At 44.5% G+C, this 72089-nt stretch overlaps 4 long non-coding RNA genes across 4 annotated transcripts; 1 reads left to right on the forward strand and 3 right to left on the reverse strand.

Annotated features, from left to right (window-relative positions):
- Positions 1 to 5078: 5078 nt before the first annotated feature.
- LOC310751965 lies at positions 5079 to 53199 on the reverse strand. The gene is made up of 4 exons (XR_014542732.1): positions 52984 to 53199; positions 50258 to 50278; positions 6158 to 7554; positions 5079 to 5623 (listed from the first exon to the last, which is right to left on the reverse strand). It is a non-coding gene; the product is annotated as an uncharacterized lncRNA (long non-coding RNA).
- On the reverse strand, positions 24407 to 27301 carry LOC310751927. The gene is made up of 2 exons (XR_014542683.1): positions 27152 to 27301; positions 24407 to 24858 (listed from the first exon to the last, which is right to left on the reverse strand). It is a non-coding gene; the product is annotated as an uncharacterized lncRNA (long non-coding RNA).
- On the forward strand, positions 47626 to 49354 carry LOC310752003. The gene is made up of 2 exons (XR_014542779.1): positions 47626 to 48229; positions 48823 to 49354. It is a non-coding gene; the product is annotated as an uncharacterized lncRNA (long non-coding RNA).
- Positions 53200 to 61190: 7991 nt separating the features above from the next.
- On the reverse strand, positions 61191 to 63220 carry LOC310750943. The gene is made up of 2 exons (XR_014542353.1): positions 62397 to 63220; positions 61191 to 61747 (listed from the first exon to the last, which is right to left on the reverse strand). It is a non-coding gene; the product is annotated as an uncharacterized lncRNA (long non-coding RNA).
- Between the last annotated feature and the right edge of the window lie 8869 nt (positions 63221 to 72089).

Below are 72089 nucleotides of genomic sequence, written 5' to 3' on the forward strand. Positions count from 1 at the left end.
TGATAAGTTATAAACTCATTCACAGCTAGGGGCTTAGATACTTGGGCTCCCAACTTTCATCATCCAAAGCCAGCCTGACCAAAGGTAAAAGGTGATGGGAACTGTATTCCATCCTGATGGAATGGCTGCTGTACATAATAGTGGTGGGATGAGCCTGATGGAACCGGTCCTTTAGCAAAGAAGGAAAAGAGGCCCTGCAGACCCATCTCTCCCCCACTGCACTATGGGCCCTTGCCCCTCTTAGTCAAACTGTTGGTCAACCTCACCTAGCTTTTCCTCCTTTGACCAGTTGTGGCTGTCTAGGAGTCTTTGGCTGAGGCAAATCTATGCTGGAGATGCTAATTATTCAACTGAGTGGGGCTTTACTACTGAGTATTGCAATTTCCCCATAGAGTTAGCATTTTTGTGGGTGCTTGATTGCTGTCTTTACATGACTGTAAAATCAGGATTTACTGTAGGGTTTTATAGCATTTCTTAATGTGTGTGCATGGTTATACTGGCTGGACAAGGAACCCGTGGCCCTCCAGAACTTGTTGGACTCCAACTCCCCTCAACCATTGGCCAGCATGACCAATGGTCAGGGTGATGGGAGTTGTAGTTTGACAATATTTTTGGACTCCAACTCCCAGCAGCCGCAGTCAGGATGGTCAATGGTTGTGAGTAATTGGAGTTATGGTTCAGCCATGACCAACCATCAGAGAAGATCAGAGGTTCCTGAGCCCTGGTCTAAGTGTTTTTGTGGAATGCTTAAGGGAGGGGCTGTTATTGTATAAGGAAAGGAATTTGTACAAGGGTGGGGGGGGGGGAGTTGCATGAAAAAAATACCCAGGTTTGTTTCTCCAAGCTAATTCAGGTTGTCTTACAGACCACTTTTGAGTTAAATTCCTCAGACTAAATGTTTCCACATACTGAAAGTAATCTCACAACAGAGTGTTTCTTCTTAGACAGGAAGGAATTGTCCTCTTTCAAGTATAATGAATGGCTATCCTGGGGAAGACTTGTTGCACTGTGTTTAAGAGGGGGCCCAATCTTGATTTTTGAAAACAAAAATTGAAAACTTGAGTTCCTGACTGGGCAACCCTACTGGTCTAGACAAATATTCATATCAGAGATGGGGAGCCTCTGGACCTCCAGATGTTGTCGGACTCTTACCTCTCGCATCTCTAGCTAGCATGGCCAATGGAAGAAGGAAAATGAGAGTTCTAGACCAACAAGATCTAGAGGATCACATACCTGCTTTACAGAATACCCCAAATGCTGCTCCCTTGGAGAAACTGGATCAAAAAATGACATTGGTCTTTCTCTCTCTCTCTCTCCAGAAGTTCTCAAAGCCATAGCAAAGATGAGTCAACAACGACAACAACAAGGAGGCTGTTGTGGTGGTGGTGGTGGTGGTGGTGGTGGTGGCCATGGAGGTGGTGGCTGTTGCGGCGGCGGTGGTGGTGGTGGATCATCTCAACAAAGCCAGAGGAGTGGAGGATGTTGCCGTGGTGGTGGTGGAGGAGGAGGTGGAGGAGGATGCTGTGGTGGCCGTGGAGGTGGATCTTCTCAACAAAGCCAAAGCAGCGGTGGATGTTGCGGTGGCAGAAGCAGCGGTCAAAGTAGCGGTGGAAGCAGCGGCGGGTGTTGCGGTGGCAGAAGCAGTGGCGGAAGCAGTGGCGGATGTGGTGGTGGTGGAAGTTCTCAGCAGATGAAGATGAAGTAGATGCCTCCAAGAAGTGCTGAAATCCCACTCCACAATGACCACCACCCTCTTGAAGATCTCCTGGTTATTGTCTCCTCCCGATGATGAACCAGACCTTCCTCCAGAGGGGGAAGCATAGTATTTCATTTTCCTGCTATGACTACCTCTGTGGAGGCATTAATAAATTTCTTTCCTGCAAGCCTTTCAGTGTCATGGTGTTTTCTCCCCCATCTTCACTTCCTGCACACTTCAGAACCTGCATCGTAATGTCCTACTCTTTCCCCACTTATCCCAATATTGTCCACTGATGGGAAGCAGCTGTCGAGTGGGCAGATAGTCCTTATGCAGTGCTTCTTGGAGATAATGGGGATTGACCCTGAGATCTTCTACACTAAAATAAATAATAATGTTTCCTGCCACTGGTCCTCAAAAAAGAGAATCTTGCCTGGCATGGCCTACGCTGACTGGCTGCATCTCTCCAGGGCCTCAAAAAGAGAAAGATATTTCCCATTGTTTCCCACTTGATCTCTTTTCAGTTAGAGGTACTGTGAGCTGAAATTTGGATCCATGGCATGCAAAATAAAATGCTTGGCCAAATACAAACACATCCACTGGAAGTTTGTCCATTAAAGTGAATAGGCATTGCCCCACCAGCATCAACCAACATCAACCAACATCAACCTGCCTGCCTTCTTTCCTACAGCCCTTCAGGAGGGTGGCCCCGGCTGCCAACTTCCTCTTCCTCCTTAGTTTCAGTGCTGCCCATTGTAGGGAGGAGGAGGAGGAGGAGGATGGGGAGAAAATCAGAATTAGTAGGCCCCATCAGCCCTTGTCTCCCTCTCCATCTAATGTTGTTCTCCCTGCCTTCTGTCCTATTAATCTTCAATGCTCAGTTCAATGGACCAAACTCTGACTTGTGAGAAGGCAAGCTCTGCAGTAGAGCAACTGCTTTGTGCGCTGAAGGTCCCAGCTACAATTCCCAGCATATCCAGTCAGGTCTGGAGGCAACATCAGTGTAGACAACATGGAACTAAATGGGGATGAAATTAGAATTAGCTGGCTTTGCTTGCCATGGGCTGCTGAGCTCCATAGCTTCTTCCCCGCCCATCTCAGTCGGAACTATGCACCACTGCAGTCCGCACACACTTATCCAGGAGTAGTGAATGTGATGCCTTCCATATGTTGCTGAACTACAACTCCCAGCATCCCTGACCATTGGCCATGCTTGGGGCTGATAGGAGATGGAGTCCAGTAAGGTTGGAGAGCATCAGAGTCTCCCTGAGGCTGCATCTATAGCACACATCTAAAGTGCTCTGATACCACTTTGAACAATCATGCCCCACCCACCCAAAAATTTTCAGGGACAACCTAATGGTTGTTAGGTATACTTTTCAGGGTGATTTAACAATTCCTCTTCACAGGGAATTCTAGGAATTTTCCCAGGTTCAGTTCCCAAGTCTAACGGTTGGCATCCCCAGATTGGACGGAGAGAGATCCCTGCCTTAAACTCTAGAGAGATACTGTCCTTCAGTGCTAACAGACCTGTGCTAGAGGGGCCAATATTCTGATAGATGCAGAAAAGGGCCTTCTTGGTGGCTGCTCCCAGACTCTGGAATTCCTTCCCTGGAGGAGCTAGACTGTCTCTCTCCTTCATGTCCTTCTGCTGGCAGTTGAAGACCTTCTTTCTCCTACAGGTTTTGGGAAGTTGACTCCTTTTAATGAAAGGACTGGTGCCGTAATTTTTTTTAGTGTAATTATTTTCATGTTTTAAACAGATTTTAGATATGTAGATAGTTCTATTGGTGTTTAATTGCTTTTTAATTATTGTTTTTCCTTTAAAAAAAAGCAAATCTTGTTTTTATCTGTAATCCACCTTGAGTCCCATTAGGGAAAATGGTGGGTTAGAACAACAACAACAACAACAACAACAACAACAACAACAACAACAGCTGAGTGGCAGCTGAGTGGCAGAGCACATGCTATGTATGTGGAGGGTCCCAGGTCCAGGTTCAAGATCTGTCGCTCCAGGTTGGGCAGGGAAAGTTTCCTGTCTCAAATCCCCAGAGAGCCACAGAATGCCCATCATTCTTACAACATTGAGCTAGAATGATGGACCTACAGTCTCAGTACGAAGGAGTTTCCTGTATCCTTCTTCTATGGTGGAATACAGTGGTACCTCGGGTTAAGAACTTAATTCATTCTGGAGGTCCATTCTTAACCTGAAACTGTTCTTAACTTGAGGTACCACTTTAGCTAATGGGGCCCTCCCGAGCTGCCATGCCGCCGGCACGCGATTTCTGTTCTCATCCTGAAGCAAAGTTCTTAACCCGGAGGTACTATTTCTGGGTTAGCAGAGTCTGTAACCTGAAGTGTCTGTAACCTGAAGCGTCTGTAACCCGAGGTACTACTGTATACTGGTGGCTTTTAAGAAAGCTTGATCTAAACTTGGCCTCTTGAGTGTGCCTATTATTTGACACCTGCTCTTATTTCAGGCAAAGATAGAGGCGTTCTTTCCATTCTCCTCCCAGCTCCCACTTTCCCAAAAACACCCAAATGAGTCAACTTGTCTAATTCCTTGCCAAACAGACACAACCTGATTACCACCTGGTAAGAGAAATTAGTCAGGAAGGCTAATTAGGAAAAGATATAGATGAATGACTAATGCTCTCCTTAGGGTTGTAGAAACTTCCTTACACAATGTCAGATGATTGGTCCATCCAGTTTAAGATTGGATACACTGATTGGCAGCAGCTCTCCAGAGTTTGGACCTAACCCTTTCCATGTGCAAGACAGCAGATTTACCATGGAGCTACAGACCATCCTTTGGGTTGGAGCTATGTTATATGGGCAGCCTCAACGGGTCCCAGGTCATCAGATGGGCATCTGGTGTCATTGTATAAGAGTAAGGTTTTCGATGTGTGTGTGTGTGTTCATTAAATGTATTTAGAAGCGAGCTTTTAGGGTAAGTTCTCCCAAATGGGCTTCCAACAATATAACAGACAAGGCTTCCATGTTCAATCTCTGGCATCTCCATAAGAACATAAGAAGGGCCCGAATGGATCAGGCCATTGACCCATCTCATTAGGTATCCTATTTTCACAGTGTAAAAGTACAAAACCAGCAGAGCACTCTTCTTCCTGGGATTCCCAGCAACTGCCATTCAGAAGCATCACTGCCTCCCTTACCTGAAACCCTGGAGAGCCACTGTACACAATAATCAGAGTACACAATACTGAGCTAGATGACCAAGGCTCTGTTTCAGTAGAATGCAATTTCCTACGAACCTACATCAAAGTGACGTTGACGTTGGTCATTTGCTGGATAGAAATGGAAGCTTATTTGGATGAACTGCAGAGATGCTTAGAATAAAAAATAAAAATGAACAAATAAAGAGTTCATTATTAATGAATATTTATTATTTATTCTCTCATGTGTGCAAATGAACAGCAAATAGAAATAGCTGGATGACTCTCCTTGCTCTTCTCATGCTCCAAATGTCACAGGAGATGTTCCCCTTAGAAGAGGAGAAGAGGTAGCTGAGAATTTGGAGCATTTCTGGTGGTGGAATTTGGCACAGAGATAAAGCTGAGAGTGCCTCAAATGCTCAGGAACTGTAGTTGAAATGACTCCACCTAATTCCTGCAGAATTAGGCCCTTCTAGGAATTCTCCTTGGTGTCACTTCAGCTTCTGGGATGGCACTTGGAAGACCTGCTGCTGCTGCTGTTGCTGCTGCTGCTCTTGTTGCTTCCCGTGACAGCCGGATGAACCCCGATTGCCATGACACCCTCCGCTGTTTCTCCGTCCCAGACAGCAGGAACCTTGGTCCTCACTGGTGGAAGACCTCCGGCCACCACAGCAGGACCCTTCCTCTTTCTCCTGCTTGTAGCATTGGTCTTTGTCCTGACGGGAACACATCTTTCTTGGCTGTCAAAGCGAACCTGTAGGAAACAGAAGGCAGATCTGGGCTTACTCTTGTATAATTGGGTAATTTCTGACTGCATTTGCATCCCAACTTTCCTCCTGGGAGCCCCACAAGTCATTTATAAATGATTCTCCCCTGCTTTATTTCACTCTCACAACAACCCTGATGTTGGGCTCCTTGCCACTAGCAGCCAATGTGGTGTCTTCTAGATGTTGTTGGATGGCAACACCCAGCAACCCTGAACATTGGCCATGCTTGGGGCTGATGGGAACATTGGCGAGCAACAGATTGCTCCCAAGGTCACATTCAGACCATACATTTCAGGCCCCAAGTAACAACTTTAAACAGTCCTGGCTTCCCCCAAATAATTATTGGAGCTGCAGTTTGTTAAGAGTGCTGAGACTTGTTAGGAGAATGATGGGAGCTGGAGTCCAGCAGCATTGGAGGGAACCAGATTGCTTCTAAGGCTTTTCCACCATGCCAGTCCCAATGGGCACCAGTCACCACTGCCTGAAAGGAGGATGAGGGGGGGGGGGGGAGAGAGACTTACCTGGTTCACCAAAGAGATCTCTGGAAGTGCAGCTGTTGTGAATGTCAGCCTCTCATCCAGGACACCTTTTTATACTATTCCTTAGCCAACCCCTCCTGTCAAGTGAGCCATGGCCCAGCCATGCCTATTTGTTTTCTTTTCCTTTGCATTTTGTACCAATCTCTTTCTTAATTAGTTGGAGCTGTGCAACCTTGGCTTTGACTCATGGCATTGCACACAGAATTTCCAAGCAAGGGATGATGTCTCCATCCATTTGGGTCTCAGTCATGTTGTCCTTGGGCAATAATTGCTGGACACATCCCATATGAGTTCCAAGGTGGGGAAACCAGGGGTGTTTCTCTCTCTTATGAGATCACTTGGTGTGGGCAGAGCTCATCCATATTCCTTGGAATTTCAGTTATGGCTAAAATGAACCATAAGATGTGTATTTGATTACTCACCACTTTCATAGAATAATAGGGCTGGAAGGCACTAGGAGGGTCATCTAATCCAATCCCCTGTAATACAGGAATAGTTTGCCCAACATGAGGGTTGAACCCATGACCCTGACATTAAGAATCTTATGCTCTGCCGACTGAGCTATCCTGTACTCCATGCACACATTTCCATTGCATCCTGGGCTGACTGGAGTTTGCATGATTTCTGGTAGTGGCAGCTCTCATCTCTACAGTGATGGCCGCCGATTTGGATGACTTTAAAAGGGGATTAGACAAACTCATGGGGATTGGACTATCCGTGGCAATAATAATAATAATAATAATAATAATAATAATAATAATAATATCTATATCCCACCCATCTGGCTGGGTTACCCCAGCCACTCTGAGCTGCTCCCAACAGAATTAAAAAGCGATAAAATATTGAACATTAAAAGCTTTCCTAAATGAGGGCTGCCTTCAGATGTCTTCTAAAAGTCAGGTAGTTGTTTATTTCCTTGACATCTGATGGGAGGACATTCCACTGCCGAGAAGGCCTGGTTGCCTTCAGATGTCTTATAAAGGTTGTATAGTGACTTATCTCTTTGGCTCAGGGGTTGGATAACTCCATACCTTCAAACATTTCTCCAATGAGAAGAGGGATGTTGTATGAAAAGGCCAGGCATTCTGGGATCAAATAAAAAACTGGGACAGCTTCTTTAAATCCAAAACTGTCTCTGGAAAATAGGGGCACCTGGAGGGTCTACTCTTGGGGTTTTGCACTGTGAAAATAGGATATTGAATGAGATGCATCATTGGCCTGATCCATCATGATTCTTCTTTTGTTTTTGGGAATGCCAGGTATTGAACCTAGGAAATTTGTTTGTTGGTTTTTGTTGGAAGCCCATTTGGAAGGACTTATCCCCAAAGCTCGCTTATAAATACATTCAATGAACAAACACACAGAGACATGTAAAATACCTTACTCAAAGGAAAAAAGCACAGATCATGTGCGCAGTGCACCCAGTTGATAAGAACCACGCTCCTGGAGTGTTAACTCCTGACAGTCCAGAACCACAACACACCTGAAGCCCATCTGATGACAACCAGTTGAGTCCACATGGACACCACACATCCAAACCAAAGGAAGGACTGTAACTCACTGGTAAAACTGCTGTTTTGCATGAAGGAGGGGCTAGGTCCAATTGCTAGAAAGCTGCTGGTGCCAATCAGTGTAACTGACCATGAGCTAGATGGACCAATCATCTGCAACAGGGGTCCCAACTTTAATAAAGTATTGTGGGGGCCCAGTTAAGCCACAACCCACATAATCAATCACATGACACGGTGCGCACACACCATTTGAATGGCAATGCCCTTTAACTTCTTCGGGGCCCAGTCCCCTCAAATATTTTAAGGGAGGGAGAAGCCACTATGACCCCTAGGAATTGGCTCCTGTGATCTACAACCGTAAGCAGAGCATTAGGCATTCATCTATATATTCTCCTAATCAGACTTCTCTTGTCAGGTGAGAATTGTGTATAGCAGAATATGTTTATTTGGCAAGGAATTAGACAAGATGACTCATTTGGGTGTTTTTGGAAAAGGTGGGAGCTGGGAGGAGATTCAAAAGAACACCTCTATCTTTGCCTGAAATAAGAAGGGATGTAAAATAATAGGTACACAGAAAGTTTTCTTAAAAGCCACCTGCATATTCCACCAGGGAAGAAGAATATAGGAAGCTCCTTTATACTGAGACCGTAGGTCCATCATTCTAGCTCAGTAATGGAAGAAGGATCCCAAGTTTAGCCCAGAGCATCTCCAACTGAAAAGAGATCACGTGGGAAAGGATGAGAAATATCTTCCTCTTTGGCGGCTCTGGAGAGATGCAGCTAGTGACAGTAGGCCATAGTGGGCAAGATTATCTAGGCAGCTTCCTATTTTGGGAGGACTCCTAAATCAGTGGCAGAGAACCTTCTTTATGAAGAAGGTCTCAGGTTCATTCCCCAGCATCTCAAAGAAGTTCTGTGTAAGGACTACCTGCAGAGCTTGGGAGCAGAGAGGACAATGTGGGTGAAGAGTAGGAACATTATGTGTGTATGGAGAAGTGAAGATAGGAAAAGAACATCATGACACCGAAAGGCTTGCAGGAAATAAGTTTTTAATGCCTTTAAAGAGGTAGCCATAGCAGGAAAATGAAAGACTTATGTTCTCCATGCCAGAGGAAGGTCTGGCTCATCATTTGGAGAAGAAAGCAACCGTTTGTTTTGGAAGAAGATATCTTCAAGAGGTGGTGGTCATTGTGGGTTGGGATTTCAGCTCTTTCTGGGGGCATCGACTTCATCTACCGCAACACCCACCGCTGCTTCCACTGCTGCTTCCGCCTTGAGAAGATCCACCTCCACCACCACTCATCTGGCTTTGTTGAGATAATCCACCACCACTTCTGCTGCCACAGCAACAGCCACCGCCTCCACCTCCACGGCCACCACAACAGCAGCCACCTCGTCCACCTCCGCCTCTGCCTCCGCAACAGCAACCGCCTCCGCGGCCACCACAACAGCAGCCACCTCGTCCTCCTCCACCTCTGCCACCACAACAGCATCCGCCTCCGCGGCCACCACAACAGCAGCCACCTCGTCCTCCTCCACCTCTGCCTCCGCAACAGCCACCACCTCCACGGCCACCACCACAGCAGCCACCTCCTCCCAGTTGTAGTTGTTGTTGTTGGCTCATCTTTGCTATGGCTTTGAAAACTTCTGGAGGGAGAGAAAGAGAAAGACCAACGTCATTTTTTGATCCATTTTATCCAAGGGAGCAGCTTTTGGGGTGTTCTGTAAAATATCCTCCATATGTTGTTCTGCAGTGCAACAAGACTATCCCAGGATACCCATTCTGTATCCCTGAAAGAGGACAACTCCTTCCTGTCTAGGATTAAGCCCCCTATTGTGTGATTACTCTCAGTATGTGAAAACAATTTAGTCTGATTTAAGGCTGGATTTTTTGTGTGCAACCCACCTCTTGTACTGTTTCATTTCTTGTAGAATGACACACACCACTTTAAAAATTCCATGAGAGTTGAGGAACCTATGAACTTCCAGATTCCTACTCTCACCACACATGACTTTTGATAATTCTGGCAGGGACCGATAGGAGCTGGAGTCCAAGAAAATGGCTGAACTACAACTCCCACCATTCCTGACCATTGGCCATACTGACTGTGGTTGGTGGGAGTTAGAATCATAGAATCAACAATTTGAGTCCAACAATTTCTAGAGGGCTTAAGGTTCTTTGTCCCTGCTCCAGTCCAGCCAATCTAACACACAGTTTAAAGAAATGCCATAAAAACCCTCTAAATTTTCAGCTAAATCCCGATTTTACAGCCATTTATAGGCAGTAGTCAAGCTCTCGCAAAATGCTATAGCAATCGAGAAATCCCAATACTCAGCAGTAAAACACATGCTTTCTACATCAAAGCCCTGCTCAGTTCAAAAAATTAGCATCTCCATCATAGATTTGCTGCTGCCTAAGTCTCATGGACAACCACAGCTGGTCAAAGGAGGAAAGCTAGGTGAGATAGACCAACAGTTTGACTAAGAGGGGGAATGGCCCCATAGCTCTGTAGGTAGCACAATTGCTTTGCATGCAGAAGAAGGCCACAGGTTCAATTAGACAGGGCTGGGTCTGCAGAGCCTGTACCAGTTAAGACGGACAACATTGAGCTGCTAGCCAATGGTCTGACTCAATACAAAGCAACTTTGTATGCTCCTTTCTATGGAGGAGGACTGTGGCTCAGAAGTAGAGCATTAGCTTTGCAAGCAGGTCTCAGGTTCAATCCCTGGATCCTCTGGGAAGGGTTGGGAGAAGATCCAGTCTGAAATCCTGGAGAACTGTTGCAAGTTGGAATAGGCAGCACTGAGCTATATGAACCCAACAATCTAATCAAGATAAAGGCCATTCAGAGGTTCAGCACATCACTAGTAATTCCATCAGGCTGTAGCAAGGGGAGAGATGGGTCTGCAGGGTCTCTTCCCCTTCCTTGCTAAAGGACGAGTTTCATCAGGCTCATCCCACAACTATTGTTTACAGCAGCCATTTCATCAGAATGGAATAGAAATCCCATTACCCTTTACCTTTGGTCAGGCTGGCTTTGGACGAAGAAAGTTGGGAACCCAAGTATCTAAAGTTGTTAATGAGTTTCTGGGTTATCACAAGCATCGTGAATTTGGTTCATCGTGAATTTTGACTCATCCTATCATCATGAGAACAAATAAAGAACCTACTGGATCCTGACAAAGACCCAACAAGGCCAACTTCCTGTTCTCATACTGGCCAACCAGATGCCTCAATAAACCATTCCTGAGTTCAGCAGCAGTCTGTGCACTTGTGATTTCCAGTAACTGATGCTCAGAGATGCAATGCTCCAGACATAGCCATGATAGCCATTGATAAGCTCACTGTCAGTGAATTTGCCTGATCCTCTAAGAATGTCAGGATAGCCCTACAACATCATGCCAAAGGTGGCCTACAGCCTTCGCCAGTGGAACTAGAACATAGTCATTGTTACCAGCAGCCCTTTACTTCTCCAGTTGCAAATATGGAAGGCTATTGGTCCTACTCAATTAGATTTGAAGAATGACAGATCCATTGACAGTCCAGAGAAAATACTTACCCTGTCGATCACTGAGAAGACGTTGTTGTCAAGTCAAGTGTTGTCGAACGAATGAGGATCCCATGGAACAAAAGAGCTTTTTATACCATCTCCAGGCATTCCATCTCAGAAACCACTGGCATTCTGATAGAGCTTTTGACGCACCCTTGACCTCACATTTCCTTAACTTCCCACCATCTGGCATCTATGTGTTTTGACTCATCCCTACATGAGATTGCTATCTTCCGTTACACTCGAGTAAGTTATGCACCTGTGTCTGTGGGTTCCTTGTGTCAGGATGCGACACCTGACCTCACCATCTAGCTCCATCCACATGGACTGGCAGCTGCTCTTGAGGGTCTCTGGCAGTGAGTCTCTCCTAGAATTACCTGGAAGCATTGTTTGAACCTAGGACCTTCTGCAGGAAATGAAGATGCTTTGCTACTGGGCCTTGGTCCCAATATAGAACATAAGGAATGGTCTTACATCAAGTGAGTCTGCAGTGTTGAAGACAGGATGTCATTTTAAGCTCTAGTTAAAGAGGCTGCGGATTTTACCTGGAGCCTTGTGCAAGCAGAGTTGATGCTCTGCCAGTGAGCTACCTTTATATTACTGCTCTGCCACAGTGCTGTGGTCCTTAGCCTAAAAATCAAGTGAGATTTCAGTCCTGGTGTTCTTGAATAAAAAGCTGGTTTGCACAGGAGGATGTTTGATACAGAGTCAGACCATGGTACATCTATCTCAGTGTTCAACGTACTGAATGGGCATTGAGTCTTTGGGGCTGTTGCTTGTTTGTAATCATTTACTGTCAGTTGCTCAGATATTTTTATATTACTGTCTAATACAGTGGCATAGGGGCAGATGGGGCTCATCAAGGTAGTTCATCTAGGAGAAGGAAAACTGATCCAAATCTCTCCTGCCTTGTGGTTATAGTCATTCGTGAGAAAGGCTTTGGGAGTAAACCCCGAGGAAAAAGCCATTCCTGCTGCCTTGCGGGTTATCATCAGGAGAAGAAACCCTACGCAAATACAGAATGGAGTCCTTAAGAAGGTTAGATACTCGTGTCTTCCTCGCCTCCTTCCAGCAACTCCTAAACCAAACAGGGGCCACATGAAATGCTCTTTTTTCCCTTTGGATCACATCAGCAAAGCAGAAAGGGGGTTCTTATCATCTGGGCAGCCCAGGACCTCCATATATATGGCCAAGGCTTGCTCCTCAGAGATCACTCTTTGGTGCTGCCACAGCAGCAAAAACCACATGGGAGGCAGCAGTTGTGAATCAGTGGTCTCTGCAGCCACAACAGGTGCTGTGATTTTCCCGTGGTTCGACTTCACCCTCAGAGGTGCACTAAATTGTCTCTCAGGACAGATGGATCCCATCAATAGAGGGGGCATGTAACTGTCCTTAACCATTGTCATTAATACCCCAGGGAGGACTGACTGGGTGGCCTTAAAGATAAATCAATCAATCCAGAAAATGGACCATCCGGCCTATTTTTAAAATGCACAGCTCCAGTCTAGTTGGGGCCCTTTTTAAAGTCTTTCAGTGAATGAGACAAACATACTTTAAAGAAAGAAAAGGCATGTAGACTCAATTTAAAATAGTGGAAGAGATCGCTTTAAAAATCTGGTTCCACATGGCTGCGAATTTAGCCCAGACCATCCCTAGTGGGAGTTTCACAGCATATCCTATAAAACTTAGCCTCCTGATGTTTGAGTTTCATGATTCCAACCCACCACCAGAGGAACAGCACCAGGACCGGAGCTGTGCTTGGTCCAAAGTGAAGTAGCAAGCCTGGTCCATCATTACCATCAGGGATAGTGAAAACAAAATGGAACAAAGCCATTCAAGCACGTTGAATCTTCCTCAGCCTCAAATCCTTTCTATCTCATTATGTCACATTCAACTGCTGGGTGCACTCTTATAAATGGCACAGTTAAATTTCTCATTTCTTTACACACAAAAAAAATACATGTCAGATAATAGCTGAGTTCCATCTGTTATCGATGGCAGCGTACAAATTGGTCAATTTCAATTGCTGTTCAATTTTGCAAATTCAAACGAAGCACAATTTTATCTCATTTAACACATGCCCTGCATTGCAAGGGGTTGAACTAGATGCAATTTCCCGTATCTTTCAATATCTCCCTCGCATTTTGCTTGCCTTCTCTCCCCCACTATTTGTAAGGCCTCATTGGACAGCCACTTTGCTTTCTTGCATTTCCTTTTCATTGGGATGGTTTTCGTTGCTGCCTCCTGTATAATGTTACGAGCCTCCATACGTAGTTCTTCAGGCACTCTGTCCACCAAATCTAAATCCTTAAACCTGTTCCTCACTTCCACTGTGTATTCATGAGGGATTTGATTTAGATTGTATCTTACTGGCCCAGTGGTTTTTCCTACTTTCTTCAGTTTAAGCTTGAATTTTGCAATAAGAAGCTGATGATCTGAGCCACAGTCAGCTCCAGGTCTTGTTTTTCCTGACTGAGATGATCCTTGATATTCCAATTTTACAATTCTATGATTCCATGTCCTGCTTATGATTTTCCCATAGGCAACTGGTTGGCCAAAGTTTCTGACTACACATTGTACATTTAAAGCACATTTAAAATACACGGCTTCCGCCAAATAATCATTGGACGTCTACCTTCCCCTTCACAGAATTTCAACTCCCAGCACCCTGAACAAATGGTTCTCAGGATTCTTTTTTTTGGGGGGTGGGGGGTGGGGGGAGATGCCAGGGTTTAAATCTGTGCTCACTAGAGCTGGGCAAATCTCAGTTTCAATTTCTCTTCCTTTCATATATTTCTGTTATTAAGCTTCCACACCAGTTTGTGATTTATTTATTTTTAATCCTAACGCAATGTCATCAGCAGTTTAATTTTTCCTTAAAATATGCACTTCTTGTAGCTGGCAGATGACTCACCCTTTGAATGACATTTGCTTATCCGTTGTTGAATTGTTTGTATTTATATTTCACCACCCGCCCTGGGGCAGATTATGCGATGGCCATAATAACTGTGTCAAGTAAAATCAGCGAAGAAGATCAGTTGCAGGACCAGAACAAAACAGAAGATTGCCCCAATATCCAACCAGTTGTGATTATTGCTATGAGATAGGCAAAACCACCAGGTCACAGCCAACATATGCACCTTTTAAGCAGATGTAGGGCACAAATGGCCTCCAGGTGTTACTGGACTACAGTACCCATCACACTTGACCATTGAGCATCTGTGCTGGGACTCATTGCAATTGGAGTTTAATAATATCTGGATGGCCATGGGCTCCTAATTCCTTCACACCCATATGGGTGCATTTAATATGTGATCCCCAATTGGTTGGGACATGTTTCTAGGACACAGGCAGAAAACTTGGAACCTTCAAAATATTGATGGACTACAAATCTCATCATTTCTGACTGTTTCCCATACTGGGAGGGGGCTGATGGGAAAGGTAGTTGAAGAACCTCTGGAGGGCCACCATAACATTTTGCACAAAACAGCATGTGATGGACAAATTATTGAATACCAGCAAGACTGAAATAGAAGGGATTTAGCTCCTTAACCAATCCCCACCTGGTGGCCTTGAGGGAATTCTGAAAAGGGGGAATCATCTCTCCTTTGCAGAGGGGGGTCAGAACATGATACTGGACTAGGCAGGGCATTGGTCTTATCCAGCTCGACTCTTCGATTGTTCTGATTCCATATGATGGGGAATTTGAGAATTGGTTAGGGGAATGCAGTGATTTCTCCTAGCCCAGCTTCCTAGATGATTTCCACTACTTTCCTGAAGATTACCATGGAAAATGAGCTGAAACAAATCAAAGCACTGGATGGGTTTGATTCACTAAGCAAGGGAGGAAGACCTACTGAATGCAGCATATGAATGAAGCTATCCCATAGTTGACCTGTATATTCCACCCAGATTATTTTCCTATCTCAAATCCACCACCTCCTGCCGATTACAAGCAGAATAGTCACATCCTAAGCAATTATCATGCCCACACACTCCTCTGCAGGATGCTATCAACTTCAAACATTACTTATAAACGTCCTGTTGGTTTAGGTATCAGTTCATCAGCAGAACCCTTGGTGAGGCACCCAACTTGAGCGATCATTGATTATGCAATGTAAGCTTCAGGTGAGGCTTCCAGCCATAAGACACATCCAGTAGTCACAAGAACATGATATGGTGACAAGCCTGTTGAATGTCAACCAAGGAGAAGGAATGTAGTTCAGTGCTAGAGCACCTGTATTATATGATGAAGGTCGCTGGTTCACTCCCTGGCACCTTCTGGCACCTCCAAGTGGATCAGGGAGATGCTCTCTGAACCACTGGAGATCCACTGCCACAGTATAGACAAAACTGAGGTTGATGGACCAAGGCTTTGACATACTTAGTGTCAGGGACTGGCAGGACTCTGAGAAGTGTGCACCATGGAAGGGGAGATGGAATCTGACCCAGGAGAGGAGTCCTGTGTTTTGTGGGGAACTGTGCTGGTCAGGAGGCCAGAGTCAGAAGCAGGGGGAGCTTCAGAGCTGGAGGGTGGAGTTCAGGATGGGTTGGAACAAGAGGAGGAAGCAGTACTGTAGGTGGTTTTGTCTTGAAGCTGCCACAAGACACAGCTTCTTTGCACATAGCTTGTGGGAGGTGTTTTGATCCAGTGGATTCATCCACTATTGCCAAGTCCACCTTTCACCTAAATTTCATGTAAACTTCATATATATATTGGAGGATGTAATGCAATGGTAGAGAATGTGGTTGCCAGAACTCCCGACGAACACCTTATTCCTGTGACACTTGATCACATCAGTTGATGGGAAGACTTTGTTTAACAGCAAGTGGTCAGGTCACATTGACAAGATGCTAGACACTACTGCAGAACTTCAAACTGATCCTTCATTACCCAACTATCAGTTAGAGAGCATCTTTCTTTCCTTAGTGACAATGTCATAAAGGATGTGTCTATTGATCAAGCGTACAGGTATTGGATCACAAAGGCCACACAGACAAGAAAACCTCTTGGACAGCTTTTCCAGGACTGTCACTGGAAAATAGGGACACTAGGAGGGTCTGGAATTCTGTGCACTAAGTGAAATTATAATCCAGACACTCTTGTCGCTCAGATGACAGTGAGGAAAGGAGAGCTGATGTCTGAAAGATCGTTGACTTAAGGGACAGAGATGATGACATTCTGGGAGATCTTTCTGTATGCCTGAGGAAGAGACTTCTCATCAACCTCAGTGCTTCGTTCCTGGTGTAGTAGATAGATCGGTCTGAAAGAGTATATGGACCTCCTTTAACATGCAAACTTACTACGGCAGAAATACAGCAGTTTACTGACAACCCCATGCAAGTTCCACAATGGCTCTGTCATGCTTAGTCTACAGAGAGGTTTGTGAAACAAGTCACAGAAGCGGGAAGCGGGGCGAACACACATGAGAAACATGAGGACTACATCACGTCAATGTAGAAGAATGAAACAAAGCAAGGCTTGATTAATTTTCTTGTTTAAACTTCTTATTAACTGATGTCATTACTTTCTAATGTTTTATGATTACAATGTAATGTTGTATGCTTAGTAGGATACGTTTTATGCAGAGAAACTAATTTTTTATAGCATTGCCTGACATTTTCAAAAGGTAAAATTAAAATGATTGGGTTTTCCAAAAGCAGTGTATGTGTGCTTTTTAGTCGAATGTAGATTTATGAAGCTAAAGGTTGTCTAATCATGAAAATAATAGGAAATTATTTGTAAATATATCTTAAGGAAGCTCACTGAAGAAATTTGCAAAAATTATGTTTCACCCATTAAAATGACACACTCTAGTGCTGTGGTCACAAACATGGGGTTCACGCCCCACAGGGGGCAAATTGATTTTTGAGCGGGGCAATTCGAGAATGAGTTATTCACAGTTAACGGCCTTTTAGGCTTCCTCCACATGAATAATTCTCTTTTTGAATAATAAAAATTATATGGGGGGTGGGCATCAGGATTTTAGAGATAATAATAATAATAATAATAATAATAATAATAATAATAATAATAATTTATTATTTGTACCCCGCCCATCTGGCTGGGTTTCCCCAGCCACTCTGGGCGGCTTCCATAGAGAACCAAAAATACACTAAAATATCACAGATTAAAAACTTCCCTGAACAGGGCTGCCTTAAGATGTCTTCTGAATGTCAGGTAGTTATTTATCGCTTTGACATCCGATGGGAGGGCGTTCCACAGGGCAGGCGCCACTACCGAGAAGGCCCTCTGCCTGGTTCCCTGTAGCTTTGCTTCTCGCAATGAGGGAACCGCCAGAAGGCCCTCGGCGTTGGACCTCAGCATCCGGGCAGAACGATGGGGGTGGAGACGCTCCTTCAGGTATACTGGGCCGAGGCCGTTTAGGGCTTTAAAGGTCAACACCAGCACTTTGAATTGTGCTCGGAAACGTACTGGGAGCCAATGTAGGTCTTTCAAGACCGGTGTTATATGGTCTCGGCGGCCGCCCCCAGTCACCAGTCTAGCTGCCGCATTCTGGATTAGTTGTAGTTTCCGAGTCACCTTCAAAGGTAGCCCCACGTAGAGCGCATTGCAGTAGTCCAAGCGGGAGATAACCAGAGCATGCACCACTCTGGCGAGACAGTCCGCGGGCAGGTAGGGTCTCAGCCTGCGTACCAGGTGGAGTTGGTAAACAGCTGCCCTGGACACAGAATTGACCTGCGCCTCCATGGACAGCTGTGAGTCCAAAATGACTCCCAGGCTGCGCACCTGGTCCTTCAGGGGCACAGTTACCCCATTCAGGACCAGGGAGTCCTCCACACCAGCCCGCCCCCTGTCCCCCAAAAACAGTACTTCTGTCTTGTCAGGATTCAACCTCAATCCATTAGCCGCCATCCATCCTCCAACTGCCTCCAGGCACTCACACAGGACCTTCACCGCCTTCACTGGTTCTGATTTGAAAGAGAGGTAGAGCTGGATATCATCTGCATATTGATGGACACCCAGTCCAAACCCCCTGATGATCTCTCCCAGTGGCTTCATATAGATGTTAAAAAGCATGGGGGAGAGGACGGAACCCTGAGGCACCCCACAAGTGAGGGCCCAGGGGTCTGAGCACTCATCCCCCACCACCACTTTCTGAACACGGCCCAGGAGGAAGGAGCGAAACCACTGCATAACAGTGCCCCCAGCTCCCAGCCCCTCTAGACGGTCCAGAAGGATGTTATGGTCGATTGTATCAAAGGCCGCTGAGAGATCCAGCAGAACTAGGAAACAACTCTCACCTTTGTCCCTAGCTCGCCGGAGATCATCAACCAGCGCGACCAAGGCAGTTTCAGTCCCATGATGAGGCCTGAATCCTGATTGGAAGGGATCCAAGTGGTCCGCATCCTCCAGAGATGCTTAGGTAGGGCAAGGCCAGAAAAAGGTTGGGAACCACTACTCTTGTGTGTCATGACAGAGATGTATAACATTCAGCACGGTCTGAAAAATGAGTCTAGACATAATTTTCTAGAACATTTGGGCACACCAAGGAGCTGAATGTTGGAGGATTCAGGACAGACAATAATGAGACTAATGAGCATATTCACCCAGTGCTTTTCAAGCTGCACTGGCTCCCGGTGGAGTACAGGGTCAGATTTAAGGTGCTGCTTTTGACCTTTAATGCCCTTCACGACCTAGGACCCTCGTACCTATGGGACCGCCTCTCCCGGTATGCTCCACGGAAAGCCTCAAGGTCCATAAATAGCAACACCCTAGTGGTCCCGGGCCCTAAGGCAGTTAGATTAGCTTCAACCAGAGCCAGGGCCTTTTCAACTCTGGCTCCAGCCTAGTGGAACGCTCTGTCTCATGAGACCAGGGCCCTGCAGGATCTGATTTCTTTCCGCAGGGCCTGTAAGACAGAGTTGTTCCGCCTGGCCTTTGGCTTGGAGCCAATTTGATTCCCTCCCTCTCTTTCTTTTTTCTTTTCCTTCTCCTCCTGCAATGAGGCTACATTTTAATATTTTAATGTAGTATTTTAAGTTTGTTTTTAAGTTGTAATCATTCAGCTTGTTTTTATTATTGCTTGTAAGCCTCTCTGAGCCCGGCCTTGGCTGGGGAGGGTGGGGTATAAATAAAAATTATTATTATTATTATTATTATTATTATTATTATTATTATTATTATATATAAAGTTAGAGAAGTCAATAAGATTTCTGGATAATTGACAAATGTACTTTGTTCTTTTTTTTTAAATGAATATTTATTGAATTTTCCAATTTTATATAAACAAAATATTAAAAACCATTCAGTTTCAATAACAGTTTTTCAGTCACATGTTTCTTTGACTTCCTCATACCTCCCCTTCTTGTTCTCTAGTTCAATTTGTTAATTCAGCAAATCCTAATCTCTTAACATTCCTTTTAGAGTATCACCTTATTTTCCACTCAACTTTTTTAAATTTAATAACAAAAACAATTATAATCCCCATTATCTTTATCATAACAGCTAGAGACCACCAAAGTTCAAATCAACATCTTTTCAAAGTTCATTAATTTTATAATATTTCTGTAGATATTCCTTAAATTTCTTCCAATCTTCTTCTGCTGACTTTTCTCCCTGGTCGTGGATTCTGCCAGTCATTTCTGCCAGTCCCATACAGTCAATCAACTTCATCTGCCATTCTTCCAGAGTGGGTAAATCTTGAGTCTTCCAGTGCTTTGCTATAAGTATTCTCGCTGCCGTTGTAGCATACATAAAAAAAGTTCTATCCTTCTTTGGCACCAAATGGCCGACTATGTACTTTGTTCTGATCAAGAGTTCAAGTGTGTATGTAACAAAGAATGGTGGGTGAGGGTGCTGTTTGCTTGCTTCATATGTTTGGTGGTTAGAGTGCTGGACCAGAACATGAGAGAAGAGGGTTCAAATTCTCACTCAACCATGAATTTCATTGGGTGATCTTGGGCAAGCCACTGCCTCTCAGCCTAGACTGCTGCATCAACTGATTTTAAAAGGGTTAACATATTTACAAAGCCTGTTGAAAGCTTCTTACAATTTGTATAATTTTCTAGTATATTTGAGGACTCATGCACCCAGTGTGTGCTGACTGCTGTATAGATATTTTACACTTTGTGCAATGTCTAGAGCACTCATGACACAGTTGCGTGGGGTGTCTTTCCTGATATGGATCTTAGAAATAAAGGAAGCCACTGACATGTGCTTCAAACAATTATCCCACAGTCTGATTAGCTTAAAAATATAACTGCAATTTAATGAAGTGTATTTAAGACAAAAAGCGTTATTTTATTTGCGAAGGTGTGGCAAGAGTCAACGAGAACAATGGCCAACTCATCCTAGTTTTCTCGCCATCCTCTTCTTGTCTGAGTTCTGTAAGGACAACACTGAGATTGAGGATGCTCGAGGGACTTCCGGGTTGGCGCCTCTGGACAATGGCGGAATTCCTCTGATCGGGAGGAATTCGCTGCGTGGAAATTAGGGTCTGGCCGCCACGGCGAAGGCCGGGACCCATAAAAATCACAGGCGGGAGAAGCCTGTGAACGTGGGATTCGGCTGGCACCTTTTGCGCCTCCCCTACTCGCGGGGAAACCTGGTTTCGGGGATCCGGAGCGACGTGGGGTGAGTGGCGCGGTGCTTTGAATCGACTGCTTTTTTCACGGAGTGAAGCCGCATTGCTGTTGCCGGAGAGCGCTGACTTTTTCCTGTGGACAATTTGATCTTGAAACAACTACCCGTGAGTAGAACGGAAAATTGGATTTTTAAACGTCTTAATTTGGCACCGAAACGGGGAGGTTTTAAACAGGAAGTCCGCCTTCCCCTTTTGTAAATAGACTGAAGCAAAGAGGCTGCAAGCTAAAGTCTTGGAAAGTCTTCTGTAAAGAATTAAACCTCCATCGGTTAAAATCGTTAACCCCCCCTTGGAAGCAGGAGAAGAGGGGGGAAATTTTAGATCGCCTAAGCCTGCAGGAGAGAGAGTGAAGAAAGATAAATTATCACCGTTTTGAACCTGGAAACGGGCTGCCAGTAAGATTGACGTTTTGGGAAAGTTCATTGACTGTGAATAAAACGTATGTTGACAGATAGTTAAACAAGAGAAATATATTGTTTCCATTGTTTCCCTCTGCACTTAAAAAGGAGCAAAAGTAACTGAAAATTGAAACTAATTTTGTTGCTGGATTTGCGTTTAAAAGGACAGATACAAATAGAAATTGTTTCCTCTAGAGGGAGCTTTTGAAACTGTTACAGGAGCGGAGCTGGGGAATTTTCCAGCTGCAGAGATAAAAGACCGTGAGAATCAGGGATTGACCTTGGACTGGTAAGAATGTCGACAGAAGAAGCATTAGTGATTGCATTTTGCAAGATAAGTGCTTCATTGGAACAGCTTCATAAGAAAACGGATGTGATGACTATTAAAATTGATAATCGGGGACAAAAAATGACTGATTTGGGACAAAAAGTGAACATCTATACAGAAACTACTCAGGAATTGATTCAGGAATCTACTTTGACATGGCAAGTTGTGGTGAAGACGAGGGAGAAAGTTCTTGTTGAACCTCAAGTAATACAAGTGGAGAGAGCTCCAGCCTTACAGAGGCAATTTGATGAATATAAGTTGTTGCCTTCTATGACTGAATTTAGAGAAAGTCAGATTTTGAGGATTGGAGCCCCGCTTGGATTGGAGAAGGAAAGTTGGACAGATCCCCTTATGCAGGGATGTTCTGGCTTTTGGGACCTGGATTTGGGTCAGGAGGAGATTGGAGTTGTGGGGGCCTTCAGTTTTGGAGGGATTTTGAAACACTTCCTGAAATATCTTTTGGACTTTAGTTTTGACTACGGAGAATGGGCTGACCTGTCGAGAAGGAATAAAGACATTGTTAGGTTGGAGCTTCCCCGAGATCTACTCCTCAGCGCCAAAGGAAAGAAATTAAGAACAAGATTAGCAGAAGATAAAGTAAAGTGTATGTATAAATATGAAGAAGATCTGCAGAAGGGACATGGAAAAGAGTTAAGAGCCTCGGACAGAAGATCACCAGGTTGATGGACCATATGGAATTGATAGAAAGGACTGGCAGAATCCGAGACCAGGGAGAAGAGACGGTGGAAGAAGATTGGGAAAAAAAAGTTTAAAATTTATTTATAGAAATATTGTAAAATTAATGAGTGTTAGAAAAATGTTGGAATGAAATTACATGGCTTTAGTAGAAATGTTATAAGGAGTTAAGTACAAATAAGTTTTATGGTATTAATGGTAAGATAAGGTTAAAACAAATTAAGATAATTATATGACAGAAAACAGAGAAAGATGGAAAGGATTTGCTGAAATAATTAATAACTAGAATACAAAAAAGGGAGGTGTGAGGAGGTCGATGAAACAAGTAAATGAAAGACAAAGATATGGAAATATTGGATGTGTTTTTAATTGTTCTTGCTTTTGTTTTTGTTTTGATGTATTGTTTTTTGTTTTTTATGTATTGTAATGTATTGATTTGTTTTGTTTAATCTTTCTCTTTTTTTCTTCTTTCTGTAATCTTTAAACTTTTAATAATTTTTTTTTTTTTTTAAAAAGAGACTGAGGATGTTCACAGGGTGTGTGAACGCCCCCTGGACTTGTTGTAAGTAGGACAATAGGCAGATGGAGGCTGGATGAGGACAAACTGAGGTTGTTGAGGCAGTGGGCCATTTGACCTAATGCAGCAGCTTCCACTGGGCTTAGAGGAGGGCGGGGGCTCTAATTCTTTTTCCCCCTGGACTTATGGAGGAGTTCAGGGGGCAAAGCAAGTTTTTTTTCCTTTAGTGAGCAACAGACTCCAAGCATAATTGGATTTGAACCAAGGGCCTTTGTAGCCTCTTCCTTCCAGTTCACTTCACCTAAACGTCTCCCACAGTTGGAGAACAAGAGTGTTAAAGAGACAAGACTTTGGCATGAATGGGTTAGTGAGCTCTGATCCACAAGTATTACATTTACCTGTATGGATATTCTATCTGAAACTATTTGCTGGAGAAGATTCATCTTCGAAACAGTTGATTCAATCTGGATATACTGTCTTGGACATCATCAATTGAAAGGTTTTGTGGTGTTCCCCGCCAGCAATTCATTTCATTGACTACTTCTTGGTTATGGACTGATATATATATATATATATATATATATATATATATATATATATATATATATATTACAGTGGTACCTCGGGTTAAGAACTTAATTTGTTCTGGAGGTCTGTTCTTAACCTGAAACTGTTCTTAACCTGAAGCACCACTTTAGCTAATGGGGCCTCCTGCTGCTGCTGCGCCCCTGGCATGCAATTTCTGTTCTCATTCTGAAGCAAAGTTCTTAACCCGAGGTAATATTTCTGGGTTAGTGGAGTCTGTAAGCTGAAGCGTATGTAACCCAAGGTACCACTGTATTTTGAAGTTGATGAATTGTAAATTTTGGATGACATTCTACTACTAGTAATAATACATTTACTATATTCATTAGCCATGTGTTGCAGCTGTATTTGAGCAGATTATTCTGTATTGCAACACAGGGGTTTGTTTTCGTCACTATTGGTTCCCTATAGGACAAGGATAACCAATGTAGTGCTCTTCAGGTGTTGAGGACCACAACCCCCAACAGTGCCAACTGGCATGGCCAATAGTTAGGAACGATGAGAGATGTAGTCCAAGACATATGGAGGCCACCACATTGGTGACCCCTGGTATTAGTCCTGGTGCTGTAGGATCTATTTGGTGAGCTCCCACCTGCCAGTCTCAGGTTTATTGGGACCTTGATCCATCTCAGAGTCAGAAACTCAGTTCAGTTCCTTAGACAGAGCTAACGTTAGACAGTTATATCCTTTAGCTTGGTGGTCTGGTCACTGATGGATTCTGGAATCATGACAAATTCCATTAATCTACTCATCTCTGGAATAAACACTTTAACTGTTGTTACCCAGGGTAGAGTGTCATGAGAACATGAGAAGAGCCTGCTGTCCCATGTAGACCAATATTCTGATCTTGCACTGCCCAACTAGATACCTATGGCAACCCTGCAAGCAGGACCTGTGGCTCCATGCAACTGGTATTTAAAAACATTACTGCTTCCTACTGTCAATGAAGCCCATGGTTAAAGGGTAGGAATCAATGCACCATGAGTACATCTTGGGCATAAACAGAGAGGAGCAGAAAAACTCAACCACACAGATATCTTGGTTTGCAAGAAACTTTTAATGAGTTTTCAATAAAGAAGTCTGAACATTTACATTATTCACATTTAGCCAATTATGGTTTGCAAGAAGGAAAGGGATTATGCAACAAGTGATGATAATAATTGAATATTTCAACTATCCTTGAAGGCATCTACTTCAGCTTCTGGGGGAAGACTTTCTGTTGACTTTGTTGTCCACCACAACATCCGCCACCACTGCTGCCACCACAGCATCCACCACCTCTGCTGCCGCCGCAACATCCGCCACCGCTACTGCCACCACAACATCCACCGCTGCTCTGACTCTGCTGAGAGGAAACCACACTGCGGCTGCCACCACAACATCCCCCACCACTGCGGCTGCCACCGCAGCATCCACAGCCTCTACCACCACAACAGCAGCAGCTTCCTCTTTGTTGTTGTTGGCTCATCTTTTCTGTGGATTGGATAAGCCTTGGGGAAGAGAGAAAGAGAAAGAGATTGGCATCATTTTGGGGGCTGAAGTCTCAAAGACAGCAGAACCTTTGAAGTCAAAGGGATTTGGCGGCCCTCCAGATGTTGCTGGATTATAATTAACATGCTCTCTGACCATTTGCTGGGGTCACTTGGGCTGATGGGAACTGAATTCCAGGAATGACTGGAGGAAAAAGGTCTGCGAGGAATTCAGATTTATGTTATGCTATGGGATTTCCTACAAACAACACAAACATTTATAGGTATTCTCTGCCATCACCAACCTAAACCTCCCAGAGAAACCTATAAGTATATACTAAGTGATACCAGGACCTGAGCTGTAGCTCAGTGCATCTGCTTGACATGCCAAAGGTCCCCATTTCAATCTCTGGCATCTCCTGGTAGAACAGTGAGAGATGCTTGCACAAAACGCTGGAGAGCTACTGCCAATCAGTGTAGGCAACACTGAGCTATATTGTCCAATGGTCTGATTCCATGGAAGTAAGCATCTTGTATTGCTAGCTTCTTATGTTCTGATGTTTCTATGTTTTTATTCCTGCATTCAACAAGATGACCCTTGGTGTACTGTACCTTCCAACTCTACAATTCTATGATGTGCATATCCTAAAAATTCAAATATATTACACAAAGGTTCCTCCATATACAGTGGTACCTCTACTTATAGATGCAATCCATTCCCGGGTGCCGTTCGCACCCTGAAAAGTCCGTAAGTGGAGCGCTGCTTCTGTGTGTGCGTGTGATGTGATAGAGCGCTCTTGTGCATGCACGAAGCACACAGATTGCGCATGCGCATGCGCAAAGTGGCAAACTCGGAAGTAAACACTTCCAGGTTTGCCACATTCATAACCTGAAAAAATACAACATGAAGCAAACGCAACTTGAGGTATGACTGTATGTCTATGCAAATATATAATCTGATCAAAGCACTGAATAGCTCTATGTCCCTTATGAAGGACTATCTGTTGGCAGGACCTCACATGCTTTGCAAGTTGAAGGTTTCACATTTGAAGTCTCCAACTGAAAGGAGAGCCCAGTCTTTCCCCCAGCTTGGGGAAAAGTTTGGACTACAGCTCCCATCAATCCCATTAGTCAGCCTAGCCAATGATCAGGAATGGTGGGTGTTGCAGTTCAAAACATCGGTAGCCCACTGGTTTGTGGAAACTTGGGATAGACCATTGCGTGGCACCTTGGAGAGCCGCTACTAGTAGGCAAGATGGACCAATGGTCTGATCAGCTACAGCTACCTGGGCTGCTAGAAGAATTGTTCCGTGATGAAGCAAATGCATGCAATGGCCTGCTGGATCAGGCCAAGGACCCATCTGGTCCAGCATCCTGTTCTCATGGTGGCCAATCAGATTCAAGCAGGAAGACCACAGGCAGGGCATGGAGTTAAACCCTCACTCACTCACTGATTTGAACATAAGAAAAGTCCTACTATTCACATAGTGGCCATCCTGATGCTGATGGGAAGTTGCAGTCAAATGCTGAGTACAAGAGTGCTCTCCCCACCTGCGATTTGCAGCAAATGATATTCAGAAGTATACTGCCTCAAAGAGTGGAAGGAGAACATCGTTATTGTGGCTAGTAGGCACTGATAGCCTTTTTCTCGATGAGTTTATCTAATCCCCCTTTAAAGTCATCCAAGCTGGTGACCACCACGACTTCTTGTGCTATTATCCTGTATTTTTATTTTGTGAGATCTTCAGATGAAGGGCGGTATATAAATAATAATAATAAGGTAAAGGTAAAGGTAAAGGTAAAGGGACCCCTGACCATTAGGTCCAGTCGTGACCGACTCTGGGGTTGCGGCGCTCATCTCGCTTTATTGGCCGAGGGAGCCGGCATACAGCTTCCAGGTCATGTGGCCAGCATGATTAAGCTGCTTCTGGTGAACCAGAGCAGCGCAGGGAAACGCCGTTTACCTTCCCGCCGGAGCAGTACCTATTTATCTACTTGCACTTTGACGTGCTTTCAAACTGCTAGGTTGGCAGGAGCAGGGACAGAGCAACGGGAGCTCACCCCATCTCGGGGATTCAAACCGCCAACCTTCTGATCGGCAAGTCCTAGGCTCTGTGGTTTAACCCACAGCGCCACCCACGTCCCTAATAATAATAATAAATAATATCTAATTCCATAGTTTAACTATGCACTGTGTGAAGGACTTCCTTTAGCCACTGAAAAATCCACAGCATCTCCAGGGTTTTGAACTTCTAAGAACGCTTCTCCCTGCATCTGATAGACCCATTAATAGCTACAAGGTCCTCCTACTCACCTATTGATCACCGAATCAAGCGTTGGTCAAGTCAGGTGTTGCTGAGCGAATGAGAAGAGCTTGAGATAAAGGACCTTTTATAGCATCTCCCAATGCCCTCTTTCAGAAATGGTGATGAGTTCTGAGAAGGCCCATTGGCTCTCGCGGCATCCAATGCCTGGCCTTAATGACACAACGATTTGCATTAATTGTGCTGACTCACGAGAGATGGCTATCTCCAGTTACTGAATAACGTGTGGGTTTCTCTTGGTGAATTCTTCACGCCACTCTATAACAATGTAATTGACAGCTTAATGGGTGGTTTGTACATGTCCCGAAGCCTTTCACATCTGTTCCTCTGAAATCATAAATTCCAGCACTTTGGGATGGGATGCAAATGACAAATTACCCTTGCAATGTGGTAAGGGGAAAATATATTTGAGCTTTGGGGAAGATATATCTTCAGGGACCTAGGACAGAGCTTGGGATCAAGACTTCAATAAGAACATAAGCAGAGACTGACTTCGTCGTTCGTCGTTTAGTCGTTTAGTCGTGTCCGACTCTTCGTGACCCCATGGACCAGAGCACGCCAGGCACTTCTGTCTTCCACTGCCTCCCGCAGTTTAGTCAAACTCATGCTGGTAGCTTCGAGAACACTGTCCAACCATCTCGTCCTCTGTCGTCCCCTTCTGCTTGTGCCATCAATCTTTCCCAACATCAGGGTCTTTTCCAGGGAGTCTTCTCTTCTCATGAGGTGGCCAAAGTACTGGAGCCTCATCTTCACGATCTGTCCTTCCAGTGAGCCCTCAGGGCTGATTTCCTTAAGAATGGATAGATTTGATCTTCTTGCAGTCCACGGGACTCTCAAGAGTCTCCTCCAGCACCAGAATTCAAAAGCATCAATTCTTCGGCGATCAGCTTTCTTTATGGTCCAGCTCTCACTTCCATACATGACTACTGGGAAAACCATAGCTTTAACTATACGGACCTTTGTTGGCAAGGTGATGTCCTTAAATTTAAGATACCCTTATTCTCCTTAAATTCGTGAAATTCTCTTTTAAAGCTATTCAAGTTGGTGCCTATCACTGCCTCATGTGGGAATGAGTTCCATAGTTTAATGATAAGCTGCATTAAGAAGTACTTTCTTTTGTCTGTTGTGAATCTTCCAACATTCAGCTTCATAGTGCCCCCACCATCCCTGGAAAATTTGTTTATTTATTTGCTACGTTTATGTTGCACCCTACCTCCCAAAGGAGCCCAGGGCGGAAAACAACAAATGAATAAACAATATGAAATTCTTCAAAACAATTCCACAAAATGAAGACTGGGGACTCAGCTACACTGGTAAAGAAAAAGTGTTATATAGTCGTACCTTGGTTTTCAAACACCTTGGGAGTTGAATGTTTTGACTCCCGAACGATCGAAAACCGGAAGTGATTGTTCTGGTTTTCAAATGTTCTGTGGAACCTGAACATCCGACACTACTTCTGCGGCTTCCTATTGGCTGTAGAAGCTTCCTGCAGCCAATCGGAAGCTGTGCCTTTGTTCCCAAACATTTTGGAAGTCAAATGGACTTCCAGAACGGATTCCGTTCAGCTTCCAATGTACCACTGTATTTGCATTGTATATGCAACATAACACTGTGACACCAGATGGCGCTGTGGAGTCCCACGTTTCCCTATTGGATTTCCCTGTATAAGTTTATGACGTGTTTAACTGAAACACTTTGATGTGTCTAGATCCAAACTGGGAAACATTTCAAATTCAAAGCCTTTTTGGCAGAGGGTCCTCAGTATTTGCCGAAAAGAGAACAGAGTCAGTGCCTGTCGAATATTCTCAGGAAGGCATTCCAATCGGTCAGTGCCACCATACTGGAGGTCTGATTCCTACTTGTGCAAAACAGACCTCCTAATAAGATGGTGTCACAAGGTGTATGTCTGGACCCACAAACGTGTACAGACCCGACATGCACTACTGAAAGCAATGGAACTTTTCGCATGGAATCTGCATGCATTAAACATGTATGTACATACCTCTAAACCTTTTGCCTGAGAAAGAACTTGCGTGGCGAGTTCCCGCCTCCCCCCAATTGAAATAAAGACACGTGACACCATTGTATTAGGTTAATGGGCTAAAATTGGCCACAACTTTATTGGTTACAGCTAAGAGCAGTATTGGCTTAGGCATTGGTCCCATCAGACTATCTGGCTTCAGCCTGCTTGCATGAAGACCGGGAAGGGTTAACACCAGCAGGGGGAGCTCTGCTGATGCACATCAACTAGGTACTCCCCCAGGGTCACCGCTCGGGGGGCGTGCCTTAGGCCCTGACCTCCATAGGCTTCAGACAAGGCCACGCCCCCCAGAATCCTTTACCGGACTACCCTTCAGTATATGGGGGAGGTGATGGTGCTCCTCCCCCCAACACATCTGCATAACAATACCCCTACCAATGCCTAACGTCGCGTGGGGGCTGAAAACCAGCCTCCGCACACGTGTTGGGGGCATGAAGCCCGCAGCACCACCTCCTCCTGATGTCGGAAGTGGCTTTGTCACACCAGGAGATCTAAGAAGATTGGTTTATTACATGGAAAAGAGAGACACTTTGTGGGAGATGACTTAGACACCGAGGTCACGAAGATGCAGGCAGCAAATCAGCTTTCAGTACATACACCCTTTAATCCTAGAGAGTAAAAAAGAGACCCTAACTACCTGAAAGCTCAGAGAGTGGACATAGCAATGTGCTGCAGAACTCACACTCAAAGAAGGACAAGCAGAGTGTAATGTCCAGGATTTGAGCTCTGTGCCTTCTCAGCCAGCGGTGGAGGAAGCCTCTCGGACACCTGGGGCAAATTGCCCATAGGGGCTGGGAGAATTGCCCATAGGGACAGGATGTGTGGCACCCATAGGGACTGGGCATGCCGCGGGCCTCAGCCGCCCTACAGCTGGGGGGGGGGGAGGCAGTGGGTGGACAGCGTGGAGCCTGTGGGTGCCGGAGACGTGTGGCTCGGGCGTGCTGCAGGCCCCACAGTGAGTGCCGCCCCGCCATTTTGTCACCCCTCTCAGTGGGGACACCCAGGGAGGCTGCACCTAACGCACCCCCCTTGCTACGTCCCTGGATCCAGCAGCCTCTTCTTATGCAACAACAACAACAACAACAATTTATACCCCGCCCATCTGGCTGAGTTTCCCCAGCCACTCTGGGCGGCTCCCAATCAAGTGTTAAAAACAATACAGCATTAAATATTAAAAACTTCCCTAAACAGGGCTGCCTCCAGTTGTCTTTTAAAAAGAAGATAGCTGCTTATTTCCTTCACATCTGAAGGGAGGGCGTTCCACAGGGCGGGCGCCACTACCGAGAAGGCCCTCTGTCTGGTTCCCTGTAACCTCACTACTCGCAATGAGGGAACCACCAGAAGGCCCTCGGCGCTGGACCTCAGTGTCCGGGCTGAATGATGGGGGTGGAGATGCTCCTTCAGGTATACTGGACCGAGGCCGTTTAGGGCTTTAAAGGTCAGCACCATCACTTTGAATTGTGCTTGGAAACATACTGGGAGCCAAAGCAAATCATGTCCTTCACATCTATTGAGAAGAAAAGGGGCTTCCTTAGGGAAACTGTATAGGGCTTTATACATCTCCCACATGCCAGTCACTCGATGTCACAATGAAACCAGGTGATCAAAAAGAAAGCAAACCGAAATCCTTCATGGTAGCAACTTGAGCCAGGTCTTTAGAAGATCTTTTCCTTCTCTGACTTCAATGCAATACTTGCACTTGCAGCAATCCCCAAAGCCAGTCTCCACCTGTCCCACACCTGACATGGAGGTGTGGGGAGGTGAGTCTAGTGTGGCAACTGGGGATATGGCAATTGGAATCCATTTTTTAAATTGCATTTTTGAAACAGAGATAGAAAAGAAAAACACACATCCCACATCCCCTTCCCTCCACCCCCCAGTTGCACAACTTTCATATGAATCTCAACATACAACTATACTTCCCTTCCACCCTTTTCTTGTTTTTTTCTTTTTCTTTTAAATCACATACTCCAAATTTTTAATCTTCAAATTTCTTCCTCTGTTAAATTCTGTTAATATCTATGCTGCTGGATTTACTGAAGACCCGCTAGGTTATTTACTTGTTTATACTGGTTCTTAAAAATTTCAATAAACATTTTCCAATCCTCCTTATATTCTTTATCACCCTTTTCTCTTATCTGCTTCATTATACCTGTCAATTCAGCATATTAAGCATTTTAAACTGCCACTATTCCTTGGCGGGTACCGTACTCGTTCTCCACCTTTGTGCCAATAAGATTCTAGCCGCAATGGTGGCATATAATAATAAATTCTTTTGTTTTGGGGGGACTTCTGTTGTTACCCTTCCCAAAAGAAGTGCCAATTGGAATCCATTTGTTTGGCCTCCTAGTTCCATGAAAATGTATATTTTGGGCAATTAACATATGTTTTAAAGGTCAGAGGTGAACGGAACACGAAAGTAGAACCTGATATCGGTCGGTAAGAACAGGGGAGCTCTCTTGACGTGCTTAGGTAACTCTTGTGCTTAGGGCTGAGGCATAAAAGGTAAAGGTAAAGGTACGCCTGACCATTAGGTCCAGTTGTGGCCGATTCTGGGGTTGTGGCGCTCATCTCGCTTTATTGGCCGAGGGAGCTGGCATACAGCTTCTGGGTCATGTGGCCAGCATGACTAAGCCACTTCTGGCGAACCAGAGCAGCACACAGAAACGCCATTTACCTTCCCGCCAGAGCAGTACCTATTTATCTACTTGCACTTTGATGTGTTTTTGAACTGCTAGGTTGGCAGGAGCAGGGACTGAGCAACGGGAGCTCACCCCGTCGTGGTGATTCGAACCGCCAACCTTCTGATCAGCAAGTCCTAGGCTCTGTGGTTTAACCCAAAGCACCACCCATATTGGGCGTAAATTAGAGCATTTAAAGATAGTGTTTTGTCTGGAAGGGAGAAAGAGAGAAACATATTCACATGTTTGGTGATTGGGAGAGGCAGGAGACCTAAGGACGAAGCAAAATAATGCCAAATTCTATTTCAGCCTGATGATGGAAAATGTCAAGCGATGAAAAATACATTTTGGGGTTTAAGTAGAGCAGTGGGGAGGAGATGCAATGTTTCTTCCTCTGGCCCCCTCCTGGACCTATGTTTAATTAAATCAAACCAATGTTTAATTTAATACAAATAAGATAAACATTAGCCTCACCACTGAACAAATCCAGGTGGTGTGGGCCGATTCCTGAATTTCCTCACGGCAAGGCAAGCTGACTGGGTGCCCCTGGATTGGTGCCATGAGTCTGATGGAGTTCTGTGGGAATAGTCCTAGTTTCTATACACCATGAAAGGGGAAAAGGGAAGGGTCAAAAGCCAGGAATTGGGGTATGAACAGGGCCGGATTAAGGTTTGATGAGGCCCTAAGCTACTGAAGATCATGGGGCCCTTTATATGTCCAACAGAGTTCCGAAGAGGATTAAGTTTGAGAACCAAAGTACCACTGTATATAGAAATGAGCAAACCAGTGATATTTTAGGGAGCAGGCTAGCAGGTGGGGCCCCTTACTTACATCACAGGAGCCTACACAACACAAAACACTGTTGCTGTATGTAGGTTTTATTTGTTTTTTATCTTATATTTTGGAAATGTACATCCAGGTTTTCCCCCCTTTATTTTTTGGGGGCCCCCAAGAGAGTGGGGCCCTAAGCTATAGCTTGTTTAGATTATACATAAATCTGGCACTGGGTATGAGTATTGGAGGAAGGCGACATCTTTAGCTATGCTTCAAGCAGACCATCTATAGTAGTCATCAAGACGCAAGCAGGATTCAAGCAAAACAGCAACTCTCTCCACCTGTAGTTTTCAGCCACTGGTATTCAGAAACTTTATTTCCGAGGCAGAGCTAATAACCATGGATAGTCTAATCCTCCATGAATTTATCCAAACCTCTTTCTAAACCATCCAAGTCGGTGTTCAACACTGCTAGCTTTGGGAATGAGTTTATCTCTACACATTTTCTTTAATTTGTCCTGAATTTTCCAGTGTTCAGCTTCGTTGGATGTCTGTGAGTTCTAGTGTTTTGAGAGAGGGAGAAGAGCTTTTCCCTATCCACTTTCTTTATGCCGTGCATTTATTTTTTAAAATTTCTATTATTTCTTTTCTTTAAACAAAGAAGTCCCAAGCACTGCAACTTTTCTTCCTAGGAGACCCCAAGATCTCATTCCTTGTCAGTCCCTGCCACACATTACGTGTTAAAGAGAGGAGTACCCAATACAACCACTAGGTCCAGAGTTAAAGATTGCCTAACTGCATGTCAGGGACTGGGTAGAGGAGGAATGGCAAAGACTGCCTCTCGAGGAGACCGCCTCCCCAGCCTGACCCTTCCAGAGAAGAGGAAGACAATTTAGATTCACAACAGGGGTTTGACAGAGGTCACAGCTCAGAGGCAGATGAGGACAAAAGTTGGGAAGTACTGGGAGAGGAGGAGGAGGAGGAAGAAGAACCACCAGGAGGGCAACAACCGATGGACACAGTGTCTTTATAAAGCATTCCAGACCCCCCTCTCCCAGAACCTGGTGTGTCTCGAAAGTAGGAGAGCAAAGAGCTCAAAGACAGAGGGCACGTAGCAGAACTTGTAGAAGTGATGACTGAGGAAGTGAGAGAGATGAGGGATGGAGATACCCTCCATTATCCAAGAGGCTGGGTTCTATAGCCTCTGTAAATACTGAATAAAAATAGGATGGCAAGAAACATTCCCTTTTCTTTGTATGTTCCTGGGCAACCAGCTGGGAGTTGCTGGCACTGCACCCAAAGTCTGAATGCAGCTGGGTAAGAGCTCCCCCACCACTGTGGTCTACCTGTCCCCTTTTCTGCACATGTAGATTTATTTGGCATATCACAAGTTTTTCCACCCACTACTGTACAGTCATCAAATGAACAATGCTAGTTTGCCAATGAACCCTATATGTTTCTGCCTGGATTCTGGGCTGGGCTGGTGAAGGAGCCTCTAGGGCAAGGTAGTTCAGATTGCACCAGAGAGCAATCTGGGGAAAATAAAGAGACTTCTTTATGATGGAGGCTTTGGAGAGCATAAGCAGTATCAGGGATCTGAATGTAAAATCTATCAGAGGGATCCTTCTGGATCAGACCAAAGGTCAGTCTAGAATCTTGCTCTTACTGTGGCCGGTCAGATTACTCCAGGAGCCCATGGGCAGGACATGAAGGAAAGAGTCCTCCCTTACCTTTTACTCAGAAGGACATTGGAAGAGCTATTATGGATCAGGCCAATGACCCGTCTAGTCCAGCATCAAGTCCTCATTGCTGAACCAGTTGCTGATAGGAAGTCCAGAACAAGTTGCAGGTTTAACAGCACTTTCCCTGACTTGCAATCTCTAGGAAGTGTAATGCAGACATATGCTTACCCTGGAGGGAATATAAACATCAGGACTAGAAGCCATTGGTAGCCTTAAACTATAGGAATCTAGTTTATTTATTGTCAAGAGCCAGGCTGCCATCTTGTTAACACAGCATGCAAGTCGTAATTAGCTTGAAGATTTATTGCAATACGAACACTCGGCCTCAGATACCCATCCTCACGCCTGTGACTTATGAATCAGTTGACCCTTCTGGGGAGTGATTCCGGGTATGGCAGAATATCCAGAACCTATGCCCTTTCCGTTTCTGGCTTTGTTTTCTATCTAAGACCTTTCTCATACGTCTGCTCCTTGGATGAATTAACTTCCCTTCCAGTGTCGAACTGCTTTCCCTCCCGCCTTCTGACATTGCCTGTGTCATTTGAAAGAGTTGGTTGCTGTCTAGCACACTCTCTGCATTCCTGTCATTCTCACAGTGAGGGGGAGTTGATAAACTACCGTTTACAGCTGTCTGGGAAGAATGCGAGCCTTTCTCTTGTTTGCTGCTTTCTGACTGCTCCAGAGCACTTATACCTTGGTCAGAAGTGTTCATGACACCTATATCATAAAATTTATACACTACTGGATTGTAAAAAAGAAAACACCCTGAAAGCAGTTTACAAAAAAAAAGAAGAATAAAATTATCAGCGAGAAGAATTAATAACAATAATTTAAGACTTTTGAAGAGTTAAAATAACAACCAAAAGCCGATTAAAACTCTCACCAACCTTCTAAACATCTGGATAGACTTGTTTAAACTTTTTTAAACATTTGCTGAAGACTACAGGGACGGCACCTAGTGGCATAACATGGGGACTGGAAGGGGCATCTCCCCAGGTGCATTTTCTGGAGGGGGCACAACCAGGCCCCCACAACAGGCTCCCATCAGAGCCTGGTGCTGGGGCTGCTGAGGTAGCTTTCTTCCGTGCAGCTCCACTTCTGGGTCACATTTGGCCCAGGGGCAAAGCGGAGAGTTGGAGGCAGAGAGCTGCTGCCCCTCTCCTGGGCTGGGCTGGGCTACATGCAGCTCCAGCTCCAGCCCCTCCAGCTCCCAGTTCAAGCCTGATGGGGGAGGAGAGGCTGAGTATGAGAGAGAATGTGAAGTGAACCATAGATGGGTCCCTCTGCCCCCACCCCCCTTTGAGTCATGCCCCACCCCCTGCCCCCGGGTGGTGTTTTGACACATTCTGCCACTGTAGGCACCTGCCCGATTTCTTTCTTCTCTCTCTCTCTCTCTCTCTCTCTCTCTCTCTCTCTCTCTCTCTCTCTCGTGTGTGTGTGTTTACATGAATATAGGTGAAAGGTGGACTTGGCAATAAAATCACACCCAGATCTTCTGCGAGTGGATGCATCCACAGCATCAAAACACCTCCCACAAGCTATGTGCAAAGAAGATTCCTCCAGGAGGCCATGGGCAGGGCATGAAGGAAAAAGAATTCTCACCTTCACTTATAAGAACATAAGAAGAGCTATTACAGATCAGGCCAATGGCCCACCCAGTCCAGCATCTTCAGCTAGCGAATGAGTTCATTGGCTCAAAACACATCCCAAAAGCTAGGACAAAGGAGTTGAGTCTTGTGGCAGCTTCAAGACAAAACCACCTACTGCTTCCTCCTCTTGTTCCAACCCATCCTGAACTCCACCCTCCAGCTCTGAAGCTCCCCCTGCTTCTGACTCTGGCCTCCTGACCAGCACAGTTCCCCACAAAATACAGGACTCCTCTCCTGGGTCATATTCCATCTCCCCTTCCATGGTGCACACTTCTCAGAGTCCTGCCAGTCCCTGACACTATGTCAAAGCCTTGGTCCATCAGCCTCAGTTTTGTCTATACTATGGCAGTGGATCTCCAGTGGTTCAGAGAGCATCTCCCTGATCCACTTGGAGGTGCCAGAAGGTGCCAGAGAGTGAACCAGCAACCTTCATCATGTAATACGGGTGCTCTAGCACTGAACTACATTCCTTCTCCTTGGTTGACATTCAACAGGCTTGTCACCATATCATGTTCTTGTGACTACTGGATGTGTCTTATGGCTGGAAGCTTACATTGCATAACCAATGGTTGCTCAAGTTGGGTGCTTCACCAAGGGATCTGCTGCTGAATTGACACCTAAACCATCAGGACTTTTATAAGTAATGTTTGAAGTTGATAGTATCCTGCAGAGAAGTGTGTGGGCATGATAATTGCTTAGGATGTGACTACTCTGCTCGTAATTGGCAGGAGGTGGTGGATTTGAGATAGGAAAATAATCTGGGTGGAATATACAGGTCACCCATGGGATAGCTTCATTCATACGCTGCATTCAGTAGGTCTTCCTCCCTTCCTTAGTGAATCGAACCCATCAAGTGCTTTGATTTGTTTCAGCTCATTTTCCATGGTAATCTACAAGAAAGTGGTGGAAATCATCTAGGAAACTGGGCTAGGAGAAATCACTGCATTCCCCTAACCAATTCTCAAATTCCCCATCATATGGAATCAGAACAATCGAAGAGTTGAGCTGGATCAGACCAATGCCCCGCCTAGTCCAGTATCACATTCTGACCCCCATCTGCAAAAGAGAGACAATTCCCCTTTTTCAGAATTCCCTCAAGGAAGGCCACCAGGTGGAGATGGGTGAAGCAGCTAAATCCCTTCTATTTCATTCTTGCCGGTATTCAATTATTTGTCCATCACATGCTGTTTTGTGCAAAATGTTATGGTGGCCCTCCAGAGGTTCTTCAACTACCTTTCCCATCAGCCCCCTCCCAGTATGGGAAACAGTCAGAAATGATGAGATTTGTAGTCCATCAATATTTTGAAGGTTCCAAATTTTCTGCCTGTGTCCTAGAAACATGTCCCAACCAATTGGGGATCACATATTAAATGCACACAGATGGGCGTGAAGGAATTGGGAGCCCATGGCCATCCAGATGTTGTTAAACTCCAACTGCAATAGTCCCAGCACAGATGCTCAATGGTCAAGTATGATGGGTACTGTAGTCCAGTAACATCTGGAGGTCATTTGTGCCCTACATCTGCTTAAAATGTGCTGTGACCTGGTGGTTTTGCCTACCTCATAGCAATAATGACAACTGGTTGGATATTGGGGCAATCCTCTGTTTTGTTCTGGTCCTGCAACTGATCTCCTTCACTGATTTTACTTGACTCTGTTATTATGGCCATCGCGTAAGCTGCCACAGGGCTGGTGGTGAAATATAAATACAAACAAGTCAACAACGGATAAGGAAACATCATTCAAAGGGTGAGTCATCTGCCTGCCAGAACAAGTGCATATTTCAAGGAAAAATTAAAATGCTGATGACTTTGCATTAGGATTAAAAATAAATAAATCACAAACTGATGTGGAAGCTTAACAACAGAAATATATGAAAGGAAGAGAAATTGAAACTGAGATTTGCCCAGCCCTAGTGAGCACAGATTTAAACCCTGGCATCTTCTCCCCACAAATAATCCTAAGAATAATTTGTTCAGGGTGCTGGGAGTTGTAGTTCTGTGAAGGGGAAGGTACACTTCCAGTGATTATTTGGTGGAAGCCGTGTATTTTAAGTGTGCTTTAAATGTACGGTGTGTAGACAGAAACTTTGGCCAACTAGTTGCCTATGGGGAAATCACAAGCAGGACACGGAATCATAGAGTTGTAGAATTGGAAGGAATATCAAGGGCTTTCTAGTTCAACCCCTTGCAATGCAGGGCATGTGTTAAATGAGATGGAATCGTGTTTCATTTGAGTTTGCAAAATCGAACCACAATTGAAATTGACCAACTTATACGCCGCCATTGATAACACATGGAACTCAGCTATTATTAGGCATGCATTTTATTGTTGTAAAGACACGAGAAATTAAGATACATCATTTATCAGAGTGCACCCAGCTCTTGAATGCGACATGATGAAATAGAAAGGATTTGAGATATGCTTGAATGGCTTGGTTCCATTTTGTTTTCATTATGCCTGATGGTAATGATGGACCAGGCTTGCTATTTCTCTTTGGACCAAGCGCAGCTCCGATCCCAGTGCTGTTCATCTGGTGGTGGGTTGGAAGCTCTTTCAGCCTTGGGTGGGGGCTCTCTTTGCTGCTGCAGGGCTGGTCCGTGTTTTTGAGGCTGTTCCTTGGCTACTGCTGGTGGGTCCATGTTGCAGTCCTTTTTCTGAGTAGACATCTTTGGGCAGATGAAGGTGACCTGAAAAGAAAGCCAGATCCTGAGAAAATGAGGATGCAATGGGGAAAAGGCTCATCAGTGGTCCTATTTTGCTCAATTCCCAGAATCTCTAGGTAGCACTGGGAATGTATCTTTCCTGAAACACCGAAGAGCTCTTAAAAGTCAGTGGACAATACTGAGCTATAAGATTTGTTCATGTTATGCTAATAGTTCTTTAAAAAAGTATTTGTTTCACCTGCTCGTGGTCTGAAGTGGTGGTGCTCAGTCTGTCGCCTCAAGGCTCTGCCCATCTCATTCTGCTGCATTAAATAACAAGAACCACAGCAACAACAGACAACAACTATAGCTTGGGAGGTGAGAGAAAGAGGAACAATAACATGCAAAGAGAAGGAGAATGGAAGGCTCTGCATGCAGAAGGCCCCAGATTGTATCGCTGGAACCTCCAGGTAGGGCTTGAAATGACTCCCCGTGTGAAATCTTGGAGAGCCTCTGCCAGAGCTAGATTAGCCAATAGTCAAAGTCAGTGTTAGACAGCTTCCCATGTTCCCATAAGGACAGAAGAAGATCCCATCTAGTCCAGCACCCTGTCCTCACTGTTGCCATTCAGATGCCTGTGTGAAACCTGCAAGCAGGACCCAAGCACAACAGCAACCCTCCCACCTGTTTGTTGTTGTCTAGTCATTTAGTCGTGTCCGCCTCTTCGTGACCCCTTGGACCAGAGCACGCCAGGCCCTCCTGTCTTCCACTGCCCCCCACAGTTTGGTCAAACTCATGCTGGTAGCTTTGAGAACACTGTCCCACCATCTCGTCCTCTGTCGTCCCCTTCTCCTTGCGCCCTCCATCTTTCCCAACATCAGGGTCTTTTCCAGGGAGTCTTCTCTTCTCATGAGGTGGCCAAAGTATTGGAGCCTCAGCTTCAGGATCTGTCCTTCCAGTGAGTACTCAGGGCTGATTTCCTTCCGAATGGAGAGGTTTGATCTTCGTGGACAAAGACAAAGACCCTTCCACCTAGGATTTCCATTAACTATCCACTTATCCAGTCTTATCTTCCATGAATTTCTTTGATCCTCTTCATCCTAAATCTTTTAAAAAATAATCTCAGCAGGTGCCTTTACATATACCTGAAATACAGAGCTGAAAAGGAGGAATCAGAACATTCGTGAAAGAGTGGAGGTGAAACACGAGTCCCAAGGAAAAAGGGGAAGCAGCTCCTACAAAATGTCCCCATGGAATTGAACATTAAACCTAGTATAAGTCCATCTACCTCACCCTCCAATAAGATCATGCTCACCCTCTTCCAAACTCAGGATGGGATGAGCGACCAAATCTCGAGCAGAATAATCAGGAAACTCAAACATAAAGAGGCTATGTTTTATAGGATTTGCAGGGAAACTCCCACTAGGGATAGTCTGAACTAAATTTGCAATCATGTGGAACCAGATTTTTAAAACCATCTCTTCCATTATTTTAAATTTAGTCAACATTCCTCTTACTTTCTTTTTTTAAGGTATGTTCTTCTCTTTCACTGAAAGACTGAAAAAAGGGCCCTACCTAGACTGGAGTTGTGTACTTTTTAAAAATAGGTTCATTTTCTGCCCCCCCCCCCTTTCATCTTTACGCCAACTCAATCTGTTCTCCCTGGGGTATTAATGATATTAATGACATTGTTTAACCTGGAGGTAGGCTGTATGAATTGTGTATTGATTTGTAATGATTTGTTGGGTCTCTGGACTGTAATAAAGATTGATTGACATTCATTAAGGACAGTTACATGCCCCCTCTATTGATGGGATCCATCTGTCCTGAGAGAGAATTTAGTGCACCTCTGAGGGTGAAGTCGAACCACGGGAAAATCACAGCGCCTGTTGTGGCTGCAGAGACCACTGATTCACAACTGCTGCCTCCCATGTGGTTTTTGCTGCTGTGGCAGCACTAAAGAGTCATCTCTGGGGCGCATGCCTGGGCCATATGCATGGAGTTCCTGGGCTGCCCAGATGATAAGAACCCCCTCTCTGCCTTGCTGATGTGCTCCAAAGGGGAAAAAAGAGAAATACATGTGGCTCCTGTTTGGCTGCAGGAGTTGCTGGAAAAAGGCAAGGAAGACACTGTCTAACCTTCTTAAGGACTCCATTCTGTATTTGTGTAGGTTTTCTTCTCCTGGTGATAACCCGTAAGGTAGCAGGAATGGCTTTTTCCTCAGGGTTTACTCCCAAAGCCTTTCTCACAAATGAGCATAACCGTAAGGCAGCAGAGTAATATAAAACTGGTAAATGGTAAATAAACTGGTAAATGGCAAATGATTACCATTGGACAACAGCCCCAAAGACTCAATGCCCATTCAGTGCATTGAACACTGTGATAGATGTACCAATGGTCTGACTCTGTAGCAAACATCCTCCTGCATAAACCAGCTTTTTATTCAAGAACACCAGAACTGAAATCTTATTTGATTTTTAGGCAAAGGACCATAGCTTTCTGGCAGAGCAGTCATATAAAGGTGGCTCAGTGGCAGAGCATCAACTCTGCATGCACAGGTAAAATCTGCAGCATCTGTCTGAAAAAATGCAGAATGATTGCCGTAAGAGAATTCCTTATGTTCTATATTGGGACCAAGGCCCAGTGACAGAGCATCTTCCTTTCCTGCCAAAGGTTCTAGGTTCAAACAACAACTCATCCTGACAGAAGGCACCCACAGTCACAGGTGAATAACATACTCGAGTGTAACGGAAGATAGGAATCTGATGTAGGGATGAGTCAAAACTCATTAATGCAAGATGGTGGGGAGTTAAGGAAATCTGAGGTCAAGGGTGCGTCAAAAGCTCTTTCAGAATGCCACTGGTTTCTGAAATGGAATGTCTAGAGATGGTATAAAAAGCTCTTTTGTTCCAAGGGATCCTCATTCGCTCGACGACACTTGACTTGACAACAACGTATTCTCAGTGATTGACAGGGTAAGTGTGAGGACCTCATTTTTTTTCTGTACTGTCAATGGATCTGTCATTCTTCAAGGGAGCCTTCTGCCAAATCTAATTGAGTAGGACCAATGGCTTTGCAGATTTGCAACCAGAGAGGTCAATGACTGCTAGTTACGATGGCTATGTTCTACCTCCACTGGTGGAGGCTGTATGCCCCTGAATACCAGTTACTGGGAAGCGCAAGTGGGGAGAGGTGCCGTTGCACTTGGGCCCAGATTTCAGGCTTCCCATTGAGGCATCTGGTTGGCCACTATGAGAACAGGATGCTGGACAAGATGGGCCACCTTTGGCACAATGCAGCAGGCTCTCCTGGCATTCTTATAGGATCAGGCAAATTCACGGAGAATGAGGGTATTAATGGCTATGATGGCTATGTCTGGAGCATTGCACCTCTGAGCATCAGTTACTGGAAATTACAAGTGAACAGACTGCTGCTGTGCTCAGGAGAAGCTTATTGAGGCATCTGGTTGGCCACTAGGAGAACAGGATATTGGCCCAGATGGGTCTTTGTCAGAATCCAGTAGGCTCTTCTTTCTTGTCTTGTTTTCATGAAAATATTTTACCAAACCAAATTCAAGATGCTTGTGATAACTTAGAAACTCATTAACAACTTGGGACTTAGATACTTGGGCTCCCAACTTTCATAATCCACAGCCAGCCGGACCAAAGGTAAAGGGAGATGGGCATTGTATTCCATCCTGCTGTAAACAATAGTGATGGGATGAGCCTGATGAAACTCTTCCTTTAGCAAGGAAGGGGAACAGGCCCTGAAGACCCATCTCTCCCCTTTCTAGAACCTGATGGAATTCCTAGTGATGTGCTGAACCTCTGAATGGCCTTTATCCTGATTAGATTGTTGAGTTCATCTAGCTCTGTACTGCCTATTCCAACTTGCAACAGCTCTCCAGGGTTTCAGATTGGATCTTCTCCCAACCCTTCCTGGAGGATCCAGGGATTGAACCTGGGACCTTCTGCATGCAAAGCCAATGCTCTACCTCTGAGCCACAGTCCTCCTCCATAGAAAGGAATGAACAAAGTTGCCTTGTATGGAGTCAGACCATTGGCTACAGATTGCTCGATGTTGTCTACATTGACTGGTAGCGGCTCTGCAGACCCAGCCCTCTCTGATTGAACCTGTGGCCTGCTTCTGCATGCAAAGCAATTGTGCTACCCATTCCTCCTCTTAGTCAAACTCTTGGTCCATCTCACCTAGCTGTTCCTCCTTTGACCAGTTGTGGTTGTCTAGGAGTCTGTGTCAGTGGCAAATCTATGACGGAGATACTAATTACTGAACTGAGCGAGGCTTTGGTATACAAAACATGTATTTTACTGTACTGGGATTCTTCGTTTGACATAGCATTTTGCGAGACCTTAAATACTGTCTATAAATGCTGCAAAATCAGGATTTAGGTGGAAATTTCTTTTTGTGCCTGGTTAGATTGGCTGGACAGGAGCAGGGACAAGGAGCCAATCTTGAATTCTGAAAACACAATTGAAAACTGTCAAATGTCCTAAAAGCAATGTTAACTTGGGAACAAAGCATCTCAATTCAGAGGCATCTGTGTTGTAGGGAAAGATCTCTCCCTCTAAACCCGAAGGTGCAAGGATAGATATTGTATGAACACGGATTGCGAATGTTGCTGATGTTGCATGTCCACCACTGGTGGGAAATAATTTCCTTGGGAAATATTTTAGTATATTTAAAGAACTTGTCTCAACCAATCAGGGATCATATATGAAACACACATACAAAGGTGTAAAATAAAGAAGGGGGGCTGTGTAGCCCTCCAGATGTTGTTGGTCCCTGATTCCCATCACTCCTAGCCAGCATGACTGATAGGCAAAGAATGATGGGGGCTGGAGTCCAAAAACAACTGGAGGGCCTCAGGTTTCCTATTGATGATCAACAGGGTTGCCAAACCTCCAGGTCTAACCTAAAGTCTCCAGGTTTTCTTTGACTGCCTTCAAATGCCTGGTGGAGGCTTGAATCTCCAGGTGTGGAAGAATGCCAATAATAATAATAATAGTGGAAGTAGAAGTAATAATTCATTCAGAAGATTTGCAAGCTTCATCTCAACAGGAGCTGGCTGCAAATGACAGCCCAGATACTTGGGGAGGGTCTGCCCTGCTTGCTTTTCTCTCTCAATTGACCTCAGTCTCCAGGACCCACACCATAACCTCACAAGGAACCACCCCAGGGTCTCAGGTTTGGGCTCTAAAATATCAGGGTTTGGGATGTTCCTCACAAGGCAACCCTACTGGTCTAGGAAATGATGTCTATCAAAGGTAGGGAACCTCTGGACTCCGAGATGTTATTGGACTCTTATGTCTAGCATCAGCAACCAGCATGGCAAATGGAAGAAGGAAAATTGTGAGTTCTAGTCCAACAATATCTGGAGGGATCACATACCTGCTTTACAGAATACCCCAAAAACTGCCCCCTTGGAGAAACCAGATAAAAAAATGACCTCTCTCTCTCTCTCTCTCTCTCTCTCTCTCTCTCCAGAAGTTATCAAAGCCATAGCAAAGATGAGCCAACAACGACTACAACAGGGAGGAGGCGGCTGTTGCTGTGGTGGCAACCGTGGAGGCGGTTGCTGTTGTGGTGGCCGTGGAAGAGGAGGAGGAGGAGGAGGAGGAGGAGGAGGAGGAGGAGGAGGCTGTGGCTGCTGTGGTGGCCGTGGAGGCGGTTGCTGTTGTTGTGGGGGCAGAGGTGGTGGTGGATCATCTCAGCAAAGCCAGAGGAGTGGAGGATGCTGCCGTAGTGGTGGTAGTGGTGGTGGTGGAGGTGGTGGAGGATGTTGTGGTGGCCGTGGAGGTGGATCTTCTCAAGGTGGAAGCAGCAGTGGTGGAGGATGCCGCGGTGGTGGAAGCAGCGGTGGAAGCAGCAGCGGTGGAAGCAGCGGCGGATGTTGCGGTAGTGGTGGTGGTGGTGGAAGTTCTCAGCAGAAGATGAAGTAGATGCCTCCAAAAAGACCTGAAATCCCGCACGGCAATGACCACCACCTCTTGAAGATATCTTCTTGCAAAGCAAACGGTTGCTGTCTTTTCCAGATGGATGAGCCAGACTTTCCTCTGGCATGGGAGACATCAGTCTTTCATTTTCCTGCTATGGCTACCTCTTTAAAGGCATTAAAAACTTCTTTCCTGCAAGCCTTTCAGTGTCATGGTGTTCTTTTCCTATCTTCACTTCTCCATACACACATAATGTTCCTACTCTTCACCCACATTGTCCTCTCTGCTCCCAAGCTCTGCAAGTAGTCCTTACACAAAACGTATGGGAGATGCTGGGGATTGAACCTGAGACCTTCTTCATAAAGAAGGTTCCCTGCCACTGATTTAGAAGTCCTCCCAAAATAGGAAGCTGCCTAGATAATCTTGCCCAGTATAGTCTATTGTGACTAACTGCATCTCTAGGGCCTCAAAATGAGGAAGATATTTCCCATCCTTTCCCACGTGATCTCTTTTCAATGGGAGATGCTGTTGGCTAAACTTGGGATCCTTCTTCCATTATTGAGCTAGAATGATGGACCTACGGTCTCAGTATAAAGGAGCTTCCTATATTCTTCTTCCATGGTGGAATATGCAGGTGGCTTTTAAGAAAACTTGATCTAAATTTGATCTCTTCAGTGAACCGTTCACTGTGTACCTATCATATTACATCTGTTCTTATTTCAGGCAAAGACAGAAGTGTTATTTTGAATCTCCTCCCAGCTTCCACCTTTTCCAAAAACACCCAGATGAGTCATCTTGTCTAGTTCCTTGCCAATCAGACTCAACCTGATTACCACCTGAGAAGAGATGTTAGTTAGAAAGGCTGATTAGGAAAATATATAGATGAATGTCTAGTGCTCTCCTTTGGGTTGTAGATCATAGAAGCCAATTCCTAGGGGCCGTAGTGCCTTCTCCCTTCCTTGGTGCCCCAGTGGATTCTCCCTCCAATAAAATATATGAGGGGGTTGGGCTTCCAAAAAATGATGGACATTGCCATTCAAATGGTGTGTGTGCACCGTGTCTATTTCAGGATAATTACGTTAAGACTTGGAAGGAGATAAAAAAAGAATTTGGAGATTTGGAACACATTAAACATCTCCTTTTGGGGAAGAATTTCCACGATAAAGATGAACGTATTTCCAAGAATGATCTTTTCGTTCCAATCAATTCCAGTGATCATGTGTGCAAGGTGTTTCAGAGATTGGCAGAGGGATATCTCAATATTTATTTGGCTGGGGGAGGACCCAGGATTAAGCACCAACTATTAAGTGACGTTAAAGAGAGGGTCCCCGCCCCATTGCCAGACCTGAAATTGTATCATGAGGCGGCTTGTCTCTCCTGGGTCTGGGAATGGTTGACACTACAAAACACTTGCTGGAACCGGAAGGATTCGATAATGGCATGCTTACCTAGGTTATGAAAAGGTTAAAGTCCACAAAGGCTTTTTGAATCACCTGTTTAGAAAATTGCTATATATTCTGTGGGCTAAGTATAAGGACCTGTTAGAGCCAAAAATGCCATGGTGGTTATCCCCGATAGAAGCATTATCGGTAAAGAAAAAAAACCCATGAGAGATAATTGGGCAACTTACAAAGATTTATTGGAAGACAAGGAAAATAGGCTATTTTTTTAAAAAAAAATATATATGAAGAAATTCAAACCCACTTAACACACTAGTTGCAATATTTCCAATTACAGTGCTACCTTGGGTTAAGTACTTAATTTGTTCCGGAGGTCCGTTCTTAACCTGAAACTGTTCTTAACTTGAAGCACCACTTTAGCTAATGGGGCCTCCTGTTGCCGCTGTGCTGCTGGAGCACAATTTCTGTTCTTTTCCTGAAGCACTATTTCTGGGTTAGCGGAGTCTGTAATATGAAGCGTATGTAACCTGAGGTACCACTGTAAATGAGACATTCTGAAAAGACAAACAGAAGGGCTTTTCCACAGAAATATCAAGACTTGAGAAAGATCTAATTCAAACCATAAAAAATCACTCTCTAAAATGTACAGACTCCTCTTAGACTGGGAGGTCAAGGAGGAGGAAGTTAAATCAGTAATGGTCCAATGGGCCAAAGATTTTGGTGACAATATTCAAATGGAAGCATGGGAAAGGTTATGGAGGTAGGAACTGAAATTCACTGTGTGCTATGACCTGAAAGAGAATTTCATGAAAATGCTTTACCGATGGTACTTAACACTTGTAAAACTAGTCAAAATGTACAAAACCAGGCCAATCATTAGTTGGAGATGCAGAGAGGTGGAAGGCACGATGAACCACATGTGGAATTGTAAAAAAAAAAAAAAAAAGGAATTCTGGGATATAATTTATAATAAAATTAAGAAAATGTTTAAATTCTCCTTCTCCAATAAGCCTGAAGCTTTTCTGCTATGTATAATGCGTAACGAAATTTAAAAAAAAATTAAGGAGAATTTTTATGTATGCAATAGCCGCAGCAAGAAGTTTAATTGCAGAAATCTGGAAAGGAGATTCCATCCCTAACAAACTGGAGTGGCAAATGAAAATGTTAGAATATGCAACGTTAGCAAGAATGACAGCAAAACCCCGAGATGACACAAAACAAACTTTCAATAGAAAATGGCATATTTACAGAGTATATTTAAAAGAACATTGTAAAAATCTAAATTCTCTGGGAGGCCTGAATTGACTTCTGCATGAAATTAGAGAGTTGTACAAAATCAATTTAACTGAAACAACTTCGGAGAGACAATAGAAAGTATGTAGCCGAAAATGTAGTTTAGGAACCACATTGCGGTGATCGGAAGTCATGATGGAATTTGTTATGTAGGAATCTAATTTTGTTTTCTCTCGGTAATATGTATCGATTCGGATTTGTTTTCTTGATTGTTTTGTTTTTGTTTTTTTAAACCAATAAAGCATTATTATTATTATTTTTTAAAAATGGCGTGTATGCACCATGTCATGCGATCGATTATAGCTCAGTTGGCAGAGCATAAGACTCTCAATCTCACAGTCATGGGTTCAACCCCAATTTTGCACAAACAATTCCTGCATTACAGGGGAGTGGATTAGATGACCCTCCTAGTGCCTTCCAGACCTACAATTCTATGAAAGTAGTGAGTAATCAAATACACATTTGATGGTTCATTGTAGCGATAACTGAATTTCCATGGAATGTGCATGAGCTCTGCTCACACAATGTGATCTCATAAGAGAGAGAAACACCCCTGGTTTCCCCACCTTGGAACTCATATGGGGTGTGTCCAGCAATCATTGCCCAGGTGACAGAAGGACAACAAGACCGAGACCCAATGGATGGAGACATCATCCCTTGCTTGGAAATTCTGTGTGCAATACCATGAGTCAAAGCCAAGGTTGCACAGCTCCAACTAATTAAGAAAGAGATTGGTACAAAATGCAAAGGAAAAGAAAACAAATAGGCATGGCTGGGCCATGGCTCACTTGACAGGAGGGGTTGGCTAAGGAATAGTATAAAAAGGTGCACTGGATGAGAGGCTGACATTCACAACAGCTGCACTTCCAGAGATCTCTTTGGTGAACCAGGTAGGTCTCTCTCTCTCTGTGTCTCTCTCCCTCCCTCCCTCATTCTCCTTTCAGGCACTGGTGACTGGTGCCCATTGGGACTGGCATGGTGGAAAGCCTTAGAAGCAATCTGGTTCCCTCCAATGCTCCTGGACTCCAGCTCCCATTATTCTCCTAACAACTCCCAGCACTCTTAACAAACTGCAGCTCCGATAATTATTTGGGGGAAGTCAGGACTGTTTAAAGTTGTTACTTGGGGCCTGAAATGTATGGTCTGAATGTGACCTTGGGAGCAATCTGTTGCCCTCCAATGTTCCCATGAGCTGCAAGCATGGCCAATGTTCAGGGATGCTGGGAGTTGCCATCCAACAACATCTAGAAGACACCACATTGGTTACTCCTGGATTAGTGTGAGAGAGATGTTGCATAATTTCCATGCTGACTGGTGGGGCAGGAGGCAAGGAGCCCAACAGCAGGGTTGTTGTGAGAATAAATGGGGCAGGGGAGGGTCATGTGTGGATGCCTTGTGGGGCTCCCAGGGGGAAAGTTGGAATGCAAATGGAATTGTAAATAAACCGATTCAACAAAAGTAAGCCCAGATCTGTTTCCTACAGGTTCGCCTTGACAACCAAGAAAGATGTGTTCCCGTCAGGACAAAGACCAATGCTACAAGCAGGAGAAAGAGGAAGGGTCCTGCTGTGGTGGCCGGAGGTCTTCTACCAGTGAGGACCGAGGTTCCTGCTGTCTGGGACGGAGAAACAGCGGAGGGTGTCATGGCAATCGGGGTTCATCCGGCTGTCACGGGAAGCAACAAGAACAGCAGCAGCAGCAGGTCTTCCAAGTGCCATCCCAGAAGCTGAAGTAACACCAAGGAGAATTCCTAGAAGGGCCTAATTCTGCAAGAATTAGGTGGAATCATTTCAACAACAGTTCTTGAGCATTTGAGGCACTTTCAACTTTATCTCTGTGCCAAATTCGACCACCCCAATGATCCAAATTCTCAGCTACCTCTTCTCCTCTTCTAAGGTGAACATCTCCTATGACATTTGGAGCATGAGAAGAGCAAGGAGAGTCATCCAGCTATTTCTGTTTGCTGTTCATTTGCACACATGAGAGAATGAATAATAAACAATTAGTAATAATGAACTCCTGAGCTTTGATTTCTTTTAAACTTTTTTATTTTAAGAATCTCTGCATTTCATCCAAATAATCTTCCATTTCAATCCCGTGAATGACCAATCTCAATGTCATGTTGATGTAGGTTCATAGGAAGTTGCATTCTACTGAAACAGAGCCTTGGTCATCTAGCTCAGTATTGCGTACTCTGATTATTGTGTACATTATTGTGTACAGTGGCTCTCCAGGGTTTCAGGTAAGGGAGGCAGTGATGCTTCTGAATTCCAGTTGCTGGGAATCCCAGGAAGGAAGAGTGCTCTTGCATAGCCTCCAACATTTCTCTGATGAAAATAGGGAGGTCCTATGCCATTATTATTATTATTATTACTATCATCAGCATCATCATCATCATCATCATCTTCATCATCAATATTCCACCTATCTGACTCACTTGTGAGTCACTCTGGACAGCTTCCAACATAAAAAAACACACAATAAACTTCAGTATATGTAGTTTCCTTCAGATGTCTTTTACAGGTTGTATAGTGACTTATCTCTTTGGCTCAGGGGTTGGATAACTCCATACCCTCCAACATTTCTCCAGTGAAAAGAGGGATGTCCTAAGGAAAAGCAGGACATTCGGGGATCAAATAAAAAACCGGGACAGCTTCTATAAATCCAGAATTGTCTCTGGAAAATAGGGGCACCTGGAGGGTTTACTCTTGGGGTTTTGCACTGTGAAAATAGGATATCGAATGAGATGCATCATTGGCCTGATCTATCATGATTCTTCTTTTGTTTTGGGGAATGCCCGGTATTGAACCTGGGACATTGGTTTGTTTGTTTTTATTGAAAGCCGGTTTGGAGGACTTATCCTCAAAGCTCGCTTTTAAACACATTCAATGAACAAACAGACACAAACACGTAAAATACCTTACTCTTATACAATGTCTCCTTGTTAAAGTTTGTTGGGTCGTGTATCTTTTGACCCACTGAGTCTGCTGCAATTGCCCTGCAATAAATTTGATTTATTGCCACTCCGACAAACTTCCAATGGCACTCACATGCTTCCACTCCATGCACTGCCACTCTCCTCAGTTGCCAGTGTTAACAGAAAAATCCGAGGGCTCCCTTGGACAAAAAACAAAGACACCAACCGGGATTACTTGGAGCAAAACAGCAGCCTGTAGGCTTGGCCTTTATTGATCTGTTGCAACAGGGTGCTCTCCTCACCTGCAGGAGAGAGGAGAGATCTCGGAAAATGGTGTGCAAGGCCTTATAAAGACTTTTGAAATTGCCACCCTGTAGATCAAGACCACCCCCAGAAACATCATACATACATCACAGAAGGGGTGTAACCCAAGACCACCCCTCAGATACATCACACCTACGTCACAGAAAAGGCGGTCTAAAACAGAAATTTGAATTACAGATAGGTAGCCGTGTTGGTCTGCCATAGTCAAAACAAAAAATTTTTTTTCTTTCCAGTAGCACCTTAAAGCCCCTTCATGGATCACTGCCTTGCCGTGGCGAAGGGGCTTGAAGAACTCAGAGAAGCTATGAACTACGCCGAGCAGGGCACACAAGATGAACAGGTCATAGTGGAGAGTTTTGACCAAACGGGATCCACCTGGAGGATCACGAGGATTGCAAACATGCGCTGGATTATGGAGAAAGCTAGAGAGTTCCAGAAAGACATCTACTTCTGCTTCATTGACTATGCAAAAGCCTTTGACTGTGTCGACCACAGCAAACTATGGCAAGTTCTTAAAGAAATGGGAGTGCCTGATCACCTCATCTGTCTCCTGAGAAATCTCTATGTGGGACAAGAAGCTACAGTTAGAACTGGATATGGAACAACTGATTGGTTCAAAATTGGGAAAGGCGTACGACAAGGCTGTATTTTGTCTCCCTGCTTATTTAATTTATACGCAGAATACATCATGCGAAAGGCTGGGCTGGATGAATCCCAAGCTGGAATAAAGATTGCCGGAAGAAATATCAACAACCTCAGATATGCAGATGACACAACCTTGATGGCAGAAAGTGAGGAGGAATTAAAGAACCTTTTAATGAGGGTGAAAGAGGAGAGTGCAAAATATGGTCTGAAGCTCAACATCAAAAAAACGAAGATCATGGCCACTGGTCCCATCACCTCCTGGCAAATAGAAGGGGAAGAAATGGAGGCAGTGAGAGATTTTACTTTCTTGGGCTCCATGATCACTGCAGATGGTGACAGCAGCCACGAAATTAAAAGACGCCTGCTTCTTGGGAGAAGGGCAATGACAGGCCTAGACAGCATCTTGAGAAGTAGAGACGTCACCTTGCCAACAAAGGTCCGTATAGTTAAAGCCATGGTTTTCCCAGTAGTGATGTATGGAAGTGAGAGCTGGACCATAAAGAAGGCTGATCGCCGAAGAATTGATGCTTTTGAATTATGGTGCTGGAGAAGACTCTTGAGAGTCCCATGGACTGCAAGAAGATCAAATGCATCCATTCTTAATGAAATCAGCCCTGAGTGCTCACTGGAAGGACAGATCGTGAAGCTGAGGCTCCAGTACTTTGGCCACCTCATGAGAAGAGAAGACTCCCTGGAGAAGACACTGATGCTGGGAAAGATGGAGGGCACAAGGAGAAGGGGGCGACAGAGGATGAGATGGTTGGATAGTGTTTTCGAGGTTACCAGCATGAGTTTGACTAGATTGCGGGAGGTAGTGGAGGACAGGGGTGCCTGGCGTGCTCTGGTCCATGGGGTCACGAAGAGTCGGACACGACTAAACGACTAAACAACAACAACAAAGCACCTTAAAGACCAAGAACTAACTTAGTTGGTCTTTAAGGTGCTACTGGAAGGAAAGAAATTTGAATGTTGTTTTTCTCCTGTCCTTGTTTATCTCCTGTCTGGCAGGTTACTTGATTGGATTTCCTGGGTAGCCTGGCCAGTCTTTTGTAATGATAAATACTTAGTTCCTGGGCCAGGTCACAGGCTCACACCCTATTCAAACACAGACATACCCTTAAGACAGGATTTGTGAAGGAAAAGACAATGGGGAGGCTTTTCCATTTTGACCCTGCAGAGAAAAGATTTGGTCAGTTTAGGAATCAAAATGGTTCCAGGTTGGCCTTCCTGTGCTGATCTATGTATGTGCTTGGTTGCTACACTTATGAACATTACCATATATTTAAGACCATAAAATTCCTATCACACCAGATAATAGCAGAGTTCACAAGCAGCATAAAATGGCTTGTCTGTGTCTACGTGGTGTCCTCAGTAACTCAGGTTGACACCAGTGCTTCTAATCTAAAACTCTTTATTTAGAACAAAAAATTTTTTTCCTTCCAGTAGCACCTTAAAGACCAACTAAGTTAGTTCTTGGTATGAGCTTTCGTGTGCATGCACACTTCTTCAGATACCATGTAAAAATTCAAAGATTCAAAACAGAAAAGAAAAACCTACAGAATCTAGCTGCATGTTTGCAGCTTTCTGCCTCTTAACAACCTTGCTAACGTTCTCAGAGAGACTGCTCTCCAGAGAGAGCTCAGCCCCCACAGAGCGCAGATCAAAGGAAAAAAGCACAGATCATGTGGGCAGTGCACCCAGTTGATAAGAACCACGCTCCTGAAGTGTTAACTCCTGACAGTCCAGAACCACAACACACCTGAAGCCCATCTGATGACAACCAGTTGAGTCCACAGGGACACCACACATCCAACCCAAAGGAAGGACTGTAACTCACTGGTAAAACTGCTGTTTTGCATGAAGGAGGGCCTAGGTCCAATCACTAGAAAGCTGCAGCTACCAATCAGTGTAGCTGACCTTGAGCTAGATGGACCAATCATCTGCAACAGGGGTGCCAATTTGAATGAAGTATTGTGGGGGGGGCAGTTAAGCTACACCCCACACCATTTGAATGGCAATGCCCATTAACTTCTTGGGGGCCCAGTCCCCTCAAATATTTTATTGGAGGGAGAATCCATTACTGCCCCTAGGAATTGGTTTCTATGATTTACAACCCTAAGGAGAGCATTAGACATTCTTCTATATATTTTCCTAATCAGACTTTCTGGCTAACTTCTCGTGTCAGGTGATAATCAGGTTCTGTTTGTTTGGCAAGGAATTAGACAAGATGACTCATTTGGATGCTTTTTGAAAAGGTGGAATCTGGGAGGAGATTCAAAAGAACACTTCTGTCTTTGCCTGAAATAAGAACAGATGTAATATGATAGGTACACAGTGAACGGTTCACTGAAGAAATCAAATTTAAATCATGTTTTCTTAAAAGCCATGAGCATATTCAACTGTGGACGAAGAATATAGGAAGCTCCTTTATACTGAGACCGTAGGTCCATCATTCTAGCTCAATAATGAAAAAAGGACCCCAAGTTTAGCCAACAGCATCTCCCATTGAAAAGAGATCACGTGGGAAAGGATGGGAAATATCTTCCTCATTTTGAGGCCCTAGAGATGCAGCTAGTCACAGTAGACTATACTGGGCAAGATTATCTAGGCAGCTTCCTATTTTGGGAGGACTTCTAAATCAGTGGTAGGGAACCTTCTTTATGAAGAAGGTCTCAGGTTCAATCCCCAGCATCTCCCATACGTTTTGTGTAAGGACTACTTGCAGAGCTTGGGAGCAGAGAGGACAATGTGGGTGAAGAGTAGGAACATTATGTGTGTATGGAGAAGTGAAGATAGGAAAAGAACACCATGACACTGACAGGCTTGCAGGAAAGAAGTTTTTAATGCCTTGAAAGAAGTAGTCATAGCAGGAAAACGAAAGACTGATGTTTCCCATGCCAGAGGAAGGTCTGGCTCATCATCTGGAAAAGACAGCAACCATTTGCTTTGCAAGAAGATATCTTGAAGAGGTGGTGGTCATTGTGGGTTGGGATTTCAGGTCTTTTTGGAGGCATCTACTTCATCTTCTGCTGAGAACTTCCACCACCGCCGCCACCACCGCAACATCCGCTGCTGCTTCCACCGCTGCTTCCACCACTACTTTGACCACTGCTCCTGCCACCGCAGCATCCTCCTCCGCTGCTGCTTCTGCTTTGAGAAGATCCACCTCCACGGCCACCACATCCTCCTCCACCTCCACCACCACCACTGCCACCACTACGGCAGCATCCTCCACTCCTCTGGCTTTGTTGAGATGATCCACCACCACCTCCACGGCCACCACAACAGCCTCCTCCTCCTCCATGGCCACCACCACCATGACAGCCTCCTCCTCCTCCACCACCACTTCTGCCGCCACAACAGCCACCTCCTCCTTGTTGTTGTTGTTGTTGGCTCATCTTTGCTATGGCTTTGATAACTTCTGGAGGGAAAGAAAGAGAGAAAGGCCAATGTCACTTTTGATCCGGTTTCTCCAAGGCAGCAGCTTTTGGGGTATTCTGTAAAGCAGGTATGTGATCCTCCAGATGTTGTTGGACTAGTACAGGCATAGGCCAACTCTGGCCCTCCAGATGTTTGGGACTACAATTCCCATCATCCCTGACCACTGGTTCTGTTAGCTAGGGATGATAGGAATTGTAGTCCCAAACATCTGGAGGGCCAGAGTTGGCCTATGCCTGGGCTAGAACTCTCATTTTCCTTCTTCCATTTGCCATGCTGGTTGGTGATGCTAGACATAAGAGTCCAATAACATCTGGGGGTCCAGAGGTTTCCTACCTTTGATAGACATATTTTCCTAGACCAGTAGGGTTGCCACGTGGGGAACATCCCAGACCTTGATATTTTAGAGCCCAAACCTGAGACCCTGGGGTGGTTCCTTGTGATGTTATGGTGTGGGTCCTGGAGACTGAGGTCAATTGAGAGAGAAAAGCAAGCAGGGCAGACCCTCCCCAAGTATCTGGGCTGTCATTTGCAGCCAGCTCCTGTTGAGATGAAGCTTGCAAATCTTCTGAATGAATTATTAATTCTACTTCCACTATTATTCTTAATCTTATTCTTATTGGCATTCTTCCACACCTGGAGATTCAAGCCTCCACCAGGCATTTGAAGGGAGTCAAATTAAACCTGTAGACTTTAGGTTAGACCTGGAGGTTTGGCAACCCTGTTGATCATCAGTGGGAAACCTCAGGCCCTCCAGATGTTTTTGGACTCCAGCCCCCATCATTCTTTGCCTATCAGTCATGCTGGCTAGGAGTGATGGGAATCAGGGACCAACAACATCTGGAGGGATACAGGTTCCCCCTTCCCTATTTTATACCTTTATAGGTATGTTTCATATATAATCCCAGATTGGTTCAGACATGTTCTTTAAATATACTAGAATATTTCCCAAGGAAATTTATTTCCCACCAGTGGTGGACATGCAAAGTCAGCAACATTCACAATCCATGCTCGTTGAATATTTATCCTTGCACCTTCGGGTTTAGAGGGTGCCCCGGAGAGATCTTTCCCTACAACACAGATGCCTCTGAATTGAGAAGCTTTGTTCCCAAATCAACATTGCTTTTAGGACACTTGACAGTTTTCAAATGTGTTTTCAGAAATCAAGATTTGTTCCTTGTCCCCACTCCAGTCCAGCCAATCTAACCAGGCACAAAAAGAAATGCCATAAAAAAACCCTCTGACTTTCCAGCTACATCCTGATTTTAGAGCCATTTATAGACAGCAGTCAAGCTCTCACAAAATGCTATGTCAATCGAGAAATCCCATTACTCAGCGCTAAAACACATGCTTTGTTTATCAAATCCCTGCTCAGTTGTTTTTTTTTTTTTAAAAAAGCATCTCCATCATAGATTTGCCACTGCCAAATACTCATGGACAACCATAGCTGGTCAGAGGAGGAACAGCTAGGTGAGATGGACCAACAGTTTGACTAAGAGAGGGAATGGCCCCATAGCTCTGTAGGTAGCACAATTGCTTTGCACGCAGAAGAAGGCCACAGGTTCAATCAGACAGGGCTGGGTCTGCAGAGCCTGTACCAGTTAAGACAGACAACATTGAGCAATCTGTAGCCAATGGTCTGGCTCCATACAAGGCAACTTCGTTTGTTCCTTTCTATGGAGGAGGACTGTGGCTCAGAAATAGAGCATTGGCTTTGTATGCAGAAGGTCCCAGGTTCAATCCCTGGATCCTCCAGGAAGGGTTGGGAGAAGATCCAGTCTGAAACCCTGGAGAGCTGTTGCCCATTAAAATAGGCAGCACTGAGCTATACGAACCCAACAATCTAATCAAGATAAAGGCCATTCAAAGGTTCAGCACATCACTAGGAATTCCATCAGGCTGTAGCAGGGGGAGAGATGGGTCTTCAGGGCCTCTTCCCCTTCCTTGCTAGAGGAAGAGTTTCATCAGGCTCATCCCACCACTATTGTTTACAGCAGCCATTCCATCAGGATGGAATACAAATCCCATCATCCTTTACCTTTGGTTCGGCTTCCAGTGGATGATGAAAGTTGGGAGCCCAAGTATCTAAGTCCCAAGTTGTTAATGAGTTTATAACATATCACAAGCGTCTTGAATTTGGTTTGGTAAAATATTTTCATGAAAACAAAATAAGACAAAAGAGTCTACTGGATAATGACAAAGACCCATCTCATCCAGCATCCTGTTCTCATAGTGGCCAACCAGATGTCTCAATGGGAAGCCCATAAACTTTTCCTGAGCACAGCAGCTTCCCAGTAACTGCAATTCAGAGCCAAACAGCCTCTGCCTGTGGAGGTAGAACATAGCCATCATGACTAGCAGATATTGACCTCTCCGGTCACAAATCTGGAAAGCTATTGGTCCTACTCAATTAGATTTGGCAGAAGGCTCCCTTGAAGAATGACAGATCCATTGACAGTCCAGAGAAAAGCGAGGTCCTCATACTTACCCAGTCAATCACTGAGAAGCTGTTGTTGTCAAGTCAAGTGTTGTCGAGCGAATGAGGATCCCTTGGAACAAAAGAGCTTTTTATACCATCTCCAGACATTCCATTTCAGGCACCAGAGACATTCTATTAGAATTTTTGACGCACCCATAGCCTCACATTTCATTAACTCCCCACCATCTTGCATTAATGAGTTTTGACTCATTCCTACATGAGATTCCTATCTTCCGTTACACTTGAGTATGTTATGCACCTGTGTCTGTGGGTGCCTTCTGTCAGGATGTGACACCTGACTTCACTATCTAGTCCCATCCACATGGACTGGCAACTGCTCTTAAGGGTCTCAGGGAGGGAGTCTCTCCTAGAATTACCTGGAAGTGTTGTTGTTTGAACCTAGGACCTTCTGTACAAAAGGAAGATGCTCTGCTACAGGGCCTTGGTCCCAATATAGAACATAAGGAATTGTCTTACACCAAGTCAGTCTGCCTGTTGTCTTTGTCCATGGAGTTTTCTTGGCAGGGATACTGGAGTGGCTTGCTGGTTCTCCTCCCCCAGGTGGATCACGTTTGGTCAAAACTCTCCACTATGACCTGTTCATCTTGGGTGCCCTGCTCGGCATAATTCATAGCTTCTCTGAGTTATTCAAGCCCCTTCGCCACGGGAAGGCAGTGATCCATGAAGGGGCTGGAGGAGACTCTTGAGAGTCCCATGGACTGCAAGAAGGTCAAACCTATCCATTCTGAAGGAAATCTGAAGCACTATTTCTGGGTTAGCGGAGTCTGTAATATGAAGCGTATGTAACCTGAGGTACCACTGTAAATGAGACATTCTGAAAAGACAAACAGAAGGGCTTTTCCACAGAAATATCAAGACTTGAGAAAGATCTAATTCAAACCATAAAAAATCACTCTCTAAAATGTACAGACTCCTCTTAGACTGGGAGGTCAAGGAGGAGGGAGTTAAATCAGTAATGGTCCAATGGGCCAAAGATTTTGGTGACAATATTCAAATGGAAGCATGGGAAAGGTTATGGAGGTAGGAACTGAAATTCACTGTGTGCTATGACCTGAAAGAGAATTTCATGAAAATGCTTTACCGATGGTACTTAACACTTGTAAAACTAGCCAAAATGTACAAAACCAGCTGCTGCGCAGCTGCAGCAGGAGGCCCCATTAGCTAAAGTGGTGCTTCAGGTTAAGAACAGTTTCAGGTTAAGAACGGACCATTCTGAAGGAAATCAGCCCTGAGGGCTCATTGGAAGGACAGATCGTGAAGCTGAGGCTCCAATACTTTGGCCACCTCATGAGAAGAGAAGACTCCCTGGAAAAGACCCTGATGTTGGGAAAGATTGATGGCACAAGCAGAAGGGGACGACAGAGGACGAGATGGTTGGACAGTGATCTTGAAGCTACCAGCATGAGTTTGACTAAACTGCGGGAGGCAGTGGAAGACAGAAGTGCCTGGCGTGCTCTGGTCCATGGGGTCACGAAGAGTCGGACACGACTAAACGACTAAACGACGAACGACGAAGTCAGTCTGCAGTGTTGCCGAACTAACAGGGAGGATAAGAGGAGATATGATACAAAAAGTGAATAAGGAGTGGGCTATCTTTAAGGAATACATCAAAATTTATGTGGAAAAAGTAGAATTTCTGACAGATATTGAGTGAATCCAGAAAATGATTAGAGTGAAAGGAGAGTAAAGTCAAGATAGAAGAAGAGATTAAAGAAATAATGAAATGCGTTTAAGCTAGTTGGAAAAATAAAGTAGCGTAACAAGAACGGCTGGAAGTCACTTGGTGGGTGTCTGTGTGGGGTAGGTATGTAGGTCTGTTGATATGTACAGTATAGGTAGGTATTATATGGAGTAATGCAGGTATGTTTTATGTTATGAAAATAAGGTAGTGTGTTGTGTATGTGTATTGTGTAAATGTATATGTATATGTATGCGTTTTATATTTTAATAAATTTTAAAAAGTCAGTCTGCACTGTTTCAGACAGGGTGTCTTTCTAAGCTCTAGTTAGGGAGGCTGCTCTGCCACTAAGCTACCTTTATACCTAGCTGTCAACTTACAGATTTGAAAATAAGGGACCAGCAGCCTTGAAAATAAGGGATCAGCAGCCAAAATAAGGGATTTTGCTTAGCTTATGCACGTCGGGGCTGCCGTCGTCCTGGCACGAGGAGTTCCATCGGCCCTTCCCTGCCCGAGAGAGAGGGAGGGAGGGAGAGAAACTCTCGCCCGCGAGCCCGGCATGAGGCAGTTATGGGAGCGCTGCGGCTGTTGAAGTGCCGCCCTTCTGCGTCCCTCTGCATCCCCTCCTCTTCCTCCTCCCTCAGGCCGCCTCCTCAGCCTCTGCCTTTGCCGCCTCCGGCTTCCCCTGGCAGCGCGGCGGAAGTCTCGCAAGAGAGGGGCTGCCTGCCCGCCTGCCGCCACCCGTCTCCTCACGACACGCCCCTGAGGAGGAAAAGGGAGAGACGAAGAAGCGCCAGCTCATGTGCGTTCTCTCTCTCACGGCGGAGGACCCTGAGTCTGCTTCCCTCCTGAGCTGGGTGAGCATGAAACCCGGGAAATTTAAGGGACATCATCAATCCGGGACAGCAGCAGGAAACGGTGCTGGGATAAGGGAGTTTCCCGCCAGATAAGGGACGGTTGACAGCTATGCCTTTATATTATTGCTCTGCCACAGTGCTATGGTCCTTAGCCTAAAAATCAAGTGAGATTTTAGCCCCTCTTCTTGAATAAAAAGCTGGTTTACACAGGAGGCTGTTTTCTACAGAGTCAGACCACTGGTCCATCTATCCCTGTGTTAAACACACTGAAAGGGCATTGGGTCTTTGGTGTTTTAGGTGGGGAGCTTTTCACAGCCCTACCTGGAAATGGCAGGACTGTACCTGGCACTTGCTACATGCTCTGCCACTAAGCTGTGACCCTTCCTGTTGCTTGTAATCATTTACCATTAGTTGCTCAGATATTTTTATATTACTGTCTTATACAGTGGCATGGGGACAGACGGGGCTCATCATATTCAGAAGGTAGTTCATCTAGGAGAAGGAAAACTGTGATCCAAATCTCTCCTGCCTTGCGGTTATACTCATTTGTGAGAAAGGCTTTGGAAATGAGCCCTGAGGAAAAAGCCATTCCTGCTGCCTTGCGGGTTATCATCAGGAAAAGAAACCCTACACAAATATGGAGTGGAGTCCTTAAGAAGGTTAGATACTGTCTTCTATGTCTCCTTTGAGCACTTCTTGCAGGCAAACAATTTCCTAGGTTCAATACCGGGCATTCCCATAAGAACAAAAGAAGAATCAGGATATATCAGGCCAATGAGGCATCTCATTCAGTAAACTATTTTCACAGTGCAAAAACCACCCTCCAAGTGTCCCTATTTTCCAGAGACAGTTCTGGATTTACTGAAGCTCTCCTGGTTTCTGATTTGATCCCGGAATGTCCCGCTGTTCCTTAGGACATCCTTATTTTCACTGGAGAAATGTTTGAGGGTATGGAATTATCCAACCCCTGAGCCAAAGAGATAAGTCACTATACAAACTTTATAAGACATGTGAAGGAAACCACGTATACTGAAGTTTATTGTGTTTTTTTATGTTGGATGTTGTCTAGAGTGACTCACAACTGAGTCAGATGGGTGGAATATTGATGATGATGATGAGGAGGAGGAGGAGGAGGATAATAATAACAATAATAATAGAATAGGACCTCCCTATTTTCATCAGAGAAATGTTGGAGGCTATGCAAGAGCACTCTTCCTTCCTGGGATTCCCAGTAACCGCAATTCAGAAGCATCACTGCCTCCCTTACCTGAATCCCTGGAGATCCACTGTACACAATAATATACGCAATAATCAATGTATGCAATACTGAGCTAGATGACCAAGGCGCTGTTTCAGTAGAATGCAACTTCCTATGAACCTGCATCAACATGACATTGAGATTGGTCATTCACGGGATTGAAATGGAAGATTATTTGGATGAAATGCAGAGATTCTTAAAATAAAAAAGTTTAAAAGAAATCAAAGCTCAGGAGTTCATTATTACTAATTGTTTATTATTTATTCTCTCATGTGTGCAAATGAACAGCAAATAGAAATAGCTGGATGTCTCTCCTTGCTCTTCTCATGCTTCAAATTTCACAGGAGATGTTTCCCATTGAAGAGGAGAAGAGGCAGCTAAGAATTTGGAGCATTGGGGTGGTGGAATTTGTTGCATGGATAAAGCTGACAGAACGTATTGAGAGTGTCTCAAGTGCTCAGCAACTGGTGTTGAAATGATTCCACCTAATTCTTGCAGAATTAGGCCCTTCTAGGAATTCTCCTTGGTGTTACTTCAGCTTCTGGGATGGCACTTGGAAGACCTGCTGCTGCTGCTGCTGCTGTTGCTGTTCTTGTTGCTTCCCATGACAGCCGGATGAACCCCGATTGCCATGACACCCTCCGCTGTTTCTCCGTCCCAGACAGCAGGAACCTCGGTCCTCACTGGTGGAAGACCTCCGGCCACCACAGCAGGACCCTTCCTCTTTCTCCTGCTTGTAGCATTGGTCTTTGTCCTGACGGGAACACATCTTTCTTGGCTGTCAAAGCGAACCTGTAGGAAACAGAAGGCAGATCTGGGCTTACTCTTGTATAATTGGGTAATTTCTGACTGCATTTGCATCCCAACTTTCCTCCTGGGAGCCGCACAAGGCATGAATATTAATGACCCTCCCCTGCCCCATTTTATTCTCACAACAACCCTGCTGTTGGGCTCCTTGCCTCCTGGCCCACCAGTCAGCATGGAAATTATCCAACATCTCTCTCACACGAATCCAGGAGTAACCAATGTGGTGTCTTCTAGATGTTGTTGGATGGCAACTCCCAGCATCCCTGAACATTGGCCATGCTTGCGGCTAATGGGAACATTGGTGGGCAACAGACTGCTCCCAAGGTCACATTCAGACCATACATTTAAGGCCCCAAGAAACAACTTTAAACTGTCATGGCTTCCCCCAAATAATTATAGGAGCTGTAGTTTGTTAAGAGTGCTGAGAGCTGTTAGGAGAAGGATGGGAGCTGGAGTCCAGCAGCATTGGAGGGAACCAGATTCTAAGGCCTTCCACCATGCCATTCCCAATGCGCACCAGTCACCACTGCCTGAAAGGACAAGGAAGGGAGGACAAGGAAGGGAGGGAGGGAGGGGAGGGAGGGAGGGAGGGAGAGAGAGAGAGAGAGAGAGAGAGAGAGAGAGAGAGACTTACCTGGTTCACCAAAGAGATCTCTGGAAGTGCAGCTGTTGTGAATGTCAGCCTACCATCCAGTGCACCTTTTTATACTATTCCTTAGCCAACCCCTCCTGTCGATTGAGCCATGGCCCAGCCATTCTTATTTGTTTTCTTTTCCTTTGCATTTTGTACCAATCTCTTTCTTAATTAGTTGGAGCTGTGCAACCTTGGCTTTGACTCATGGTATTGCACACAGAATTTCCAAGCAAGGGATGATGTCTCCATCCATTGGGTCTCGGTCTTGTTGTCCTTCTGTCACCTGGGCAATGATTGCTGGACACACCCCATATGAGTTCCAAGGTGGGGAAACCAGGGGTGTTTCTCTCTCTTATGAGATCACTTGGTGTGTGCAGAGCTCATGCACATTCCATGGAAATTCAGTTATCGCTACAATGAACCAAAATGACATTATGTACACATTTGATTACTCACCTTCGCTATCATAGAATTGTAGGACTGGAAGGCACTAGGAGGGTCATCTAGTCCAATACCCTGTAATAAAGAAATTATTTGCTTAATATGGGGCTTGAACCCATGAGCCTTAGATTGGGAGTCTCATGCTCTACCTACTGAGCTATCCTGCTGCCCATGCGCACTGGCCTGACAGGAGTCTGCAGGACTTCCAGAAGTAGTGTCTTTCATCTCTACAGTGATGGCCACCAACTTGTATGGCTTTAAAAGGGGATTCGACAAGCTAGTGCAGATCAGACTAACAATGGCTCCCAGCCATGAGAGCTATGTTCTCTCACTGTTATATGCTGTATGCCTGAGCGTAATACCAGTCACTGGGAATCATCAGTAGGAAGAATTGATGCTTGTGGGCTTCCCATTGTGGGTCATTTGATTGGCCACTGTAAGGACAGGATGCTGGACTAGATTGGTCGTTGACTTGACCCATCAGCGAGGTTGGTTTTATTCTCTCTCTTTTTAAATTTTATTTATTTATTTTGTTTTTCAAATCAAAATTTCATAGAGATATATCAAACATCAATCATAAAAACAAGATTCCAAGGAATCTCCTGGATTCCCACCCTCTCTGTTATTTATCATTTCCTTCTGCATCTTTTATGATAGTCCAAATCATTTACATCTCCATTGCATCCAGAATTCACCCTTAAACTACAAGTGATTCCAATCCCTACTAACGATTTTAACTTTGGTCTTTTTACAATGGTTTATAATGGTCTTTAAGATGTTATAAATTTTCTCCATTCCTTATTGAAATTTTGGCCTTCCTGATTTCTGATTCTTTTGGTCCTTTTGGCCATTTCAGCATCATCCATCAACTTCATCTGCCATTCATCTCTGGTAAGGACTTGGTCTTCTTTCCATCTCTGATTGGTTTTATTCTCTTATGACAACAGTGAGAGAGGTGGCTCTCCCATTCCTGCTCTGCCTGTCGCTTTCCTGGCAGAATTTAATAGTTTACTGAGAGACCTGGCTGTTAGGTTAGATGGGCCTAGATGATCCAGTAGGTACATTCTTATGATCCAATGGGCTTTCTGTTTTATGTCTGGTAGGCACTGACGCACCCCTCATCCTTCTGGAATTAGTCTATAAGACCATCCAATTGGCTGTAGTACAGTGGTACCTCGGGTTAAGTACTTCGTTCCGGAGGTCCGTTCTTAACCTGAAACTGTTCTTAACCTGAAGTACCACTTTAGCTAATGGGGCCTCTTGCTGCAGCTGCACCGCCGGAGCACGATTTCTGTTGTCATCTTGAAGCAAAGTTCTTAACCCGAGGTACTATTTCTGGGTTAGCGAAGTCTGTAACCTGAAGCGTCTGTAACCTGAAGCGTATGTAACCCGAGGTACCACTGTATGTGTATGATAAGATGTGTAAACCATTCGATTGAAAACCTCTCCAATCCGTGTACAAATAAAACTGAAATCCACAACCCTGTTAAAAACAAATATACACAAAAGCATTATCATGGAACACAACATATATGCCCTCCCATAATCCCTAGTCAAAGTTCTATTGCTCCTTCATTCAATCATAGATTTGTAGAGCTGGAAGAGGTCACAGGGGTCATCTATTTGAAACCCCAGCAATGCAGGAATCACAGCTAAAAAATCCCCGAGAGATGACTTTCCAGCCTCTGTTTAGAAACCTCCAGTGAAGGCGAGTCTTACGTAGTCCATTCTATTGCTGAACGGCTTGTAATGATTCAGTCATTTATTATATGGTCACAGACCCATTAAAACGGAACACAGAAAGTGTGAAAACATGATCATTTAAACATTCACTTGTTCTATTATAACTCTGTGGTTTTCAAGCTACTGACACAGGTTTGAGGCTAGTAGTACCACCAGTTCTCTCCCCCCCCCTAAAAAAATGTTGAGGGGTACTCTCATTTTGACTCAAGAAAATCACCATTTTATAGTTCAAATCGGGGGGAAATAAATACAGTAAATGGACAAAAGTACAAAGATTCACAAAATGTTTAGGAGTATGCGTCCCTCCAGGAAAAAAGCATTGAGTATCACTATACTAGTAACAGAGATATCACTCCTGATGATTCACAGCAGTGATGGCCCATGTGTCGCCTTAGATGATCTACTATTATGACACTGTCACAAGGAAGGAAATGACACCCATAGACTGCTGGAACTACAGGACTACAATGAGATCATTGGAGCTGCGAGGAAGACATAATACTGTGTGCAGCTGAAGTTTCCATTTAATGAAATGGAAACAGGAAATGAAGTCTTCTTATGCAACCTATAAAAGCCACAGTTAGGAAGATAGGAAGATCTGTCTTCCTCCGAGTCAGATCATTGGTTGGCTCTGCATTGTCTACAGCAGTGGTGGCCAAACTTAGCCCTCCAGCTGTTTGGGTATTTCAACTCCCATCATCCCTAGCTAACAGGACCAGTGGTCAGGGATGATGGGAATTGTAGTCCCAAAACAGCTGGAGGGCCAGGTTTGGCCACCACTGGTCTACAGTGACTGGCAGTAGCTCTCCAGACTTTCCCTGCCCTACCTGAAGATATAACCTACAGCCTTCTGTATGCAAAACAGATGCTCTGTCTCCAAATTATGGTCCTTCCCCTAAAATGGATTCTAGTCCTCATGGTTGTGAATTAAGGGCCAGTTTAAACAGGAAACTGAGTTATACTGATTCAATCCATTGGTCTATCTAGCTCAGGATTGTTTACACTGAGTGACAATGGCTGTCCAGGATTTCAGGCATGGGACATACCTTTTTATTATTTTTAAATTATTATTTCATTTTAAAAAGTGTAAACATACAACAAACAACAATTCAGAATCCAAATATCGAGATGACTCTGAATCTCCTGACTTTCCCCAATCCCTTCCATGGGTCCATATGACAATATTTACAACTGCATATCAATACAATCCAATTTTTTCCCTTCTAATTTATCCACATTTTTCGTTTCTTTGCAAGTGTGATTAGAATCTTGCTAATGATTGGACCTGCTTGCAATGGTCTCGTGAATAAATTATAATTTTTTCCCATTTATTTATTTTTTAAAAAATACTTGTCTTCTTGATTTCCGAGCTTCCCAGTTAATTTTGCCATTTCGGCATAGTCCACCATCTTGGTGTGCCATTCTTCTCTGGTCAGGGTTGACTCTTCCTCCCATCTCTGGGCTAGAAGCATCTGTGCAGCTGTTGTTCCAGGCCACAGAGAGGTTAGGCTGGCCTCAACCAGAGCCAGGGCTTTTTCGGCTGTGGCTCCAATCTGCTGGAATGCTCTGTCACAAGAGACTAGGGCCCTGCGGGACTTGACATCTTTCCACAGGGCCTGCAAGACAGAGATGTTCCACCAGGCCTTTGGCCAGGGCACAGCCTGACTCCCTCCTTTGGCAATTTTCACAGAACTCTAGCCCAATGGTTGCCATCAATTTGATTTGTTGTTTTTTTAAAAAATAATATTTATTAACAGTTTAAAGACTATAAAATAAAGAAAAAGAATTCAACAAAACAATACAATACAAAAACAAAAACACTACGTAACACTGACACTAAAACATTGAATTAAGAAAGCACAAGAAACACAATTTAAAACACATCCATAATTTCAGTATCTTATCTTTCATTCACTTGTTTCCACGACCTCCTCACACCTCCCTTTTTGTATTCTACTTCAATTAACTGTTTCAGCAAATCCTTTCCATCTTCCTCAGTTTTCTGTCCTGTAATTTATCTTAACTTATTCTAACCTTATTTTTTCCCCTTTAATACATTAAAAATCTATTTATACTTAATTCCTTATAACCTTTCTGCTAAAGCCATATAACTTCATTCCAACATTTTTCTACCTTTCATTAATTTTACAGTATTTCTGTAAATAATCTTTGAATTTTTTCCAGTCTTCTTCCACCGACTCTTCTCCCTGGTCTCGGATTCTGCCAGGCACCAATAAAAGATACAAATTTAGACTCTTTTAAAGAAGATGGCAAACCATTTCTGGTCCATATAAAAAGTTATTTCTCATATGTGAACACCATAGAAGGGATTAAAGTGCAAGAAAACAGCAGAATATATTAAGAAACATGTTGGAGAGGATGAAATAAGATAAGACGGAACCTTAAAATGCAATTGTATGCAATTTGGGTTATAAACATCGAAATTGGGTCGGGGGGGGGGAGTAACTAGTTTTGCTGAACTGGAATATAGTTGTTGAGTAACAAATGTAATTTTCTATATGGAAAACAAAGTAAAATATTATTATTTGAAAAAATGGAATTTGGGCTGAATTTAGAATCTGGGTAAAATTAGCAAGAATGAGCATCTTAGGGGCAACTGTTGAGAGATTCCCCCTTAGATGTCCCTCTCTGGACCCAGGAGGTGTTGAGTAAACATTCCAGGTTGATGAGCAGGATATTATAGTGAGATTAAGCATTTAGGTGTCCACCCAATGGCAAACAGGTATGAGACTCGAGTGACTGGTTTGCTCGAGGGAGGAAGAGTCATGCAATTGTGGGGGAGGCTTATCGGAGGACTTGATTCAGGAGAATGTGGGCCAACTTCATCCCAGCTTGGGGGGAAAAAAGTTCAGAGGGATTCAGGATGAGGCCTTCTATCTAAAAATAAAGATTCCAGCCCCCATCATTGAAAATGCAGGGCTGATTGAAATAGGCAGCTTGTGCCCCCAAACAGGGAGTCCAGCCTTAAATGGAGCCAGACCAGAGTCACTGAAAGCAGTGGCTGTCGCTGCAGAGTTTTGTAAGTTGTAATTAACAGCACATGAGGTGAAGAAAGACTTCCTGTTTCCTGTCCTGAACCAGATCTCCCAGTTGACCTCAAACAGTGCTGATTTTTAGGGGAATCCCGGAACACCAATCTCCCAGCTGACCTTGACTTTTCTACCATGCTTCTAAAGCAGGGTTCAGCAAACTTTTTCAGCAGGGGGCCGGTCCACTGTCCCTCAGACGTTGTGGGGGGCCGGACTATATTTTGTAGAAGAAAAATGAATGAATTGCTATGCCCCACAAATAACCCAGAGGTGCATTTTAAATAAAAGCACACATTCTACTCATGTAAAAACACCAGGCAGGCCCATTTTAAATACAGTGGTACCTTGGGTTACATACGCTTCAGGTTACATATGCTTCAGGTTACAGACTCCGCTAACCCAGAAATTGTGCTTCAGGTTAAGAACTTTGCTTCAGGATGTGAACAGAAATCGGGCTCCGGCGGTGCGGCAGCAGCAGGAGGCCCCATTAGCTAAAGTGGTGCCTCAGGTTAAGTACGGACCTCCGGAACCAATTAAGTACTTAACCTGAGGTACCACTGTAAAAGGACACATTCTACTCATGTAAAAACACGCTGATTCTCAGACCATCCGCGGGCTGGATTTAGAAGGCGATTGGGCCTTAGTTGGCTGCGCAGTGATCCCTCTTGCTGTTCTGGCTTCTGGGATAGCTGCACAGCCTGCATTCGCTCCATAAGGCGCACACACATTTCCCCTTACTTTTTAGGGGGGGGGGGAGAAGTGCGTCTTATAGAGCGAAAAATACGGTACGTCTAGGAATATAAGAAGGGCCATGGAGCATTCATTCTCCACTACAACCTTGTTGGGCAGAGAGACAGTGAGTGGCCCAAGGTCACCCAGTGAGCTTCTTGGCCAAGCAGGGATTTGATGCCATCTCTCTCCCAGGTCCTAGTCCGACACCCTTGCCACTGTATCACACTGCCTCCCAAAGGGGAAGCCTGCCCACAGGAGCTCATTGCAAAAACAATGCTCTCCTCGCCTGTGTTTTTAGACACACCCATCCATATACAGATATAATAAAACATCTAATGAATGCAGGAAATGCAGAAAGTTGGGAACAGGGTGCACCATTGTGAAACCCTGTTTGGTGTCTTGGGTTATCTGAGGTGTGTTTCTGAAATGAGAAGGTAAGACTGACGTGGAGGAACTGTGAAATGATGTGTGAGCCATAATTATGAGGCAAGGCAGTGATGGATAACTCTGTCATTTCCCCAGACACGTGAATTACAATCAACAGGCTTATACTCAGGAGATGGAAGAAGGAAACCTCGTTTTATTGTGATGGAGGAGTAAGCAAAAATATTGGGTCATCTCCAATGACGTGCATTGCAGAGTGGAAGAATTAAATTAAAGAACCCAAGTTAATCAAGCAGAATACAGTGGTACCTTGGTTCTCAAACGCCTTGGTACTCAAACAACTTGGAACCCTAACATTGCAAACCCGGAAGTAAGTGTTCTGGCTTGGGAACTTTTTTTGGAAGCTGAATGTCCTCTGTTTTGAGTGCCACACTTCCATTTTGAGTGTTACGCTGAGGTCCGTCTGTTTTTGCTATTTATTTTGCATTTTTGTTTTTGCGGCTCTTTTTTGTTCTGTTTTTGTGACTGTGTGGAACTCAGTTCAGCTACTGGGATAGTGTGATTGTGTGACTGTTGTTGTTGTTTAGTCATTTAGTCGTGTCCGACTCTTCGTGACCCCCTGGACCAGAGCATGCCAGGCACTCCTGTCTTCCACTGCCTCCCGCAGTTTGGTCAAACTCATGCTGGTAGCTTCGAGAACACTGTCCAACTATCTCGTCCTCTGTCATCCCCTTCTCCTTGGGCCCTCCATCTTTCCCAACATCAGGGTCTTTTCCAGGGAGTCTTCTCTTCTCATGAGGTGGCCAAAGTATTGGAGCCTCAGCTTCAGGATCTGTCCTTCCAGTGAGCACTCAGGGCTGATTTCTTTAAGAATGGATAGGTTTGATCTTCTTGCAGTCCATGAGACTCTCAAGAGTCTCCTCCAGCACATTGTTTATTGCTTTCATTTTATGGATCAATGCTCTCGTTAGATAGTAAAATTCATGTTAAATTGCTGTTTTGGGGGTTGTTTTTAAAAGTCTGGAATGGATTAATCCATTTTGCATTACTTTCTAGGGGAAAGCGCACCTTGGTTTTGGAACGCTTTGATTTTGGAACGGACTTCCGGAACGGATTAAGTTTGAGAACCAAGGTACCACTGTAGCTTTTACTGTGCTAATATGGCTCAGGGCATCATAATCCGGAGAATGCAAGTAGAATCTCACTTGATGGGTGCTCCCTTCTATGAGTGCACAAAACAGGAAATTACATAATATTCCTAAAAAGAGCCATTTGTGTTCCTATATCCAAGACCCTTTGCTTAAAGTCATTTCTATCCTTTCCTCATTGGCTCAGTGCCTTTACAGAGAATCCTATTTTATTTTATTTTATTGGTAACCAAACATTTCCATAGAGCAAGTGCCCTCGGTTCCTCTGGATGGATCATAGAATGCCCACCTTCCTTCACCTGCCCATTCATTTCAATGGGCCTTCTCTGAGTAGAGCTAGCATTGGATTCAATTCATTATTGCTGAGATGCAACAGGAAGAAATTATTTTGCTCCCCACGCAGCTGTAGGAAAGGGAAAACATAGCTCTTGATTTACGGAAGTGAAATGTTATATTAGAAGGTATTCTGATACATAATTTAGAGCAGAATTCCTCAACCTCGGCCCTCCAGATGTTTTGAGACTACAGTGCCCATCAGCCCTGACCACTGGTCCTGCTAGCTAGGGATCATGGGAGCTGTAGGCCAAAAACAGCTGGAGGGCTGAGGTTGAGGAAGCCTGATTTAGAGCCTGAAATAGGAATAAAATGTGGTCTAAAAAGAACCAGCTAATTCAGTAAAGGAGGAAATAGGAGGTTCCTTGGATTTTGATGGATTGGAGACCCATTGAAATTAATGGATGTGACTCACTTGGACCCATTAATTTCAATGGGTTGCATTCAATGCTAGGTATTACCTAAAGATGCATCTCTTTACTCTGGCATGTGGCCCTTGGAAGGTTCCCCAGAGAAGAATAATTGCATTTTGAATCTGAAAAGTCTCCATCCAAACTGGAAATCTGAGCAGTTCTGGCTTGCTGACATTTTGTAAATAATTTTTTGGTCTTCTCTGATGAAAAGTGGCATGTAAATACTTGAAATAAAATAAAATATTAAACCTCCTGATGGCTCCTGGCCATATGAGGTCTCATTAAGTATATAAAAACCAGTGCTTTTTTAAAAGGGGGTACTCAGGGGTACACAGTACCGGCACATCTTTTTTTGTTTTTGTCAAACAGTGTGGCACTTACTGTTACAACTTCACCGGCACCATTTTTTTTCCTAGAAAAAAAGCACTGATAAGAACATAAGAAGAATCCTGCTGGATCAGGCCAATGGCCCATCTAGTCCAGCATCCTGTTCTCACATTGGCCAACCAGATGAAGAAGAAGAAGAAGAGTTTGGATTTGATATCCCGCTTTATCACTACCCGAAGGAGTCTCAAAGCAGCTAACATTCTCCTTTCCCTTCCTCCCCACAACAAACACTCTGTGAGGTGAGTGAGGCTGAGAGACTTCAGAGAAGTGTGACTGGCCCAAGGTCACCCAGCAGCTGCATGTGGAGGAGCGGGGAAGTGAACCTGGTTCCCCAGATTACGAGACTACCGCTCTTAACCACTACACCGCACTGGCTCATGAGCCTTCTAAACTGATATCTTTATTGGTTGACCTTTGTACGGGAATAGTTTTGAAGATATTTTTACAGTGTGTTCTATTGTTTTGTCACTTGTTAAGTGCTGCCCTGGCTTCCTTTGGGAGGAAGGGTGAGATATAAAATTAACGAAATGAAACAAAACAAAACAAAACAAACAGAGATATAGATCAATAGACAGAGATATAGATAGATCCTATTTCTATTGATCCTTTTATCTCTCTCAACAAAGAGGCAGAGTCTTGCTCTTCTTTGTTCTTTTGAGGCTATCTGAAGTTAGAAGTTAGACTTCCGGTTTGGCTTGCCATGGCGGAGGCTGTTGATTACATCTGAGCCGTTTCACACGGGATATTTTGAGGATGAGATGGGAGTAATCATCTTCCCAACCCTCCCAGGGCCGGGGGGGGGGGGCAGCTTTACCCGCAGATCTCCCCACACCTGCCCCCAATCCAGTAGGAATGAGGGGGCTGGATGCGCCGGGTGGAAAACACCGTGCGTCTCTTTGGCAACTCTCCAAAGTTGCCACCAAGAGCGAATATTTTTTTAAGATGATAATTCAGACTTACTTAACGGGCATGTTCTGAGTGAGGGGAGATATACTACTCTGTCAACTGATTCAGCCACTGAGGAGTTAAAGGACTCAGTTTTTGCACCTACCACTTTCAGTT

Source organism: Podarcis filfolensis, assembly GCF_964270895.1.
Source record: "Podarcis filfolensis genome assembly, chromosome: 16".
NCBI lineage: Eukaryota > Metazoa > Chordata > Lepidosauria > Squamata > Lacertidae > Podarcis > Podarcis filfolensis.